At 47.6% G+C, this 71,444-nt stretch overlaps 3 protein-coding genes across 4 annotated transcripts in view; 1 reads left to right on the plus strand and 2 right to left on the minus strand.

Moving 5' to 3' along the window:
- Positions 1-847: 847 nt before the first annotated feature.
- Positions 848-24,000, minus strand: YWHAG (tyrosine 3-monooxygenase/tryptophan 5-monooxygenase activation protein gamma; the record flags this gene model as incomplete). The annotated part of the gene is made up of 2 exons (XM_079718899.1): positions 848-1,504; positions 23,914-24,000. The coding sequence occupies 2 exons, from the start codon at positions 23,998-24,000 to the stop codon at positions 848-850; spliced, it is 744 nt and encodes a 247-aa protein (XP_079575025.1).
- A 21,923-nt stretch (positions 24,001-45,923) lies between these two features.
- SSC4D (scavenger receptor cysteine rich family member with 4 domains) lies at positions 45,924-54,604 on the minus strand (the record flags this gene model as incomplete). 2 transcript variants are annotated; one of them, XM_079719395.1, is made up of 10 exons in its annotated part: positions 45,924-46,240; positions 46,871-46,939; positions 47,812-48,123; positions 48,238-48,312; positions 48,884-48,961; positions 50,033-50,347; positions 51,132-51,209; positions 52,171-52,476; positions 52,748-52,783; positions 54,439-54,604. In XM_079719395.1, the coding sequence occupies 10 exons, from the start codon at positions 54,602-54,604 to the stop codon at positions 45,924-45,926; spliced, it is 1,752 nt and encodes a 583-aa protein (XP_079575521.1). The 2 variants fall into 2 exon arrangements, with proteins under 2 accessions (XP_079575521.1, XP_079575520.1); XM_079719394.1 differs by having other exon boundaries at positions 48,854-48,961.
- Positions 54,605-70,455: 15,851 nt separating this feature from the next.
- The window catches only part of ZP3 (zona pellucida glycoprotein 3), a gene marked incomplete at both ends in the record, with an annotated part of 7,036 nt that continues 6,047 nt past the window's right edge, over positions 70,456-71,444 (plus strand). The window contains one exon of the mRNA XM_079719542.1: positions 70,456-70,764. Within this exon, the coding sequence (XP_079575668.1) occupies positions 70,456-70,764 (309 nt within the window). The remainder of the gene's footprint in view (positions 70,765-71,444) is intronic.

Genomic DNA, 71,444 nt, shown 5'->3' on the forward strand with positions numbered 1-71,444 from the left:
TGGTGTTTAACGTTTCTATTAGAGTGATTAATCATTTTTGTGGTGGATTTAAGTTAAGAAGAAAGAAGGACAAAAATCCCACAGCCATCTGCCAAGCACCTATTAAACAAAACCTAAAGTAGCTTTGATTCTCCTCAGGCAAGCCTTTTGGCCTAGGAGATAGATAACAGCAAAATCAACCTGGATGAGGCTGAATAAGAATGTAAAAGCCAAAATAAGAAAAACACACAATCAGTGGCTTGATGTCACATATGGCTGTAATGTAGAAATACTGTAAACTGCAATTTAGTGTTAATACTGTCAACTAATCAGAAACTTCGGAAAACTGGCAAGGCCTAAACCACAAGGATAAATATACCTTATGTTCTAAGTTAACTATTCCATGTCTGGTAGAGTACACCCTGAAAAACAAAATGCACAGCTAAAACAGATGAGCTAGCAAGTACCCAGAACTTAAAAGACAAGAGCATATGTACATAAAAATCCTTACTGGAACCACAGAACTTATTGAATGAGGGCTATTCCGTTTAAGTTTTCTTTTCATCTTAAAACCCTATTTTCTAGCAATAAGTTAAATTAAGGACAGCTCCACTTGCATTAATCTACAGAACAGTCCATATGCCAGTGTGAGGCTGCTATTCCAATACCAGCACAGCTAGCCTGACTTTCCACTAGTGGTATTTTGGCAAAAATGTCAAAGAGGCGATCAAAGACAGGACAGGTCGTGGGTTTCTCCCTAGGAAGGTCATCGCTCCCTTTCCCTCCCCCACCCGACCCCCAACTCATGGGAAAAAAATAAAGACTGCAGTAGTAGCATCAGCGTGTGCTGCCAGTCCACCTGGGGGCCTTAATTGTTGCCTTCTCCACCGTCGTCGTCTTGCTGATCGCTTGTCCAGAGTGTGAGGTTGTCACGGAGGAGCTGCATGATGAGCGTGGAGTCCTTGTAGGAGTCCTCGTTGAGAGTGTCGAGCTCGGCAATGGCGTCATCAAAAGCGGTCTTGGCCAAGTGGCAGGCTTGCTCTGGGGCGTTCTGGATCTCATAGTAGAAAACGGAATAGTTAAGGGCCAGGCCTAATCTAATGGGGTGAGTGGGCTGCATGTGCTCCTTGCTGATCTCATGGGCTTCGCTGTAGGCCTTCTCAGATGACTCCACGACGGTCGCCCTCTTCTCTCCAGTGGCGACTTCGGCCAGGTAGCGGTAATAGTCCCCTTTCATCTTCAGGTAAAACACTTTGCTCTCATACTGGGTCTCACTGCAATTCTTGATCAGGTAGTTATCCAGCAGGCTCAGCACATCCTGACATACGGCCTCCAACTCCTTCTCTATTTTTTCACGGTAAGCACGGACCATCTCTATCTTCTTCTCATTACCATCTGCAGACGTCTTCTGCTCAATGCTACTAATGACCCTCCAGGAAGAACGGCGTGCCCCAACTACATTCTTGTAGGCCACAGAGAGAAGGTTTCTTTCTTCATTGGACAGTGGCTCATTCAGCTCTGTCACCTATTAAGGAGGAAAGAATAAAGAGCTGTTATGGTACAGACCTATTAAGGAGGAAAGAATAAAGAGCTGTTATGGTACAGATGATGTCAGTTGGGTTAATTATATCTTTATGCCACTAAAACACAAAGAGATCTACCAGCTGATTAAAGTAATCAACAAACAGAAGTTAGGCTGTGTGGGTATATGGAAGAGGGATGGAACGGGAAGGAGCAACAAAGAAGGGAAAAAACTGCAACTGGCTCAATGGTGCCTGAACCCCTGCTTTCTCCCTAGAGAAGGACACATAGGCTTATTATCACACAGCTGTTCCAGGAAAGAACTATCAAGTCTAACTCTTAGATGTAAAGTTGAAATTTGATCTAAATTACAAAAGGTCAACAAGTCTCTCATGCAACATTACGTACATACTGATCCTAAGGATGTTAAGTGTAGATGGCTTATATATCTCATCAGTTTTTTTAAGAAAAAAGAATGACAGCTTCTTCCTAACCTTGCCCTGTCTACCAAACGTCGGTCCCATCCATTTTGGGTGAGAGTATCTTGCCTACCGGGTGAGAACATAGTCAGTTAACTTCAAGTTGACTTTTGAGAAACAAAGAAGCTTTTCTTATGTTAAAATAATAAAAATTACAAACGCCAGAAAGGAAGTCAAAATTGGGGGCACGGGATTGACTCTGATCACTGACATATTAGCAACTTGGGGAACATGTGTTTGTAGTGTCTGAATACAACAGCAATAAAATGGAGAAGTGAGCAAAGCACTTCTGAGCTGAGGTGGCCAACAGGAATTAATGCTTCTTTCACTTGTGCTAGAAGGTCTTCATCGTCCCAAACACTAAGAGCCTTGAGGACACTAAAGCAACGGCACACCAATGTTGTGTATTTTTATGACTACCAAACAACTGCATTTAATAAATTTAAATCAAGTGACTAAAACTAATTTATATTACCTGATTTCTGTGATGTCAGAGCCATACACCTCTAAGTGTCTGACAACCATATGAAACAGAAAATTTTACAAGAAGGAGTGATTGAGCTCTTACTTTTTTTTCCTATTCTGAGGTCACATTTTTATTTGTCTGGTTAACTATCATATCTAAACTGGTACATACTAAGTCAACAGCATTATCAGAAACCCCAGATCATGAGCTCTTTCCTATGACTTACAACAGATTAGAGGCTTTCCTCGCCTCATTCTCTCATGTACCTGCGCTCCAGTGGTAACATGTTAATTGCAAAAACCTTCATACTTCTGCCCTTTGTTCTTCTGCCTCTGCCTAGAACAACTACCAGTGCTCCTGCCTGGAAAATACTTAGACAACTGTCAAGAACCAAGTTATACTCATGGCTTCTATGCAATCTTGCCCAGCTCTACTCCTCCCACCCCCAGTTAAACTGGCTACTCTCTGTTCCCTGTGTAGATCAACCACAGCCTCCATGTAACATTATATTACTCAGAGATGTGAAAGGTACTGGGATATAATCCAAAAAGATAAGCTAAAGTACCTGGGGGAGGAAAGGCTGGGATTCCAAGAGACTTACCTGTGTATGGATCATTTATATTTGGTATGTATTCCTCTTTTATCAAGGAAGAGGTCGGGGTGGGAGAGGATTATACTTAAGGAAACTGGTTGTGTAATTAAAATAGTTCCTCTCAGATACAATCAAATCAGAATGTAAACCATACTTATTAGTTCATATGCTTTACTTACTAATTCTCACAACATCCAGCAAATAACACACTCTCAAATTCCTAAGTTTTTGAGTGGTTTTTCTTATGCTAACCTTTTACTATGCATTACTGATTCTCCACTCTAACACGAGACAGCAACAGTAGCTCTGCCAGAGGTGGCCTAGGGGAAACAGATGCAGAGTCGGGGAACAGGGCTTTGGTTCTACTGGACTTCAGAGCAGAAGGAAACCAGCACAGAGGTGCTTTTTACTCTCTGAGCGCCCCCCCCACCCCACCGTGGAAACACTGCTTCCCCCGAATAGGAGGCTTATCATCTCACATCCAATTTTCCATATATTCTGGGCTTTGGAGAAACTATTCCCAGCCCTCAGCCACTGTCACTCCTGTCCATTTCTGACGTATATGCAAATAACCCAGAAGACTGGGGCTTTCCAGTCCCACCATTTACTAAGTGACCTTGGGGACAAGCCATTTCATCTATCTGGGCCTCAGTTTGCATACAGATTTCTACCTCTTTCATAAGATTATATGGGTGTATCAGATGAATAATAAAGTGCTCCCAACACAGTAAAGTGCTATAGAGATGTGAGCATTTACTTTTTTTATTTGGCCAAGTCATGTGCCTGCGGGATCTTAGTTCCCTGACCAGGGGCTGAGCCCACACCCTCGGCAGTGAAAGCCCGGAGTCCTAACCACTGGACCGCCAGGAAATTCCCTTGAGCAATTACTTTTGAGAACACCTTGAATAATGTCCCTTCACTTTAAGTCTAGCCATAGGAGGCCTCTGTATTTCTCACATCATCTCGTTTATCTTCTGCTCAATGCTACTAATGTATAACAGATACTGTATCAAGTATCTCTTCTCCATTTCATGCTCTTCTCTAGTCCTTAGCTCCCTTACATCACTTCCTTTCCACAAACTTTAATATCATATAGCCTGGAATAACTCCCCAGACTGGCTTTCAAACAGGCTGAGAGCCCTCTGTAGGCCTGAGGCCTGCATACCATAGGACACCAGCCCATGTTCACTGAATGTGCAGATACTGAAGACTAGCCGCCTCTAGAGTAACCTGATAACTGTCTCCAATGCAAGAAGCTGCGGTGCCTACGGCCACTGAGATCGGGTTCTGGCCTTTCCCCTAAATCATCCTATCCTTATTTCAAGAGCCAGCAACTATTTAAAGCTCAAATTACCTCACCAGTACTCTATACCGTTAGGTCTCCTCCTGCTGCAAAAGTTGGGCTAAAGAGCCCAAAGGTAGCCATTTGCGCTTACGTAAAATTTGTCCAGTTGCCTCAGACAAACTGGAACATGGAGATTACGAAATGCCAACATCACCTTTAGATACAGTAACTCAACCACATTTGGGACGTACCCAGATGTTCTCTGCCACTGAAAAACTATGTTAGAGGGGAAAATCTTTAACTCTAGAAAAAAAAAAAAGTCTGCTCAAAGCAACTACGATTTCTCTAAAAACCTTAAATCAGAATATTTTTTAAAATCCTTAATATCAAAATGACTTGTATGAGAGATAATCTGTGATTTTTACATTAAAATAGAGAACCCAACCATACTAGTTTCAAAAGTCAAGATAATTTTTTTAAAAGGTCAAAAAAAGTATCCACATAGTGTTCAAAAAAGGTTTAACCAAGATAGAATGCCTATTCAGTGTAGGAAGATGTGAGATATGTATCATTTGGGAAGCAAGGTAATGTCTTTCAAAACAGTCACTGAACTGTTTCTAAGAATGCAATACTTGTATATATGGTCCCCAAAATTTACTGTCATGGCTACTGGAAAATGTGGACAGTTTGCACATTCTCCAGTTTTATGTTCTGGTTAAAAATAAAATTAAGATTTCTCTTCTCAACTCCTATGATACTAGCTCAAGTTCAAATTTCTTTCAGTGAGTTAGAGAGAGCTGTTAGCAAAAAGGTTAGAAAAATCTGTTATTCTCACCAACAGTTTAAGAAATAAAACTCCCCAAATCCCAGCTGCTAAGGCATCAGATATTAATTAGTTATCAACTGTCGTCCCCTAAGAGCTGATGAGGACAGAAATCTTCTCTACCTAAGAGGAGCAACCCTTGAGATTCCTGGAAAGCTATTTAGATGACTTTCTGACCCTGTGGTCTTGGAGCACCAAGTCACTCATAAGTCTTCAACTTACCTATGGAGAACCTTAAATTGTAATGAGTGCAACTTCAAATGTTTAAACTCCTTAAATTAAACTTGAATTAAGCTTACTTTACTCAAAATGTATTTCTATCAAGCAGAATCTTGTACAATAACTTATGATGGTGAGTAAGACGCCTTGACTTAAGGAAAGCTGAAAATCTCCACAAAGAACAAACTCACATTCTGTTCACATCCAAAAAATAAGATAGGAGGGATGAACGGGCAGAAAAAAGGATCCTTAGGGCAGTGAAACTATTCTGTACAATACTCTAAGGGTGGATACATGTCATTACACACTTGTAAAAATGCACAGAATGTACAATACCAAGACTAAACCCCAATGTAAACTATGGACTTGAATACTAATGGTGAGTCAGTGTAGGTCCATTGATGGTAACAAGCGTACTACGCTGGGATGCTGACAGTGGGGAGGGGCAGGGGGCACACGGGACCTCTGTGCTTTCCTCCGTGAACCTAAAATTGCTCTAAAAAATAGTCTATTAAAAAAATGAGTTAGCAGACACCAGGTGTAACATTTGGCCCCATGAAGCATTTTTGGTCCTAGGAGTGCTATCACCTGAAAGGGCCAAGAGGCCATAGAACGGGTAAATGCAATGACTGCTATATATGAACACCCTACACCAAAAAGAAAAACATGACAAGGTGCAAAATGAGTATCAGTGTCCATGTAATGGACAGTTATCTATATACTGTGCAGGCAGCAGAATAACCCACTGCAAGTAAATGTGACACTGTTCTGCTTGCATAAAATTAGTCATGTATTCTAGAGATGACCTGCTAAATCTCAAATTAAAATTTTTGAAAATAATCTGAAGTCATGTCTTGCACATGTGGGCAAAATGCCTTAAACTTGAAGTACAGTCTGTGCAAAAAAGAGTTAACACAACAGCCTTGAGACTGCTATCTTTAGAAAGGTCTGCTCGCAAAGTTGACCCTCAGCTAGCATCTGAGAACTAAGATTTTGGAAGGGTTCCCACCATCCCCGATTAAGAATGGCTCACTGTCCCTAAAATGTTTGTCCAAACAGTGTGGTTTATGCTAAACACCTGTTTTCCTTCTAGAAGTCTTGAATTTAGTATGTGCTAGGCAGAAAGTGCCTTTGTGAGTATCCCTCAGTGGATGGGGGTGAGATGGGGGGGTGGGATAGGGAGGGTGGGAGGGAGGCTCAAGAGGGAAGGGGTATGGGGATACATGTATGCATATGGCTGACTCACTTTGTTATACAACAGAAACTAACATAGTAGTATGAAGCAATTATACTCCAATAAAGATCTATTAAAAAATACCAATAAACATTTTAAACATCAAAAAAACAAAACAGAACAAAAAAACCCTTGGGTACTGAGTCTCTAATGAGATTCCCAGCAGACATTTCACACACGCAATCTGTGTGAGTTCCCTGAGAGAAGACTCTGGAAAACTTGCACCTGGTTACTCTGATCTTCGCCCCAAGCACCTTTTCCCTCTGCTGATTTAGCTTTGCATCCTTTCACTGTAATAAATCACAGCCAAGAGCACAGCTATACGCTGAGTCCTGGCAGGTCACTGAACATGGGGGTAAGTCTTGGGGACCTTCAACACATATTCAAACTCTGCCTGGAAAGCTCATCACCTGGGCTTTTAGAAGCCGGCAAAGGGGCTTCCCTGGTGGCGCAGTGGTTAAGAATCCGCCTGCCAATGCAGGGGACATGGGTTCGAGCCCTGGTCCGGGAAGATCCCACATGCCACAGAGCAATTAAGCCCGTGTGCCACAACTACTGAGCCTGTGCGCCTAGAGCCCGTGCTCTGCAACAAGAGAAGCCACGGCAATGAGAAGCCCGCGCATTGCAACAAAGGATAGCCCCCGCTCGCCACAACTAGAGAAAGCCCGCGTGCAGCAACGAAGACCCAATGCAGCCAAAAATAAATAAATAAATTTAAAAAAAAGAAGAAAAAAAGGCTACACAAAAATTTACCAATTTAAAATAAATAAATAAAAGCCAGCAGCAATGACCCTGGATAAAAACTGTGCTGAAGGGAAACATTCCAGGAAGAGGAACATCCTAGAGTGGCTGGGAGGCAGTCAAGGTTGAGGAGGTTGAATTTTGACCTGTTACCAGTAGTACCTATTCAAACCCTCTCCATAATATACCCAGTTAATCACATCCACGATTAAAGTTTAAAGTCAATTTTGAAAACCAAGTTTTCAAAAAAAAAGCTCAAAGCCAGCAGTTTTATGTAAACAAGTTTACTGATGTAAATAACTCAAACCCACATCTGCTGCTTTGTGCTCACCACCTCACTTCTACCAAGAATACCTTAAAAAAAAAAAAAAAAAAACTTAGTTGCATAAAAATCTTTCATTATATCTTTACACAGATTAGGGCTGATATATGAAATACATACTATAGATTTCAGCTCTGTTTCATTGAACTAATTCTAACATTTTTCCAATTTACTCCCTACCTAATTTTATGGTTTCCAAACATCACTTGTCCTTTCCCGTGGTTAGATTTCTTATACTGTATCACATCTACTGCAAGGACGAGGACAGTATTAATAATGCTTATAATGTGCATCTTTGTTTCATTTTGAATTTAATGGAATACGTCCAGTGTTTCATTCTTAAATACCAACTCTTTGTTTAAAAGATACTTCTATCACGTTAAGAAGTATTCATCTATTCCGCATTTTTCTAAATAACTTTTGTAGTATCAAAAATGAGTTCTTGGGCTTCCCTGGTGGCGCAGTGGTTGAGAGTCCGCCTGCCGATGCAGGGGACACGGGTTCGTGCCCCGGTCCGGGAAGATCCCACATGCCGCGGAGCAGCTGGGCCTGTGAGCCATGGCCGCTGAGCCTGCGCGTCCGGAGCCTGTGCTCCGCAACGGGAGAGGCCACAACAGTGAGAGGCCCGTGTACCACAAAAAAAAAAAAAAAAAAAAAAAAGAGTTCTTCACTAAAATTATAATTCCTCCTTGACCCTCTAGATAACCCTTTATGATTCAGTATTGTTGTTTCCATTTTAGAATTTAGAAAATTAAAGCTCAGAGCCAAAGAATGGAATGCAAATCTCATGGCTCAAAATCCCATATGTTTTCCACTATATGACTGGTTCTTAACCAAGGAGGAGCTTTTTGTAAAACACTCTCCCTAGCAGCCCTAACCCTCAAAGATTCAGTATTGCATGGGATCCACACAGGTCTATTTCTCCAGGTTAAGAACTGCAGGACAATGTTCCTCAAAATGTTGAGTTACCACGTGACTCAGCAATTCCACTCCTAGGTATATACAAAAGTAATGAAAACATGAGATCCACACAAAAACTTGCATACAAATGTTCCCAGCAGCATTAGTTAAAACAGCCAAAAAGTGGAAACAATCCAAATGTCAACAGATGAAAAGATAAATGTAGCATTATCCATACAATGGAGTATTATTCAGGCATAAAAAGGAATGAAGTTCTGATACATGGTACCACATAAATGACAATGAAAATATTAGGCTAGTGAAAGAAGCCTATCACCAATGACCACATATTATGATTCCAGTTACATGAAATGTCCCAAGCAGGCAAATCTATAAAAACAGAAAATAGATTAGTGGTTGCTCAGAGCTCTTTTTGTGTGTGGGGGTGGGGGGAGGCAGGGCAGAGGGCAGTGACTGCTTGCTAATGGGTACAGGGTTTCTTCTGGGGAGGTGACAATGTTCTCTATTTAGATACTAGTGATGGTTACAAAACTCTGAACACACTAAAAACCAGTGAACTGTACACTTCAAATGAGTGAATTGTATGGTATGTGAACTATATCTCAAAAAAGCTATAAAAATAAAACTGCTGCACTATGCCATAGTCTCTACAGCACTTTCACACATGTCAATAGTTAATTAGCTTATTTGTTTGACAAGTTCAGAATTCCAAATACTTCATGCTTCATAACATGTGGGCTCTTACATAGAAAACCCACTATAATAGAGCATGAACCTCTACCTCTTATTTAATCCTCCTCTTGTGCTTTCAAATGAACTATGTAGTTTGACATAGGTTAATATTTCTCAATAGCCTCGCCAAAAATGAGAACGAGAGCGTTATCTCTATTGCTCAGATATAGTTAAGCAAACTTGAAAAGGGAGAATTTTACATTCCCTACCATGGGTATTCTTCATTATGAAGCAATTCAATTCTGCCACTATGGGGAAAAAAGGCAGGAGAGAAATATACTAAAACAACAACTTCTCAAATTACAGACAATCCACACACAAACACGAACCAAAGCAGTGCTCCCCTCCCTCTTACAGACCCTGCTGGGTGGTCTTCCAACCCTCTACTTGGACACCTGTGAGAATTCTGCCTAAATCCACCTTTAGAGAGTAACATCAGAAGTACTTGACTTCAAGGTAAAGCTAAGTTTATCTCCCCTAAAACTGCCAGTCGCTAGCCTTAAGAAATTTATTTCTTGGGGCCGGAATCACTTCTTCAGATAGTCCTCATACCCCTAGGTCTTCTCTACTTAACTGTTTCTATGATCTAGATACAACTCCCCTCATCATCCTGACTCTTTCCCCCCAAATTTGCCAGCACTCTTTTATCAGTACTCTTCAGTCTGCTATTTAGAATACAACACTTCACACTTTAGCCGGGCTATTTTCTGAATTCAGCACAAATGAACTAACATTTATAACTGCGAGTTTTACCATAGATCTGCTTTTTTTTTGGGGGGGGGCAGGGGGAAGAAGGTAAATAAGCTGGTGTATTTGAAAACGCTGTATAACCTATGGTACAGTGCATTTTAAAAGCAGCTCTATTTAGATATTATCTACCGGGCAGAGGCCAGGCATGCTGGTGAACATCCTACAACGCACAGGTCAGCCACATACAAGAGCAAAGAATAATCTGGTCCAAATGTCAATAGAGCCAAGGTAGAAAAACTCTGCTGCAAGTCATCAACACCCAGACCCAGGTCTCGCACTCTTCCTCATATTACACAATCCTCTGCTATCATGCTTTTCCAACCACCTAAAACGCACTTCCAGAACTATGAAGAAAAATTCTCTATATGTCATCTTTTAAGCCCTAATTCAAATACTACACTTACTTCCTGAAGCCTGAAAATTCCTCAGGCAGAACTAACTACTGCTTACTCTGTGTGTAACTTTCACCTTGCAGTTATTTTACTGCTTATATCTAATGCCTTGTAGTTTAACTGTATACCTTTTTTTTCCCTAAAAGGACTAAAGTCCTTAAGGGCAGGTAGCACACTTCACTCATCAGTGAATCAACCACAGTACCTCAACTGTCACTTCCGAATGTTTAAGTGACATGAATCTACATAGGCTGTATCCAGCCCAAACTGTTTGCATAAATGGCCCTAATAACTCCCTCCAACCCTATGTATATCTCCTTCCTTTTAAATGATTTTGCAGCTCCTTCCATCAAGAACTATATTTCTCCAACTCTATAATCTGAACTTGATCACGAGACTTGCTTTGGCTAGTAGAACATTAGCAAGTATGAGGTAAGCAAAGGCCTGAAAAGTGTTTGTGAATCAGGGCTCGCTGCTGGGAACCTTCCCCAGGCAAAGAAGCCTGGGTTAACCTGCAGATGAGAGGGCTTGGCCTCTTCGTAGTTCTTCTGGCCCCACAGGAGCAAGTCTAGACCCAAACTACCTGGCCAGTATAAAGAACTGTGATAAACAAGAAATATTTGCTTTAGGTAGTTTGATACAAACAAAAACTTAACAAATATTAAGATGGCTATTGTTAAGTGCCACCTGCACCAAATGTAACGAACAGTTGAATTTTAGGGTCAAGGTACAGGACCTGAAGCAAAAACAAGGCCACTTCATTAGCCGAGATTCCACCCATTGCTCCAGTCTGATCTCACTTTTCAACAACCGGGACAAATGCCAAAGCTCTGCAGCTCACCATTTAACCTCACAAATCAGGAAATAGATATACTCTGCTCTAGCACTCCCTTGGCTAGCAGTCAAATAACCCTATTCTAAAAATTAGTTAACTGGAGCCTCAACTAAGGAGCCCGCCTGCCGCAACTAAGACCCGGTGCAACCAAATAAATAAATATCTTTTAAAAATAGAATAAAAATAAAAATTAGTTAAATCAAAATTAGTTATGCAGGTTCTTATACAAGCCCATACTGATTCCCTCACAATCATCTTCTCTTTCATGCCTTTTCTCTGCTTCTAAAATTTCTCCTGGAATCAATGTCATGTTCACTTTCTTTCTTCTTCTTCTTTTTTTTTTTTTTTCGTACGCGGGCCTCTCACTGCTGTGGCCTCTCCCGCTGTGGAGCACAGGCTCCGGACGCACAGGCCCAGCGGCCATGGCTCACGGGCCCAGCCGCTCCGCGGCACGTGGGATCCTCCCGGACCGGGGCACAAACCCGTGTCCCCTGCATCGGCAGGCGGACTCTCAACCACTGCGCCACCAGGGAAGCCCCATGTCCACTTTCTTTGGGATTGTTTACCTGTATCCAGACCTCTGGCCCTACCTCCTTATCCAAGGCTACTCCCTCAAATTAATTCTAAACAACAGTTCAGTTATCTCATTGATTCTGACAACTTATCCCCAAACCACACCTTTAACCTCACTCACAACCATTCATTTTTTTAATTTTTATTTTATATTGGAGTATAGTTGATTTACAATGCTGTGTTAGTTCCAGGCGTACAGCAAAGTGACTCAGACATACACATGTATCCATTCTCTGCAGTCTCTTCCCATACAGGTTATTACAGGGTATTGAGTAGGTCCTTGTTGATTATTTTATGTAGTGTGCATACGTTAATCCCAAACTCCTAATTTATCCCCCCCGCCCCACCCCCAACCATTCACTTTTAAAATCAAACTCCTGTGAGTCCCTGGGCAGTCCACTGGTTAGGACTCGGCGATTTCACTGGTCAGGGAACTAAGAGGTGCGGCCAAGATAAATAAATAAATTTTAAAAATAAATAAAGCAAAAAGAAACAAGCAAAACAAAAAATTTTTTAAGAAGGGAAGAGTTCCCTGGTGGTCTAGTGGTGAGGACTTGGAGCTTTCACTGCCGTGGCCTGGGTTCAATCCCTGGTTGGGGAACTGAGATCCTGCAAGCTGTGCAGCACAGACAAAACAAGTAAAAAATAATAAAACCAAACTCCTACCTATCCTTCAATGTTACCAGTCCTCACTTCCACCTACTAGACTTGCTCTTGAGCCCTCTCCATTTTTCTCAGCCCCTTTCCATTAGGTTTTATTTTCTCCTTGTAAGGTTCATCAAGATCCATCAAATTCAATTATTTTTGCATTAATATCAACATTCCTGTGCCTTGTCCTTATGCTATACCATCTCTAAAACACACAAATGCTCAATCAATAGAACCACCCAGCCTGCTTTCTACTCTTATACCCAAAATATGGGGCGGGGTAGGGGAGAGGGAGAGACCAAAAAAAAAACTAGATTGTAGTCACCACAAATTAAGGCTTTTTTAACCTCAGCCGGGCCCTTAGCACTCACTGCCTGGCAACCCTTGCTCACTACTGCCTCTTCAAAGGAAAGTGGCCAAAGGCCTTTACTTGACAAACAACTGCCCCTACCACTGCCACTGCCGCCTCCTCCCTGTATGCAAACAAGATGCTTCTTCCCTCTCAAGATATTCCCATCAGTCACTCTCTTTCCTGTACTTTCCCATTAACATGTAGTCCAAGCTGAGGTTTAAAATAAACGATGCCTTTTAATCACGTTTCCTTCAAAATCAAGTTTCTGAAAATTAGCCTATACTTGTTACCATTTCTTCACCTTTCATTCACTCCTCACCCCATTACCACTGTCATCAACTGCCTTCCTACCTTACATATCCCATGTTCTCTTATGTCTTAATCTTAATTCGTAAGGGATCTAACACTGCGGACTAATCCCCCTTTCTTGACACTCTTGTCCACTTTGTTAGCTTTCTTTCTTGGTTTTCTATCACCATCTACTTAGTCTTTTCTTCCTCATTCCAGTTACTACTGAAGTGGGATTCCCCAGGGTTCATTTTGACTTCAACTCTCAATTTTGCCTAGGTGACCTTATTACGCCTGGTAGGAGACTCCCACTAGAATGTTAGTTCTGTGAGGGCAGGGGATATTATATCCTCCAGGTCTGAGACTAGAACCTGGCCATTAGTGGCTCCTAAATAAGTATTTATTTACTTAATGAATAATAAGTAACACTGAGTGCTTAACCTGTGCCAGGCCGTTTTAGGAGCTTTTCATGAATTAACTTGTAGCCATGATGCTTCCATTTACCGCCACTTAAATGTTTCCTCAAACACAGCATGACGGCAACTGACTTGATCTTCTCCATCATTTCTCCTTCCTCCTCCTATCTCCAGCCATCAAATTCTCTCTCTCAAATCTGCCGTCACTGTCCATGTCCTGCTCCTCATACCTTCAGAGCAGACCCTGCAATACTAGTCAGGTCTTGTCCCTCTGCCACACTGTCCTCCTCTTCGACTTCCACATGCGGCCAAGGTTCACTCCAAACCAAAAATCGGATAATGATCCTCTTCTGCCTGAAATCCCTCAATGACTCTCCAAAGCCTAAGAAAAAACCCAAACTCCACAAGGCCCTTCATGAACTGGCCCTGCCCCTACTGACCTCTCTGGACTCATTTCCTAACATTCTCTCAGTGCAACCAATAGTGACTGGATCAATCATGCAACAGATTCTGCTCCCTGTACATTCTGCAACTAAACAATGCTATTCCCTCTGCCTGGACACTCCTTCCTCCAGCCTTTCCCCTCCCCTCAACATCCACTCCTCACTGCTCTGCTATCATTTCTCTAGGAAATCTCCCCTGATGCTCAGGGTGACTTCAGTGTCCTGATACCACAGCACTGGGCTGACCTTCACTTTCTGTGTGTGGAATGTTCCCACAGACGTTCAATAATCCCTTCACAACTCTACCTTCCCTGTGTGAACTCTGGATCAGTACCATTCACTTCTTCCACTGCCTAGAACATCTACAAAATATTCAAGTTAACATTCTTTTCTTCCTTTGATCTTCACTTAAATCCCCTCAAAACATGTTTCCACATTCTAGTTTGTGAATTCCACACAAGACCATATTATCTTTGATGTACAAAAAAGTTGCAGCTTCCTCCCATTTCTTTCAAGTGAGGTATACTCTTCCATTCAGTTTGAGTGGCATCCTTTCACTTCTTGGCAATCCCTGTAAGACTCCAATGGCAAAACATGGTACTTACCTCTTTATGCTAAAAACTGCAAGTTCTCCTCTGTTAAATCGTATTTAAAACACACCACAATCATGGGACCAAATATTTTCTAAAAGAAAGATGACACTCATATTGAGTATTTCATCTTAGGGCTGTCCTAAAGAAGTCTGTTCTGTATTAAAAACCTGGATTACATAACAACCCTCTCAAGGACAACCAAATGGAAAAATATTAAATATACAGCAGTTTGAAGAAATTTCAAAGCTTCTACAAACAATGGAACATTGACTAAAATTAATGAAAACAGATCATTGAGACAATAGCTAAAAGATTACCAGTATCCATGTATACACTTCACCTATGACTCCTTTTTGAAAACTAAAAAACTTTTTAAAAGAGGCCGAAAGGGCTTCCCTGGTGGCGCAGTGGTTGAGAGTCCGCCTGCCGATGCAGGGGACACGGGTTCGTGCCCCGGTCTGGGAAGATCCCACGTGCCCTGAAGCGTCTGGGCCCGTGAGCCATGGCCGCTGAGCCTGCGCGTCCGGAGCCTGTGCTCCGCAACGGGAGAGGCCACAACAGTGAGAGGCCCGCGTACCGCAAAAAAAAAAAAAAAGAGGCCGAAAAAAAAATAATAAATAAAATAAAATGAAAAATAAAAGAGGCCGAGATTTAGGAAAAAAAAATACTTTTAACTCAAGCCTTAATAAGCAAATTACTTAAACATTTCCACCTGTAAAATGGGACCATCACTTTATAAAACTGTTATGAAATTAAATGGGAAAAGTATAGAAAGATGCTTCCCAAGTGACAGTAAATGTCCAACTATATTGCAATATTTTAATCTGAGAGTGTGTAACTTAAAATCTTATCTTCCCAAAAATATTATAGTCAGTGCAGAAGTCTATAGAACAGATGTGAAAAACGTCATACCCAAAAGTACACTAGGTTTTCCACTGTGGTCCAGATGTGTGGTTTAACTCATCAACATTTCAGGGTAATGCTATGCCATAACAGCTTAGTAAATTATAGTACTGACGTGATTTTCACAACAGATGTAAACACTTGCTAAAAAGCTAGCCTTAATCATCCTTCATTAAAAAATATATATGTATTTATACAGCCAGCCAGATTATGAAGAGAAAAACATGATCAAAATGCAAGAGTACCATAAATCCAAAATAAGAACTAGCTATAATTCACTCAATGTTTTTGAGAATCTATATGCTAGACAGAGTTCTAAATAAGTAATGTTAATAGAAATATATTTTATGCAATTTTAAAGTTCAATTCATTACTATAGCTGTTTGAAGTTTACCATGTTGTTTTCTCTTCCTCAATAAACGGTTCCAAAAATCTAGCCTTTTTCTGCAGGACCTTCGAATGGTAAAAAAATAAAACGGAAGTATACTCACCTAAATTACTGATATCATTAAACTAGTCAACTCCATACTTCTGAGCATGGAATTCAAATCCAAGGCGTCTGGTCCCAGACAGCTAGTGTATGTACATATCTACCTACCTACCTACCTACCTACTCATACCTACAACCAGTACCATGATGACTTTAAGGCAAAAATGATTTTTTTTAAATGCCTGGCAAGCAACAAAACCGAACAAAAGCGAAACTTGTTTATCCACATCGCCCTCAACAAATCAACTGGGTTTTAGCACTTCTATCGGATTGGTGATAAAAGCCAGAACTGACAAAAGATATCAGCCTTTGTTGTCCCTTTCCCAAAAAAGGCAGTAAAAACGAACAGTCCAGTAACGATAAAACCCTTCTCTAAACCTACCTAACACAGCACCATCTTTCCTCTCCCAACTCGTGACACATCCAGCCTTTCCTCCTCCTCATGAGCAAAGGCTGATGGGAAGCAGCACTTGGATGTCAACTGAAGAGAAACACTCCTCTTAAAATCAAGGAAAAAATTATCTGCCACCTGGATTAAATGCTTTAAGCAAGAGGTTGCTTTGAGGTTGCCAAATCTGAATATAAAGAGATCTTGCTGGTAACTGGAACATTTGTGAGAAATAAGGCGTAATTTTAGGTCAATAAAAAACCATCTTGGGCTTCCCTGGTGGCGCAGTGGTTGAGAATCTGCCTGCTGGTGCAGGGGACACGGGTTCGAGCCCTGGTCTGGGAGGATCCCACATGCCGCGGAGCAGCTGGGCCCGTAAGCCACGGCTACTGAGCCTGCGCGTCTGGAGCCTGTGCTCCGCAACGGGAGAGGCCGCGACGGTGAGAGGCCCGCGCACCGCGATGAGGAGTGGCCCCTGCTTGCCACAACTGGAGAAGGCCCTCGCACAGAAACGAAGACCCGGCACAGCCAAAAATAAATTAAAAAAAAAAAACCATCTTGCAAGATGGTAAATACCAAGGGGACCAGAACAGTAGTAAAGTATATAGATAGAAGATTGGCCAACATGCTGAAAAATGGTGAAACTGGTTATATGGGGTTATATCATGCTATTATCTTTATTTTGCATATACTTGAAAGTTACCACATTAGTTTTTTTGGTTTTGTTTTTTTAAATTTTTTTAAAAAGGTACTCATTCCAACCACAAGAAAGCAGAAGAGAGGCTTGCCACAAATAAGCTTGCAGTTAAACTTTCCCCTGTTTAACCTCATTTTCTCTTTCTGGAGCAGAAAGGGCAGTAGGGTATCCTTGAACTTTGAACCATGTGTATGTACTATCTATCCAAACAATTACATCTTCCAAAACTTTTGAGATACATACCAGTACTAGTGATGGTTTCAAGTTCCTTAAAAATTCTTAGCAATTCTTTCAAAAATTCCACTTTTGGGTCTCTGTCCTAATATACAATCTGTGTTGAAAGCTTTAGCCACAAAGATATTCATGACAATATTATTTATAAATTTGGAAATGGCCTAAATGCTAAATAAAAATTAAATTATGACACACCCACAGGATTGTTCAGCCACTGAAAATACTGATAACAGAAGAAAATATCCTTGAAATATCAAGGGGAAAAAGCAAGGTACAAAACCGTGTAGAAAGACATGATGGAAATATCCCTGCATAGGGAACTATTATGGTGATACTTGTCATTTTTCTAGTGTCCTAAAGGCCAGACATTTTTGTCATCAGTGGTCTGTCCCACTGATGACAGTCTTCCAAAAACCAGAGTCCCTTAGATCAGAGCATCTCAAAATCAAGATATTCTAAAATTTTTTTTCCCTACTCACTTGTCCCCACCAGCTTTCCTTGTCTGCAGAATGCTGTTCTTACCCTATCTTGTTATTTCTCCTTATCCTCACGCATTGGGTCATTTTCAAACTACTAGAAAAAAAATCTAGTGTCTAAACTTTAAGTCTCTATTTTTACTACACAGATGTAGTTAGAAAGACCAGAGGTGAGTCATATGTGAAGAGTGGAGTATGATTTGAAAATAACATCTATCCACCGGGTCTAGCCACGCCAGGCAGGCCCTCATGTAAGAATGTCCTGGCGGGAGTATGGGACTGTTTGCATGGCGACTATCCATGCTGGGCTTCTGCTGCAAAGACATACTCATTCACTATTTCATGTTAGACCCATACAAAAGGAGCACTGTGTTGAACTGAATAGTACTGAATTGAAACAATTCAGTCAAAAATATTTTAAGCTTATTTCTACAACCTTAAAGTACTGGCACCACAGGCAACTTTGTTTCCTACATCTTGGTTATTTGAATATGGTAGCTTAAGTGCCATATTAATAACTCCTTTCAGAAAGCTAAAGAAGTTTTAAATGATCTCTCTCTTCAAAACAAACCTTCATTTTTCAAAGCCTTCCTCTTGTTACCTCTTTGCCTTCTCTCACTTCTCACACCACCACAGCTGCTCTTCATACTCGGCGGTGGGGGAGGGTGGATGAGGGATTCCTCTCGCACTACTGCCATCACATGTTCAGCTGCCCACCGTTGTCACTGTCATATCCCCAGCTCTGGCACCGCTGTTCTAGCAACAGAATTATTAAGAGGGAAAAGCTGACACTACACCTGGGTCCTACTCACCAAGTTTGGCTTTACACCTCTCCAAAAATAAGGTATCGCTTCAAAGATTAAAAGGATAAGACCAATGAGTTTATTTGGAATTTTTAAAAAATGTCATATTAGGGCTTCCCTGGTGGCGCAGTGGTTGAGTCCGCCTGCCGATGCAGGGGACACGGGTTTGTGCCCCGGTCCGGGAAGATCCCACATGCCGCGGAGCTGCTGGGCCCGTGAGCCATGGCCGCTGAGCCTGCGCGTCCGGAGCCTGTGCTCGGCAGCGGGAGAGACCACAGCAGTGAGAGGCCCGCGTATTGCAAAAAAAAAAAAAAGTCATATTAAAAATCTATATATGTAAGAACACTCTCATTTCTATCTACTTATTCACAATGCAACTAATGCTATGCACCACATTAACAGTATTCAACTTAGATAAAGAAAAATCTACCTCTGTGGGACACTCTTACAAGTGATATGCTGATGAAAATTTGGTTTGGACTTCACGAGTTCTTTTTTTTTTTTTTTTATTTTTGCGTTATGTGGGCCTCTCACTGTTGTGGCCTCTCCCGTTGCGGAGCACAGGCTCCGGACGCACAGGCCCAGCGGCCATGGCTCACGGGCCCAGCCACCCCGCGGCATGTGGGATCCTCCCAGACCGGGGCACGAACCCGTGTCCCCTGCATCGGCAGGCGGACTCTCAACCACTGCGCCACCAGGGAAGCCCACGAGTTCTTTTAAAAGGAAGAAAAAAGACTCATGCAAAGTCTTACAAGATTTACAATTTTTTATTGTTTCTGCAAAATCATGGAACCAAATAAATTTAACCATTTACCTTAAAATTAAAGCTTTCTTTTGGGAATTTTTGTTGATCACTTTTCATGTAACTTTTTTTTATGACTCAAATTCATCAATTAGTAAAATCTAAATTTCAAGTGCCAGTCTAAAGCAAGATAATATGGTCTGGTACTAAACCAAATGATAGGTAATACCTAAAATGGAATTTGGGGAAGACAGCAGAAAAATGATTATGAGAGGAAAGGCCATAAGGCAGCTCATGTTGATAGCCTTTATAGCCTAGAAAGACAACAAATATACGTTCCCTATAATTATAGTCTCGAATATCTGGTCAAGCTCTAACAAACAGAGCTTAGAAGACAGACAAAAGACAATGGTTTATATGTGGTTTTTCCCCCTTTGACTATTAAACATATAAAGTGGTCTTTGCTTCTTTTTTTCCACATCTCATGGAATCTGGTAGGAATACAGAAAGAATTAGATGCCCTGCCAGATAAAACTGTTAGGGCTGGTGATACTGGAGACAAGAAGTTGTTCCTGGCAGCCTCAGAAACACCAAAACAATGTATTTAACATCTTATTTACAAGAAGCCCATGCTTGAATAGCTCACCACTCTCAGCACTGCAGGAACCGGTGCCACACAGCAGGGCAAGTGTGTCTAACAAAGTCAGTCTTGGGGTGGAAAATGAGTGATAATAAGAACACCAGCAAAATTCCTATAATCTCCAAATAGTTAACAGTTTGCTCCGATTTCAGGTAAATTGTTCTTATTAATTTGTGTGAGCAACGTACAGTTTTTAAGCTCTGTAACTTTTTAAGTGGAAATACAAATCTAGCCAAAATAAGTCCCCTTTTCAATTTATGCTGAAAGGTTCAGATGTTAGAAAACAAAGAGAAAGGGATACTGATTACCACTGGCTGTGAGCCCTGCATTATTGACACATTCCTGAATCAGTAATGTGCTGAAATCCAGCCAGCTATAGCCAGACCATCATCACTTTTTAAAAATATCATTTTCCTATTTTTTCTAGAGGTGATGGCTGCACATCATTGTGAATGTACTCAATTGTACACATGAAAATGGTTAGTTTATGTTGTGACTTTTACCTCAATAAAAACAAAATCATTTCCTCCACTTTTTAGTAATTTTGAGCTTGGTTTAATAAATAAATAAGGCTTCCTCCAAGTACTAGGGGATGAAATCCTCCCCAAGGTCTGCAGTTAATCCAAAGAACTGTAATGAGGATGCACATTCAGCAACATCTTTTATCTTAATATAATCCAAAAGATACATATGAAATTGTTTAAATAATTAGAAAAGGCACTTAAGAGTCATTTCAGTTACTGTGAAGGTTAACATAAAAAGCAAACTGTCATCTGTATTCTTTCCACCCCAAAGAGAACAACTGAAACCACATGACTTTGATTATAATAATGGCTGGCAGAACTCCACCTCTGAAGAGTCTACAGAGGTGTCATTACTCCATTAGTGATAATGGCTATTGATCTAGCCTCCTGGAAGAGCTAGTAGGAAAAACAGAATATTTAACATTGTAAAAACTTTTTAAGTATATCGATTCCACTACGAAGACTTTTTTATATAATTAAGATAGCCTTTTGCCACTAATGCCCCCCAACACACCCAAGTTAAATTGCTTAACCCAGTAACTTCAACAAAGTTAGTAGCCCAGAACATTTTCTGCCCCCCGCCCCAGGAAAGTACCAGTAGCCTACTTAGAATATTAACTTCTCAAGAGGCTATTAAAATCCAAAGAACAAGTCAGTATTGTCTAACAAGTAGGAAACATCTAGGTGTTTGCTCTTTTTAGATACAAGCCTACACATGTGTCTTAAAAGACTAAACTTCCTTCTTTCCTCCTTCCCAGAATACACCATTTTATCTCTATCCTGGTCACCCACCTACAACTATGACAGGTCCTAACTCTTTACTACTAGGGTAACTTCATCCAATGCAAATAACTTTAATCACGCTAGCATCTGGATGACTTCAGCCTTAGAAGAGAACTCAAGTGGTAGGACTGAGTGTTTTCTTTGTATCTTCCTGTATTTTCCAAATTCTCTGATGAGATGATTTTTATAAACAAAGGAAGAAACAAAGTTTTATAAATAGTTACCTTTTCTTAAGCACCTACTATATTTTTTATTTAATCCTCACAACTTTTTCAAGCAGGTGTTGACCCATTTTACAGATGAGGAAAATGCAGATCAGAGGTAAGCCTAATTCCTCAAAATCATGGTAAACAGATTTGGAAAAGGTCTGCTGTATTTTATAAACTGTTTTTTCCTCCACACTCAGTTAAGGAGCAGAAACATAAACAAAGCAAAAGACAACTTTTCCAAATCCCAAGCTAAACTGTTCTGTAATGGATTCTCATTCCCTAACATTTACTGAAAATGCCCCAGTAGGAAGTCATAATTTTTTAAGGTTTTTATTAAAACCTGCCGAGTTAATAATTTGCAATAAACCCATGTATACAGCTCATCCCTGCACTATGAGCATAAAACATATTCTTGTTTAAAACTTCTATCTTTATTCCTTCATTGCCCAATTTTAATAGTGAGACAAATGTTTAAAAACACGACTGTATCTTATAAACTTTTGAGAAAACTACAAATAGGAAGGTGAACAGGCATAGCTAGACGTCCCTGATTTGCACGTCTAAGGATAATGAAATTCTTATTTGGGGAACCAATTCTCATCCGGTGGAAGATAAAATGCTCAATTCCACCTGGCTTATCTGCTAATTTCTGCATTACCTTGGACAAATGCCATCTGCATACTCCCTACCAACCCATTAGGTGCATTGCAGCCTCTGTGTCATTGTGCGTGACATCACTGGGTTGCTATGGATATAGGAGCGAGGTCACTCGCTTTCCTGTGAAACTAGAAATATGGAAAAATTAGAAGAGTCTAAGTAATGTGAACTAAAGATATTGATATCTGCTAAAGTGCAACTTACATCATTTGAGCTTTAAAGACAGCAACTGTGGCAATAATATTAATACAGCAGTACTCCAAATTTCAGAATCAATTCTCTTCCTTAATGAGATAAAAATCTTCTTTGTTAATGTAGCTGGCTTAAATACACAGGCATCAGCATTGTCATCTTCTGTGAACCAGTAAAGTTATTCAAGAATTAATCTGTAATACCTATACTGCTTCATTAAAAAGGTTTAACAGGCAAGGTACACTCCTCCATCCGCTGCACACTGGAGATGCGTTTTAAAACCTTTGTTACATAAGGCAGGAAGTTAGATATGAAAATAGTGGGAGACCGAAATCATTAGATAATTTTACGTTTCATTTAATAATGCTCAATACTTCCCCCATCCTCTAATATCAAACTGGTTGACCACCCATTAGATGAATATAGTGTTACTGACAAAATGGTGCAATACAAGCAGGAATCTGCAAAATGCGACAACTGGAGATCAGTATTCTCTTTTCATCAGCATTGAGGATGCGCTAGTTTTTTTTTTAAAGCTTCAGATGCATCTAACAAAACAAATTAAAAAAAAAAAAGAAGACTTTTTCCCCTTTAAAATAACTCCTCCCAGCCTCCACCCAGTCTAGGCTCTCTGCAATACGACAAATGCAGAATCTTCTGGAATGACTTGATACTGCCTCCCACCACCGCTTTGTTTGCAATATCAGATCAGAGAATATTTTTTCAACTTATAGGAATTTCGACAGATGTGTGCCTATATTTAAAAAAGAAAGCATATGTCACAAACTGAACCAGTCAGCTAAATTCACCTTTGTTTTAAAGACAATACCAACACTTTTCAATACGAAAGCCGTAGGAAAACATGGAGATGACATATTGAGAACAATCAATGAAAACCCTAGCGAGACAAACGTTCCCCCTTCCTAAAAGCAAGAGGACTTGCTTTGGGGCATGCAGAAAGAGGAGCCTTTTGTTAAGAAAAACGTGAGCAAGGAGGTTTCGATTTTGCACCATGCAGCCCAGGTTTTCAGGACAGCCTACATTTTTCCCGGGGAGGTCCTAAAGGATCTGTCTGGAGAGGCAGTGGGAAGATTTGGGGAGGGGGGGAGTATTAGAAAACCGGGAGACCTGCTGAGTGAATGGCAAAGGCGCCGCCCAGACATCAGGGAGAAAAGAGGAACCGCATCCATGCGGTCCCCCGCCCCCACACGGCCAGGCTGGGAGGAGGGGAAGTGGGGCACAAAGGATGCGCACGGCCCCTGCTCAGGTCCCCAGCAGACCCGGAGGCGCAGCGGCCAGAGACCCCGCTCCCGAGACCAGCCCTGCCAAGACCCCGCCCCAGCGCGGGCGCGTGGGGAGCGCCGAAGCAGCAGCGCCGCCGGCCCTGGGGAACGCTCGGGGAGAGGCCGCGTCACACCCGGTCCTCAGCGCTCTCAGGACCCTCCCCAGCCCCCTCTGGGGCGGCCAACCTGCAGGAGCGATGGGCGACTAGTCCTCAAGTCGACCCCGCGAAAGCCCGCGTCTGCAAAGGGGCTGGGGCGAGGCGGCGGAGGGGGGGAGGAGAAACTCACGTTCTTCATGGCCGCGGCCATGTCGTCGTAGCGCTCCGCCTGCTCCGCCAGCCGGGCTTTCTGCACCAGTTGCTCGCGGTCCACCATCTTCACGGGCTGGGTCGGGCCGGGCGAGGAGACCGGGGTGGCCTGAAGGGCTCGGAGGGCGGCTGCGGGCGCGGCTGGAGCCCGTGTGCCGGAAGGACCGACCCACGAAGCGAGCGGCTAAGGAGACGGCGCGAATGCTGCGGCTCGAGCTGCAACCGCGGGACCGGGCGCGAGGTGGCTGCGGCTGCTGTGCGTGCCGCGGGCGGACAACCCCCTGCGGCCCCGCCCACGCCGCGTGACGCAGACGGCCCCGCCCACCACCCCGCGCACCCCGCCCCGGCCCCGCCCCAGCCCCTCCGCTTCTCGGGTTGCCCTCCCCAACTCAGCTCGCCGCCGCCTTCTGGGTGTCCTCTTCTTCCCCGCTGCCCCTCAACAAGCCCCGTTTTTCCCTTCACCCCGGTTGCTGCGCCCTAGCTTTTCCAGACGACCCCCACTCCTCGCCATGCAGACTCCCACCCTGCCAGGCCCCCGGCGCTTGGGTCCCTGGGAATTGTAGTTCATCCTCTGTTGGGGTGCTACGTTGGGGAGATCAAGGACAAAGAAGCGGTCAAGACTACATCTCCCAGTGGTCATAGCGCGCAGATGGAGGAGGATTCGGGGTGGGGGGGTCTAATTCCGCGGCCGCTGGGGACCCCTGGCGGGGACGAAGGCTGCCTGTGTCCGAGCGAGTGCTGATTCACGGCCCCGCCCCATATTCTTCGGGAAATTACTGGGGGAGGGGGCCAGGGCTTCAACCCTGGACCGTATTTCCGAGATAAAATAGCACGCCATGGGGGGATTGGGGAGATGGGGCGCGTCCACTATTGATCCAAATTGTCAGGGTGGTACCCACCTCAGGGATGGCTGAATTAAAGAGCCAAACCTTGGGGGACTGTCAACCTCCCCCACCCCCCACAAGGTTCCAGCTCCCCATCCCCACCTTGAGGTTCTTGGACCTGACAGGTGGAAATATGGAAAGACAAATACCAGCCGGGCATTCTGGTTAATATACAGAAAGGATGCAGCTGTTTGCAGGCTGATCCCTGGGGAGCCCCTTCTTCCTCTCCGGGGTGGAGCGTTAAAGATTCAATTCAGTTACCAGAGCCAATGGATGCTTACCACTGGGTTGTGTCTCAGGGTTGACCAAACCTTCTCTCCCCGCCTAGGATATACATGCTGAGGTCAGGCTGACTAATTCTTGCTCATATGCTTCCCTTTTTGACATTCCATGTAGCTCACACACCCCATGGTTTTGACTGCACATTTTATTTATTTCATTTATTCAGCCCTTATCTACTCAGCACCTACTATGTTCTAAGCACTGTTCTAAGTATTGGGGTGCAGCAGTGAACAAAACAAAAAACAAAACAAAACCCCTGCCCAAGAAAATAGGCAAAATAAAGATAACGTGTAGAGTACGTTAGAAAATTATAACTAGTAAAAAAAAAAAAGATAGTGGACATGAAGCACTGTTTATGAGAATAGAGAATGAGGGAGTTTCTGTGAAGGAATATTCCAGGCTCTATGCGAGGCACTGGAGGAAGAGGGCATGGAACCCTGCCCTCAAGGAATTCAGGCTAGATAGGAAGAGTTTCTTTTTTTGGGGGGGGGGGTGTCGGCAACTTCCCAACCAGGAATTGAACCTGGGCCCTCCGCAGTGAGAAGGCGGGAGTCCTAACCACTGAACCACCAGGGAATTCCCCAGGAAGAGTTTCGGAAAAGCTGGTAATATTCCATCCCAGCCCTTAAAGATGTGTAGGATTTGATTAAAAACTAATAATAATAATAAATAAAATAAAATGAAAAACAAAAAAATTTTAAGAGGAAAAAAAAAGATGTGTAGGATTTGAGAGCAGAAGAGGGCACAGGCAGGGGTCTCAGAAGCAGGTTCCTCCCTGACATATTTATTGATAGGCAAAGAATTCAGTATGTTTGTTGCCTGAAGTGACAGGTAGTGAGGCTGGGAATGGAGTCAGGAGCCAGAACATGAGGAGCCCTGAATGGCAGGCAAGGGAGTGAAGTCTTTCTTCCAAAATAAATAGAAAGCCTGTGAGAGATTTTAACCAGGGCAGAAAAGGATGAGATTTGCATTTGATCTTCATCATCGTTGCTTCCTCAGTGCTGAGCACAGTGCCTGGCACACCATACGTATGCAGAACATGTGAAATGAAGAAATGAATGAACACATGCATGTGCTTAGGGAGAGTGCTGTGGCAGGAGTGAAGGAGATGGCCTGAGTGAGGAGAGGACTCTAGAAATAGCTCTGTTCTCCCCTCCTCCAACATGGGATCTGGTCCCTCTTCTCTTACTACACCACCCAGCAAAATGCAATCCGGCTGGTGAATAAACCCTCCCACTTCCTTCTGTCTCTTACATGAGAGTTCGCCAAGTCCTTCCTCTTCCTTTCTCTTCCTCCCTGCAGGCCAGGCCTCAACCATTCTGGCCTGGGCATCCCAGGTGCATGGGAAGGAACCCTTACAGCCAACCCTGGCTGTCCACATGTGGATTAAATGTGTCAATGATTCAGGCCCCAGAAGCTAAATCCCAGGAACTTCCTGGCACATTTCAGGCTGCCTCTCTGACCTCTCCTTCCCCCACCAGTCCAATGTGAATTAAAGAATAAAATAAAGTAAAAAAAATTCCAGGCCAAATCTGTTTGGGGAAAAAGCAAAGCAGATGCAAAGAAAAGGATGTTCTAAAATCAAACAGGAATAACATCTGTAGTCTCCACATCCAGGCCTCTCTCCAGTGGTGCAGGGGAGAGCTGGCCCTGCCCTCCTTTCCCTTTTGATTCTTTTTAAGACTCTAGGCTTAAAGCTGCAGCTGCCCAGCGGCCCCTGGCTGTTTAGAGGGCTGCTTCAGAGGCATGGCAACATGACATAGAGCAAATGGCTTAATATTCTGGCTACCTCCTCCACGCCGTGGTACTGCTAAGAGAAACCTGGAGCAGGGAGGTGGAGAACTAGCATTCTGGCTTCTGCCTGGCCCCCAGGTCTATATGCAAGGCCTGTGTCCTCTCTGGGTCTTAATTTCCCCACCTTTGAAGTAAGAAATTAAATTCAATGAGTGCTAAGTGCTCCGCCCAGGTGTGACGAGTCATAGTTTAGATTCAGCCTGTTCCTCTTCTGAAATGGAAGGCTATTGACATTCTTTAGCTGTGGAAACAGGGAATCTGTACCTGCAGACCTGGGAGATGGTTCAGTCCCAGAGTTGAGAGGCTCAGTCATCTCTGTTTTTTAGACTTGGAGGCTGAGACACAGAGATCTCGGCTGTGTAACCAGTCAAAGCTCAAACAGCAAGAACCAACAGAACCTGAATTCAAACCCAGGCAGATCTTCTGGACTCCCAGTAACAGGGGCACCCTTTCCTGCCCAGGCTATGAGAATCTACCCCTTGGTATCTGTTCAGGGAAGGAGGGGCCTTGCCCTTTGGTGACTGGCCTGACACACGGGCACTGGGCAGGCACCCTGTATGGCTAACCCTTTGTCCCATCTCCAGTGCTGGAGGACATGACCTTTAGATGCATCCTCTCTGGGCTGAGTTGGCGGACACACAGGCCAGCCAGAGACATTACTGTCCTGCTGTTTCTGTGCAGTCATAAATCACTGCAGCCCCATCCCCTGGCTGCTGGCTTCCTCCTGCAGCTAGAAAGCTCCCTGATTGGTGTGGAGGCGGCAGCAGCAGCAGCATCTTCTGAAACAGACTGGCAATGCTCCCCACCCTGTCCTCTAGGAACACTTCCCAGTCACTGCCCTAACAGGCTGGTCTGCAGTAGGGGCAGAGCACACGACAGATTCAGAGGCAAAGGACAACATCGAGATCTCAGTGGGTTGCCTCTCCTCCTGAGGATACTGGAGCAGTGGAGGAAGGCTGTGCTGGGAGGCAGAACCCACAGGTCGAAGCTTTGACTTTGCTATTGATCTTGCTGGGTGACCTTGAACAAGTCGCTGTACCTCTCTGGGCCTCAGACTGTACATCTGTAATATAACAGAATTGCACGGATGCTTCTTAAGGTCTTTCAGCCTGTAGCAATAGCCTGCCAACTGCCTTACCATAGTGTCTTCCTAGCCTCTATAGTACAAGGTCTGAAAGATCTTTCTATATGTGCATCCCATCTTCTCCTTCCCTCACCTTGGCTCTGCCATACATGCCACTCCCATTGCATATGGGCCAAAGTCCCTGCTTCTTAGCCTGGAAATCAAGGGCTTTTCCCGAGGCTCCGGCCTACCTCTCTACCTGCATCTCACATAGGACACTTGACTGGCATTTCCTGACCATGCAGTGCCCTCTTCCCACTCTGGGCCTTTTCAAAAGCTGCTCCTTTTGCTGGGAACTCCTTCTACTCCTACCCCCCATTCAATCCTACCTCTTTGTCTTTTAGACTCAGACACAGCATGTTGAACAAACCACTCCCCCTCGGTGCTCCTACCAGCTCCCAGCACAGGTTCTAGACCTCATCACTGCACTTGTATGTGTGTGACTTTGTCTTCCCCTGTGGTCTTACAGATGAATTTCTCAAAGACAGAGGTCCATTGGAGTCACCTGTGAGCTCCGAGCCCGGCATGGAGCAGGTGCTCAGGGAAGTTTTGTTCAATGAAAAAGACTGCTTCAAGAATGAATCGCCTGGTGATGGTCTTACCTCTTGAGGAGGACTTGAAAGATTTTGCCCCAAAACAAATGGCCATGGTCAAATTGCAGCCAAAACTTGGGAAGGCAGAACTGTAGACAATCCCAGGAGCAAATAGGGCCACAGCCAGAAAGAATGGTCTTGAAGAAGAGCCAGACAGAAGATTTCAAAGAAAGCCTGTTGACCTGGGTCTGACAACCTGCAGAAATTTTCTGTTCTGAGTGACCGCTCCTCACCAAGCCAGCTTCCCTAAATCTAGGGCCTCTCAGATCCCCTAAAACTGACTGGCCTGGAAGGAGGGAGAGATTTAAAAGTCTAAAACTTCTTTATATTTTAAGTTTTGCATTCCCCTAAAAAGAGCCCACTTCAAACTTTACCACACCAAGGGAAAGTCCATCACCATAAAAAAATAGGCCATTGTCCCAAACAAAGAGGTAAACTGTTCCCATTCTCAAGAGTTGGACATTCCAGGGCAGAGGAGCCCAGGAGAGAATCTTCTCCTGAAACTCAGCTGTGTGAACTTGGGCCAAGTGCTTCACCAATCTGGACCTCAGGTTCCCCACTGAATCTTAAAGAGAACTCTCCACCATGCCCTCTGAACTGGACTATGTATGAATGCGTTCTTGACTTGGTAGAAGGGTCTGAGTGAGAATTTTGATGCTTGACTCCAACAAAGGGCAAATGACTCATGGGAGAGCCACAGTGATGGGGATGGTGGCAGCCTGCCTACCACAGGGAATGAGGCAGGTGCTTTTTGTTTTTAGAAGACTCTAAGCTGCAGAGAGCCCATCAGTTTCAGTTCATTTCTAGGAGGCAATTTCTCCATCAGCTAGAGCTGTCCAGTGATGGCATGGGCTGAGTCTGGATAGGGTGGGACAGGAATCAGAGGTGAGGGACCAGCAGATAAGCAGGGCCAGAAGACCGGCCACTCAGAGGTGACGCTGACCAGTGGTTCTCAACCTGGCTGTGCACTGCAGTCCCCCAAATACCTGAGGGGAACTTGTCTAGAATCCAGAGTCCTAGGTCCAACAGACCGGATCAGAATCTCCAACAGTAGGTTCTGGGAACCTGTACGTTTTTAAAGCTCTCTGGGGGATGCTTCCACCATTAGTGGTCTGCCAGAGTGACCTCAAAAGACCCTGGAGACCCTGAAGGAGGCCAGGCTGTGTTGCTCAAAGAGGAAGTAGAGTGGCCATGAGGCCTTCTGAGAGCTGGCTGGAAGAGGTAGGGAACTGGCATTTTCTTGTGTTGGCCATTCTGCCAAGTCAGCCCAGCACTAATGCTTCCAGAGTGCAAACCCCACTTGATCATGTAATAGGAATGCTGGTGTTGACACAGCAGGCAGACAGGAGCCCAGGCTGCACCAGGGGACAGGAGGTAGGCACAGACAGCACCAACTCCTTGCTCTGAGCCTGGGGACAGACAGGGGCAAAAAGCATTCCCTCCATAACAACCCTTGAGCGAATTGAGATGACTCAGGAGCATGGGGCCTGCACTGTCTTCTAGGCTTCATAGCCAGCCAGATTTCCTCCCTGTCTTCCTGGAGTTGGAGATGGTAAACCAGAAGGGACAGCAGAAGGACCCTTGTTCATCCAATAGAGAAATCCCACATATAGCACCCCATCTCCTGAGTGTCAGCCCTTGCGAGCACACCTCTGGCCACAGGCAGTTTACTATTTCCTGAAGTCCCCCTTCCTTTGTGGGACAGCACTTAGGTTCCCAGATCTTTTTCCCATTGTTCCTCATTCTACTTTATGGTGTTACAAGAAAAAGGAGAACCCTCCTCCCCAAAGGCCTTTTATGTTTGAGGCCAGGACATGTGAAGCCCTTCTGTCTCCATATTGTACAAGCTTCCCCAGGAACAAAGAGTACATTTTAGCACGTTCTTTTTTCTTCTCCATCTATAATGCGTGGTGCATGATGGGAATGGAGAGATGGCCAAAGAGATGGATGACCAGGACATGTGGTACTGAGTTCCTGACCCCCCAACTTGAGAGATATGTGCCCAGAGGTTATACAAGGCCTAAGAGCACTTCATGACAAGTGGACGTTGGCCTTCCAACCCCAGGGCAGCCACCCCAACCTAGGCTGAGCCAGGTGCCTCCATCAGAGGCTGCCTCGAGGTCTATAATCAGTGCTCTGTGATCCTCCCCCTAAGTCCTCACCTTGTTTCTTTAATAATACTCGGGGTGGGGGGCTTCCCTGGTGGCGCAGTGGTTGGAAGTCCGCCTGCCGATGCAGGAGATGCGGGTTCGTGCCCCGGTCCATGAGGATCCCACATGCCACGGAGCGGCTGGGCCTGTGAGCCATGGCCGCTGAGCCTGCGCGTCTGGAGGCTGTGCTCCGCAAAGGTAAAGGCCGCGACAGTGAGAGGCCCACGCGCTGCAAAAACAAAACAAAAAAACAAAACAAAACAAAAAAGACTCAGGGGGCAAGGAAAGGCCAATAAATGAGAAAAAACAGGAGAGCATATGCGTTTGTCCCCATTACCCCACGGACAGGAGAGAAGGCACACTATAGATGAGGAGTCCAAGGCACAGAGGGGTTAAGTAACCTGTCTAGGTCACATAGGTAGTAAATGGAGGGGCTGGGTCATGAAGGAGGTTCATGTGTCTCCTCTTCCTCACTGTAGGGAATTCTTCTTTCTTGGCCTCTTTTCAGAGCCAATGAAGGCAGGCCTGACTCCCTACACTCAGCTGGATTTACTTCTTTTACTCATTTATTTATTTTTGGCTGCATTGGGTCTTCATTGCTGCGTGCGGGCTTTCTCTAGTTGTGGCGAGCAGGGGCTACTCTTCGTTGCGGTGGCTTCTCTTGTTGCGGAGCACGGGCTCTAGGCGCGCGGGCTTCAGTAGTTGTGGCTCATGGGCTCTAGAGTGCAGGCTTGGTAGTTGCGGCGCACAGGCTTAGTTGCTCCACGGCATGTGGGATGTTCCAGGACCAGGGCTCGAACCCGTGTCCCCTGTGTTGGCAGGCAGATTCTTTTTTTTTTTTTTTAGTGAATGGTGGGGTTTTTTTTCATTAATTTATTTTATTTTTGTCTGCATTGGGTCTTTGTTGCTGCATGCAGGCTTTCCTCTAGTTGCAGCGGGCGGGGGCTACTCTTTGTTGGGTGCGCGGGCTTCTCATTGTGGTGGCTTCTCCTGTTGCAGAGCACGGGCTCCAGGCATGCGGGCTTCAGTAGTTGTGGCACACGGGCTCAGTAGTTGTGGCTCGCGGGCTGTAGAGCACAGGCTCAGTAGTTGTGGCGCACGAGCTTAGTTGCTCCGTGGCATGTGGGATCTTCCCGGACCAGGGCTCGAACCCATGTCTCCCGCATTGGCAGGCGGCTTCTTAACCACTGTGCCACCAGGGAATCCCTGGGTTTACTTCTCACCTCTCCCGTGGGAGGATGCAGACAAAGCTGGGTAGTAGGAGGGGCCTGAGAGCAGAAGTGAATGACCTGCTCATTCATGGGAGTGTGAAGGAGTGTGTCCTCCAGGAGGATGAGTCAAAGTCAAGGCCCTCCTGGAGAAGTTGGAGGGACAGCCGTTTCCAGGCGTACTCCCCAAGGCTGGGGCTGCCCTCGCTGGATTCAGGGGGCTGGGGCAGCAAACAGAACACTGGAGACCTGGCTGCACCAATGATGTGCTGAATAACCTTAAACAAATCACTTCTCTTTTCTGGATCTCTGACTCTCCTTTGCTCAGAATAAGCCACTTAGGTTAATACTAAAATTTTCACATTTTCCGGCCTTTGCTGAAAGGATCTGAACTCCAGTTATCCTGTACAAATCAGAAGCGCTCAATGAAACCTTGGGGATTTCCTGGGTACTGGGAGTGGGGGATGGGAAGATAAATAAAACCAGTCCTGAGAAGCCCTAAGGCTGGGAATCTCAGAATGGACCAGATTCTGCCCTTTGGATTCTTCAGCCAGGGAAGATATCAAGCAAGGAAGAAATGGAGTCAGATTTGCATTTATTAAGGCCTTTTTGTTTTTGTTTTTGTTTGGCCCACCCACAAGGCTTGTGGGATTTTGGTTTCCCAACCAGGGATGGAACCTGGACCCTCGGCAGTGAGAGCATGGAGTCCTAACCACTGGACTGCCAGGGAATTCCCAGATTTGCATATTAGAATGGTCATTCTGACAGCTAGAGTAGGGAGTGGATTGGATGGGGAGACCAGAGGTGGAGAGACCCTTTGGGGGGGTGGTTCCTATAAGAGCCCCTGTGAGAGGTTGGGGGGAGGGGTTAGGGAGCAGTGATGGCTGTGGGAGGAGGGAGATGCCCCGCAGGACTCCTAGAAAAGTGGGTGGATGGGGACAGTCCCATCCTCCTAGAGAGAGCAGGGTTAAGGGAAAGATGGTGGGTTCAAACTACTGAAGTTTGCCCAGGTTGGGTCTGGACACAGAAATTTGAGTTTGTAGTGGGAGGTGGACCCGTGGGTCTTTAAGGAGTATAAATGAGCAGGGGGTGAGGTATGGGCTGGACCAGAAAAGATGGGCTCAGAAGGAGACCTGGAAGGATCAACAGGAAGCACAGGATGTGACCATCCATTCCTCATGGTGTTCCAAGGTGCCAGGTGCCTGCAGAAAACTGTAAGGACAGAAAAGCAGGCCTTTCCATGAGTTAGGGAATCTCTGTCAACCTCAGCAAGTGCAATTTTAGTGGAGCCGAACTACAGTGGTTCAGGATGGCAGGGGGTAGAGAAGTTGTGAATTAGGATTTGGAAATGAGTATTTTCTTTTTTTTAATTTATTTTTTATTTTATATTAGAGTATAGTTGATTTACAATGTTGTGTTAGGCAAATGACTATTTTCATCCGTAATTTAATGGTCAGATGAAGGAGAGAGACACTGATATTACTGGTGGCTCATGGCAGAGGGAGGGTTTCCTTTGTCTGCAAGATGGTGGGATTGTTTAAATGCTCAGGGGAAAGAGTCCAGAGAGAGGCTGGAAGGATGGGGGTGGTGTGGAAGGAACAGGTGGATATGTTGACATGGGTGGGGTGTCAGGAGCCCTGGAAGCGGGGTCAGCAGGGATGGAAGGCAGGTGGGCTGTACTTCTGAGTGGAGGGCAGGGAGATTCCCGGGAACCTTCTTCTCCGAGAAGGAAAAGCTGAAGTCATCTGCTGAGTCATGGGAGGAGGAGGGGAGGAAGCTGGTGAACAGGCTGAAGGTTTGAGGGAGCCTCTGGGGAGGGTGGGGGAGTGAGCTGAGAAAAGGATCAGCTGGGCCTGGAGGCCTCGTGCACAGGGCCCCCATCTGCGGGCCCTGTGGTTTTCTCCAGCAGCTCTCAGCAGTGTGGGCCAGGAGCTGAGAAGGTCGAGGTCAGACCACCCAGGGCAGGCAGTGGTCAGCTGTGGCCAAGGGCCCGGGGGCCAGGGGGCTCAATATATCAAAGGAGTGAATGCCAGGACTGGCCGAGGACCGGGCAAGGTGGGGAAAATAAAGGTGGGAGGGGGTCAGAAGCCGGAGGGCTCAGGGACTTGGAAGAACAAGTAGAGGGGAGTGGTGAAGTGGGGTGCCAAAGCATCAGGAGAGTGGGAAGCCCAAGAGCAGCAGAAAATTCTGGGGAGTGGACAGGGGCTAGGGCTGAGGCTCAGGTTTGAGTTGGTTCCCTTGAGAGGCTCTGGTGGCAGACGCTGTGTCTGTGGATGCTAGAAGTCCCCAGGATGAGGCAGGGCCTGGGGAAGGAGGAAAACAACAACCAGGGGCCAAAGGCCTCAGGAAGGCCACCCAGGACCAGGCTGTGAGGGCACAGGGATGGTTCACAGAGCTGCGAGCTCTGAGCCCCAAGGAAGGGGGTCTGCTCAAAGGGTTTAGAAGCAGCAGCGCAGCAGGCAGGGCAGCTGGCGGCTTGAACCTCCACACCTTTCCATTCTGCCTGGCACAAGGCCCTGCCACCCTCGCATCTTGCTCCCATAACTCTGATCTCCGGGCCAGCAGTTCTACCTCGGAAAGATGGGGCCAATTCGGGCCTCCTGAGCTTCACAACCAGGGAAGAGGAAGCCAAGGGCTTGAACAAAGGGGAGCGTGACTACCGTATTCCCTTGTTTTGTACTTTTTTTTTTTTTTTTTTTTGGTGGTACGTGGGCCTCTCACTGTTGTGGCCTCTCCCGTTGCGGAGCACAGGCTCTGGACGCGCAGGCTCAGCGGCCATGGCTCACGGGCCCAGCCGCTCCACGGCAGGTGGGATCTTCCCGGACCGGGGCACGAACTCATGTCCCCTGCATCGGCAGGCGGACTGTCAACCACTGCGCCACCAGGGAAGCCCTGTTTTGTACTTTTTTATCCACTGGGTCATGCAGGTGGCTGAGGAGAGGCACAGGCAGAGTAGGGGCAGCCGTGATTTCTGAGGCACTGGATGTCCTGGGGTTACCCCTGGGGCAGGGAAAGGCCAGGGAGGAGGCCCTGAGGCTGGCAATAAATAAATAAATAAAATAAAAGCAGAGAAGAGAAATAAACAGAGACAGAAAGACAGAAAGGATCTGACAGAGGGAAGGTGCTGAGCTCGCTGGCCAGGTGCCCACAGCTCATCCCGGAAGCTGCTGGGCTGGACCCAGTCAGTGCAAGATGGATGGCTGCTCTGGGAAGGCAGAGGCCACCGGGCCAGGCCGCTGGATCATCCCTTCCATCTGCACCACCCGCTGCAGAAAGCCCAGCCAGGTGACCCTGTGTGGCAGACTGAGGAGTGCCCCTGCTGAGGGCTTCCTCAGGGGCAGCAGGAGGTCGGAGAAGGGGGCTGTTTTGGAGGCAGGGACCCCATTCTGCCTCTCACTAGCTGTGAGGTCTGGCAGCCACTGAGCTCTCTGCAGCCTTCATTCCCAACTGTAAAATGGAAACAACCACCCAATCCTCAGTGATTGTGACATATCTTCTACATATCACCTACCCCACAGAGGACCTGAGTAACCTGGGGTGTCAAGGGTGTCCTTCAGGTCCAACAAGAACTTGGAGGCAACAGATATCTTCTGTTCCTGGCACCCTTTGGGGAGAGTTCCAAAAATCTGGCCAAGCAGTTTGGGCCAAAGGTGGGGAGTCAGGAGAGTAGGTTGTGACCCCAGTTCCCAGGGCTGCACCATTGATAAAGATTCCACCAATTAAAGGCTCCTACCCACCTCCCCTCACCCCCAAACCCCAGCACTTACGCTGGGTGCCAAGTCCCACCAAAAACAGGGAAGAAAGGACATGTTTCATCGCTCTATCCCACCCGCCCAAGAGCTCTGCCCCAGATGGCAGCCCTCTACGACTGGAAGACCCTGCTGATCATCAAGGTCACCTGCAAACTGGCCTCATTCTGCCTCTCCACCGTTTACTTGCTCCTCCATTGATTCAAATGTTGAGTACTTATTAGGTGCATAGTATCTGGCAGGGGAGACAAGTAATGACGTGTGATGAGAGGGTGAGCCCAGGATGCTGGGATAGGACGTAGAGGAGACCCTAGGACCACCTATCCAAACTCATGGCCTCCAACTCCAGCTTAAATGCTTCCTCTTCCAGGGCTTCCCTGGTGGCACAGTGGTTGAGAGTCCGCCTGCCGATGCAGGGGACACGGGTTCGTGCCCCGGTCCGGGAAGATCCCACATGCCACGGAGCGGCTGGGCCCGTGAGCCATGGCCGCTGAGCCTGCGCATCCGGAGCCTGTGCTCCGCAACGGGAGAGGCCACAACAGTGAGAGGCCTGTGTACCGCAAAAAAAGAAAAAGAAAAAAAAAAGCTTCCTCTTCCAGAGGCTTCCCAGAACTTCTGCTAGGAGTGACTTCTGCTTCTGAGCCCGCACCATTTCTCCAAAGCCCCACACACCAGGGTCTTACACAAAGGCCAGGAATGTATATGCACTATATCCCTATAGGTTATCTCCTCTTTGGGGGCAGAGCCCAGATCCTGTTCATCTTTGCATTCTATGGAACCCAGCACAGTTGCAGGGGATCAGAGTTCAATGGATACATATTAGTTGCATGTTATTGAAACTCAATGGAGTTCATCAGATGCACTAATAGTTGGTGTCTTTAAGACTTAGTCTCTTCACTTGTTAAGTGGGGATAATAATTTTCACTTCCTGGCGAGGCCAGATGGATCAAATGAGATATTGCATGTAAGTCCCTTGGCAAGCAGGAGGCTGTACAGCTCTGCGCAGCCGTGGGTTGTTGCTAATAATATAGCAATCTCAGGGCTGGAGCTGGACGCAGACAGACAAGGAGCAGGCGCCCCTCTGTCTGCAGCTTCTCCTGCCTGACAGTGGCGGAGAGGCGCTCTGAGCCTGAAACAAGCCAAATGTGGGCAGCCAGACTGCAGTGGGAAGAGAAGCCAGTGGGAGCCCGCATACCCAGGTTTCAAGTCTGCCTTTAGCTCAGGGTGGTAACCTTGGGCAGGTCAGTCCCTTCTCTGAGCATCAGTGTCTCCATATGCCAAGTAGGAACTGAAATCTCTGGCTGGCTGTCAGCAGAGGGAGGTTCTGGTGGGAGCTGAAATGCATAGGAACCCCACAGCAGTGTCCAAATACTGTACAGTTGTGGGGTCTCAGTGAGGTCTGCACCAACCCCTCTGCAGACATCACCCCTTCCCTTCCACCCCGACAGGGTCAGACAGCAGCCTCGCTCCCTGGGAAACTGGGCATAATTTCTGGCCAGAGTGGCACGCAAATATTTGTTGAATAAGAGAATAAATGAATGAATAAATAAAGGGGGCCCCACAGAGGGAGTGCCACTCTAAGTCTTCCGAAGCATTACAGCCCCCCTCACAGGTCAACAGTTCATCCTCTGCTCATGGTCTGTACCACTTCCACCAGAGTCTGAACCACCATCATCATCATGTCTCCCCTGCATTAATGCAGCTGGTTTCCCTGCTTCCATCTTATTCCCCTACTGTCTACCCCTCCTCCACAAGATGCCCAGAATGATCTTTTTAAAATTCAAATCTTATCATGTCTCTCCTCTGCTTAAAACCCTCTAGTTAGTTTCCTAGTACCCTCAGGATAATCTCCCTAATCTTTAATGAGCCCACAAGGCTCTCCTCCCATCTCAATCCACCTTCTCCCTTGAACCTCTGTTCCAGCCATCTGCTTCTCCTTCCATTCCTCCAAGAGGACCAGGCTCCCTTTCCTCTGGTTAAAAGCTATTTTCGGGCTTCCCTGGTGGCGCAGTGGTTAAGAATCCTCCTGCTGGACTTCCCTGGTGGCACAGTGGTTAAGAATCCGCCTGCCAATGCAGGGGACACGGGTTCAAGCCCTGGTCCGGGAGCAACTAGGCCTGTGCGCCACAACTACTGAGCCTGCGCTCTAGAGCCCGCGCACCACAACTACTGAGCCTGCGCTCTAGAGCCCGCGCACCGCAACTACTGAAGCCTGCGTGCCTAGAGCCCGTGCTCTGCAACAAGAGAAGCCACCGCAATGAGAAGCCCGCGCACCGCAACGAAGAGTAGCCGCCACTAGCCACAACTAGAGAAAGCCCGTGCACAGCAACGAGGACCTAAAACAACCCAAATGTGGGCAGTGGGAAGTGAAGCCAGTGGGAACCCGCATATCCAGATTCCAAGTCTGCCTCTAGCTCAGGGTGGTGACCTTGGGCAGAGCAGTCTCTTCTCTGAGCATCTGTGTCTCCATCTGCCAAGCAGGAGCCAAAATAAATAAAATAAATTTTTTTAAAAAAAGCTATTTTCTTCCTAAAGCTTTCCCTGCTCCATCCCCCTAGACTAAGTTAGGGACCCCTGCAAACTGCTCCTAACTTGGCACTCTGTTCTTCCCGCATCCAACTCTCACCAGGCTTTGATGTAACCATTGGTCTATCTCCTGCCTAGACTGTAAACTCTACAGGAGCAGAGACCTGGTTGGCTCTGTGATGCGCTGTTTACCTTAGCCTGACACAAGGAAGGGCTCAAATATTTGCTGAGTAGCTGAGTGAGGGGGAGAGGAAGAAAGACTGCTAGCAGTCTGAGAGTAAGATAAACTCAAGCCCACCAAGACACCTCAAGGGCAGAGGCCAGGGAGGTGGGTGGAGGGGTGCACGGTCGGCAGGGGAGACAGGGAGTTAGGCCTAGACTACGAGTTTGAACAGCAAACTGCTGAGCTCCAGAGACCACCCTCCCTGCCTTGGCTACATCTCAAAGGGCCTCAGGGCCAACTCTGGAGACCACGCGGGCCACATCCTCAGGGTGACCCTGCACACACAGGCCTTTGCTGGGGCGCCTCTAAGCTGCCGGTAAACTCCCAGCCTAGTGCGCACGTCTGCAAGTGCCCGGGCCCGCCCCTTTCCAATGCCAGTTTTAACGAAAACTGGCCTTATAATTTTAACAGGCCTCTGTAGGTTAATCTTCCCCCACAAACACGAATAAAGATCCCAGCCCGGCCCGACTGGCGGCGGGTGGGGTGTCAAATTCTCTTTGTAAACTGAGAATGGCCGCACAGACTAGAAAAGGTCGCCTTCACCCCAGGTTCTTGGGGACTATTCCGGACCCTTTCTTCCCGACCCCGCGTAGGTAGCACCCGGCATCCTCACAAGGTCCTGCTACCGCCGTCCCGCCAGCGGCCGAGCCCAGGACGCTCCCCAAAGCCCAGAGGGGTGCGCCCGGAAGGGGCGGATTCTAGGAGACAGGGGGGAGGTGTCTCCCTTGTCTTCGGCTCCGCCCACCCGCACGCCGCAGCTTGCTGTGATTGGCTGTATCAGTTCAATGCTCTCCAATCAGGAGGCTACCGCGGACTCAGAGGTGGGGCTTCGGGTCCCACGCGGGGCGGGCTCCTACTCGCTCTCGTCGCGCGTGCTCGCTGCGCCCGCCCTGCCCTTCCCCTCGGCAGTGACTCAGCAGGAAAGCGCGACTGGACTGGGCCGAAAGGGCCGAGACGAGGCACCCTTTACAGGTCCACGCCACTGAGCTGGTGGGGCTGGGAGGAGGATTTTGGGGCGGAGGTGGGCGTCCCTAGACCTGGTTTCTGATCTTTTTTCGTGACCCAGGAAAACTCCTGATCCTTCTCCGGCCCTGAGTTTCCCTTCTGTACAGTAGAGATAAACATGTCCAGGGGTAGTCCTGAGACAAGATAGTACTAGTTAGTAGGAAGAGCATGGGGCTTTTTGGAGTTTGACAGCTCAGGGTGCGAATCCGACTCCCTAATAAGCTAGCTGTAAGATCCTGGCCAATCCCTAAATCCTCAAATGTCAAATCAGAGAAGAATTTTACCTCCATCTCTCAGGTTGCGACTGTGAAATGAGACAACGTATACAAATGCGGGGACGGGGGGGAGGGAACAAAACCACTTAATAGGTGGCTGCAGAATTCCAATTAGGAGAACCAGCTTTGATTAGCAAAACAAAAAGGGCAATTTCGGAAAGCTAGTCCTGGAGGCTAGGCAGTAGACAAGATAATTCTGCATAAGAAATGAGCAAGAACACATGTGAAAAATAGGCAAAGGACTTGATAGACATTTCTCCAAAGAAGATATACATATAGCCAATAAGAACAACAAAAAAAGAAACTTGACATAATTAGTCATTAAGTAGATGAAAACCAAAACCAGGAGATAACACTTAACAGCCAGTAGGATGGCTAGAATTTTTTTTAAGGGGGTAACAAGAGTTAGCAAAGATGTGGAGAAGTGGAACCCCTGTGCAGTGCAAGTGGGAATGTAAAATGGCCCAACCACTGTGGAAAACCGTTTTGTGGTCCCTCAAAATGTTAAACATAGAATTACCATATGGCCTAGCAATTCCACTCCTGTGTATATACCCAAGAGAACTGGAAACAGGTTCCCAAACAGATACTTGTACAGGACTGTTCATCGCAGCATTATTCACAATAGCCAAAAGGTAAAAATAGCCTGTGTCTATCAACAGATGAATGGATAAACACAATCTGATAAGTCCATTCAAAGGGATATTATTTCACCTTAAAAAAGGATGAGTGCTTCCCTGGTGGTGCAACGGTTGAGAAGCCACCTGCCAGTGCAGGGGACACGGGTTCGATCCCTGGTCCGGGAAGATCCCGCATGCCGCGGAGCAACTGGGCGTGTGTGCCACAACTACTGAGCCTGCACTCTAGAGCCACGAGCCACTACTACTGAGCCCACGTGCCACAACTACTGAAGCCTGCGCGCCTAGAGCCTGTGCTCCGCAACAAGAGAAGCCACCACGCACGAGAAGCCCGCGCACCGCAACAAAGAGCAGCCCCCGCTCACCGCAACCAGAGAAAAGACCGGGCGCAGCAACGAAGACCCAATGCATCCAGAAACAGTAAATAAATAAAATAAATAAATTTTTTAAAAAAAGGATGAGGTACTGATACATGCTACAGTGCAAATGAACCTTGAAAACACTATGCCAAGTGAGAGAAGCCAGTCACAAATGGCTACATGTTGCCTGATTCTTTGTCTAGGAAATGTCTAGAACCCATACAGACAGAAAGTAAATTAGCGGTTGCCAGGGGCCCCGGGGTGGGGAAAATGGAGAGTAACTGCTAATGGGTATGAGGTTTTTTTGGTGGGGTGATGAAATGTTCTGGAATGTTCTGGAATTAGTGGTGATGGTTGCACAACCCTGCAAATAGCTAACAACCACTGAATTGTACACTTGAGTGTACAGGGAGAATTTGATGGTATGTGAATTATATCGCAATAAAGCTGTTATTTAAGAAAAAGCAATGAGCAAAAATGTGGGAGTCAAGAGGGCTTGCAAATGCAGAAGGAGGTGGTAGGAGACGGAGGGTCTCAGCATTTGGGGTAGGCCATTAGGGCTAGAGTAGAGAATATCAGTAACAACTATGTGGGAATGTGCATGTGTGTGCAGTGGTGGTAATGGTGGCACTATGTGTGTATGTGAATATACAAGGGATTTTTAAAAACAGGGTATCTAATTTCCGGCTGTTTGCTCCAAACATCAGCCAAGTGTGCACCATGCACAGCCTGGAATTGGTGGAACTTTGGGAGTGAAGGGCTTGGTCAGTGAACAGGTAAAAGGAGAGTCACAAAGGAGGCAAAAGCAGATGGAAGATTTAGAAATCAGCAAAAGTCAGGGGTACTTAGCAGAATCTAAGCTCCCTAAGAATTCCTGAGGCTTTTGGTAGGGATCCTGGTATCCTACTTTAATGGGTCCTTTTGATTAGATCTTAAGACGCAAGGTGCACTCAGCAAGTTAAAAGAGGTGGGAAATGCTCAAGAGGCTGACATCTGGGCCACCTGCATTCTTCATTTTCCAATGGATTCTCATTGCCCTTCGAATAAAACTCCTCCCGGTGGCCTAGAAAATCCTGAGTGGTCAGGCGCTTACCAGCTTTCCTGACTCATCTCTTAGCATGTTTCTCTTTGCTCCAATCACAATGCCCTTCTTGCTGGTCCTTCTGCAGGCCAGGCTAAATCCCCAGTGAAGGACCTGGAATGGTCCACCCCAAACATTTTCATGATCAACAAAAGGCTCATGGCTGGTTCCCCCTCACTCCTCAGGCCCAGCTCAAGGCTCACCACCTCAGTGGCCTTCCCTGACCACCTGACCCTCCCATAACACCCTGCTTCATGTTCTTTGTAGCACTAATCCCTGGCTCAAACCCTCTTGGCTATTGATTTGTTCAATGGCTTATCATGGGTCTTCTTTTGAAGGTAATCTCTGGGCCATGCAAACAGTAACTGGTCTAGATCTCTTCCTGTTCTGCAGCCCCAGAGTCCAGCACGGTTCTCAGACTAGCACACAGGTGCTCCAGAAATACTCGTTCATGTCCTCCGTTCACTGGACAAATATTATTTGAGCACCTGCCATGTATAAGGTCCTACGTGCAAAGTCAAGCACAACAGACCCAGCCCCAGCCCTCCCAGCTCCCCTGGGCTGGTGGAAGACACAGCTAAGTCAGCAGTCTGCTGTGATGTAGGGGTGAGTGCTGTCACTGGGGAGGTACAGGGTGTGATGGGGGCTCCTAGTCCAGACTGTGGGTGGGGGAGGGGGTATCCGTGAAGGCCTCTGGAGAAAATGAAAGCTGAGACATGAGGCTAAATAAGAGTTGACCAAGGGGAAGGAAGGGAGAGGGTGACGTGTATTCCAGGCAGAGAGAACAGCATGTGCAGAGGCCCGGTGGGAAGAAAGCCCAGACATTAGAGGAATTGAAAGTAGTTCAGCCTGGCAAGAGCCTGGCAGCAAGTGGTAAGGGATGATGTCGAACACAAGTAGAACCAGGCTGTTGCAGGACCTTGTAGACTGAGCTAGGTTGCTGAGGAAAACACTGGGGAGCCATGGAAGGGGTTTAAGCAGCGGAGTGGTACAATCAGATTTGTCAGCATTAGACAGTTCACTGCTCTTGTGGTATGGGGAATGGATTGGAGACAGTGAGACAGTGAAGAGGCCATGAAAGAAATGTAAGAGAAGAAACAGTAAGAGAAACAAACATTCCAGCAGTGTTTGGGAGGTAGAATCAGCAGACTTTAATGACTAATTAGTTTTTCAAGGGTGGGGACTGTTGGGGATAACACCCAGATTTCCAGCTTATGCTAGTGCTTGGTAGTGTTACTTCCTAAACAGGGAAACCCAGGTTTAGGTGTAGGTGATGAAGTTCTAAGTGTCACAGGTTGAGTTTCAGGAGAGCACAGGGCGCTCAAATCAGCATTTGGATTATTCTATGAGTTTCTCAAGGGCAAAAGCCCTTATTTATCTGCGTGTTCCCAAACCCAGTAGGCTCTGGCCCACAGAACACCAAAGTGTACACAGAACCACAGAAAACAGACAGCAGACAGCTTTGATAACTGTCTGGAAAACAGGTTTCAGGCAGACCCCACAGGACAGAGAAAAATTTAGGAGCCTCAGTGTCTCACTCAGGATGGGGCTAGGTTACGCTGCTATGATAAACCACCCCCAAACTCAGATTTCTCACTCACTCTACCTGCCCATCTTGAGTCAATGGAAGCTTTTCTCCAGGTGGGGATCCAGACTGTTGGAGCCTCCACCACCTGGAATGTCACTGGTCACCTTGAAGGAAAGGAACTTGGCAGATAGTGCTTGCGTCCTTGAAGGCTTCTGCCTGAGGGGGCTACTTCCACTCACATTTCATCAGCCAAAGCGTGTCAACATGCCATGTCCTCAAGAGGACAGGGAAGTACAAATCTACCACATGCCAGGAAGGGGAAGAACTGGACATGTTGGTGCCCAGTAATGGGCATCAAGAATCTTAACTTCTAGTCCTGGGTCTCCTCTGCAAACTTGTACAAGTCATTTCCCCGCTCTGAGCCTCAATTGTCCCTGTCTGTAAAAAGGGATGCTAATACTTCCCTTTAGTTGAGCATTGATGAAAGCACTCTGTTTAGATGGGGAAGGGGAGTCCAGGGGTGGGAAGCCGTGACACATCTCAAGACAATGGAGAGGCACACTTGAGTGTGGGTGTGGCTGGAGTGGCAATGACCACAGGCTAAGCAGAATCTGAGTGCGCTGCACTGAGGTCTAGGGGCTGAGGGCAGCTACAGCATCCCTGTCCCTCTGCCCCCACTCCCTGAATTCTTAAGCATTTTCATTCCTTTCACTCCTCCAGCCCTCATCCCTCTGATGACACAGTGGGTCACAGAGAGCTCCCTGACAAATGGAGACAAAACCAATACTGCCAAGAGCTGATGGAGTTTGGAGCTTAAGTGTCTGCCTCACTCTTTGGCTGGCAGCCAGGACTTGGGTTTGGAGCCTGTGGGAGGCAGAATAATTCCCGCTCCCCCCCCCAAGAGGTCCAAGTCCTAATCCCTGAAGCTGGTGAAAATGCTCTTTTACGTAGCTAAAAAGATTTTGCAGACACGGTTAAACTAAGGACCTTGAGACGGGGAGATTATCCTGGATTATCCAGGTGGGCCTAATATAATAACAAAGGGCCTTCGAGGATGGAAGAGGGAGGCAGAAGAATCAGAAAAAGAGATGAGATGATGGACACTGGGGTCAGAGTGATGCAATGCTGGCTGGAAGGAGGTTGTGAGCAGGCATGGAATGCAGGCAGCCTCTAGAAGCTGGAAAAGGTAAGGAAAAGGATTCCCCACTGGGGAAAGAATATTGCCCTGCCAACACCTTGAATTGAGCCCAGGGAAACCCATTTCAGAGTCGTGACCTCGTGAGCTGTAAGATAATAAATTTGTTGTTTTAAGCCACTAAATTTATCATAATTTGTTGTTACGGCAGGGATAGGAAACTCATACAGAGCCTGCAGGCTGACGTAGAGGGCGGGGGTTTGACGTCAGACAGTTGCTACTGGCAAGTCAGCCACCGGGGGGCTGAGAGAGGCTCTGGCAGGATCCCTCACTTGCCCCTGGCCTGGGGCGCCAGGTGAGGTACGTCAAGAGCAGCCCCTGGGGAAGCCCCAATGCTGCTTTACTCTCCTCCCTCATCCTTTCTGCCTCCTCTTAATTTTTTCTCTTCTAGTGACTCTTGCTATGTGCATTTGAGCAGACCCCTTCCTTTAGGATGCTGTGTATGTAAAAGGAAAATGGGGATGGGCTAGGGGACCCTTCAGGGGCCTTCCTGGCCTGACACCGTGAGTCAGCATTTCCAGGATGTGATGGGCCTGCTGAAAGCTCTCTGATGATGCTCTTGAACTGCCCTCCACCCCCAGGCAGGTTTCCTCCAGAGAGTCCTAACCAGAGTCTTCCCTGCTGCCACAAACAACGCACTTATGCCCAAACATTGACCTCGGTTAAAAGACGGGGGACAATGCTTTATTGACTTGGCACCTATGAACGGGTGGCTACAGGCCCCCAGGGTTCTTTGCTTCTGCAAAGTGGAGGCTCTGTGGTGGGAGCAGCATAAGTCGAGTTGCTGGTTCCAGCTGCAGGGAGGGGCCACTGTCCCCGCTTTGGCCCCTCCAGTCCCCTTGTCCAGCCAAGCACCATCTGAGTCCAGGCCCTCACAGAGCAGGCCAGGGCAACGACCCAGGTTCTTCTGCAGCCCCAGGCCAGTCTAAGGTAAGAGATGTAGGCCTCTCCTGCCTTCCCCTCTTCTTGAGGATCCCAAGATGGGTGGGGGGAAAGGAGATACCCCATTTACAGAGAGCACCTGAACCTCCTGGACCAGGGTTAAGGAAGGCTGGGTTAAGGGTATTGTAACAGGAGTCCCATCAAAGAGGAAAGTTAGGAGTTCTTCCCTTCCCACCATTTTCTGTTTTAGCTGAGCAGAAAGTAGGAGTTTTCATTGAACTGGGCCCACAGTAGGTGATGACAGGTGGGGTCACACACTAAGTTGATGGGATAGAGCCAGGCTCCCTCAGGCAGGACTACACCACCTGAGCAGGCTCTCTCCCAGGCAAGGGGAGGGAAGGGCAGAGTGAACTGCAGTTGTCACAGGAGGAGGACTTCCTGAAGGAAGAGGCCACAGTAGGCTCCCAGAAGAGGTGGTCTGCAGAGTGGGCTGGGTCACGATGGCTGGCACAGGACACTGGCATCCTCACTGTGGTCACAGTTGTGGGCATCCCAGCGGATGTGAGAGCAGAGCAGCAGGGCACTCTCGTCCCCACGGCACTTGACATTGTCCAGGAGGATAGGGCCTCGGCCTGGGCCAAAGTGGGCCTCACCAGGGGCTGCCAGGGCCTGGCCACAGCCCAGCTGGTGACACAGGACGCCGGCTGCCCGCATGTCCCAAGCATCATCGCAAACGGTGCCCCACTGCTGCCCTAGGAAGAGCTCTACACGGCCCTCGCATCGGTGGGCTCCGTTGGCCAGACGTAAGTGCCCTGTGGGGAGACAAGGTCTGGGGCTGGAAGGGGCTGGCCCAGGCCAGGCCACTCCCAAGCTAGGCCAGGTAAGGGGTAGTTAGAGGAGGCAAAGGGTGGTGGTTTGGGACACAGCACTGCCCTGGGAACCACTGGACGAAGGCAGACAAATAAGATTAAAATAAGATGGGCATCCGTCCAGACTGCAACTCAAGATCCGAAGAACGTGTACAAGCCTTTGTGGGGCGCTCTTTGCATGCTGGGAGCTTCATGTCTGCTCTCTCCTTAGTTCTCTGTTCACAATCCCAATACCTCAGACCCAGGGCTGCTCTCTATCATCATCATCTCCCCTCCTCCCTGGACTCCCCAGACTAAAGCCTGAATTCTTTCATTGCTCTCCTGAGGACAGGAGCCCATCCCTTTATTTTGGTCCCAACTCTAGAAATCTCTAGATGACTCTAGCTTAAAACCCACCTCCCTCTTTCTGGACATCATGCCTCTATTAATGATGCCTGAGACTCTCGCAGAAGGACAAAGGCTCCAGGACCTGGTGCAAATCTGCTGTGTAACCCCGGGCTGTGACCTCCTTCCAAATCTGGTCCTTCGTATCCTGATGCCTCCACTTCACTCTTAGGGATGGTGGACACCTACCGTCCCTGGGCCGAGGAGTGGGCACCTGGGTGGTCTCAGCACCATCCTGCTGGACTAGCTCTTCTGGGCCTGGCTCAGCAAGGACAAAGAAACAGGCTGCTGTCACATTGGGGAATAAGTCCCTTGAGGCCAGGTCACCTCTTACCCTCCAAGGGAGGACTGATTTAGGGTCAGAAAGGACTTCATAGGTCCCCGCTCCTTGGTACAGAAACGTGGGTTGTGCTTCTTTCACCCTGGGGCCCAAAGCAGAACTCTTTGTGGCCAAGGCTACCAGGACACCAAACAAGGGCGAAAATACCAATTCCCAAAGCAATCAATAAAGAGACGCATTTTTAAATGTGTCAGACTCTGCAAACATCCCTTTTCCATTGACTCCCACCAAGGGTCAAACGCTTGCTCCCCGAAAGCTGATCAACTCTCCCTGCTAACTAGAGTTTTTCGGGTCCTTGATGCAGCAGAACAAAACCTCCCCAGCCACGTCTCTCCACACTTTACCACTGGACTTCGGCCTCTCAGCTCGGGCCCCGCCCCTCACTGCCGCAGAGGGCGCTCCCTTCCCGGCCCCGCTCATGCCGCGCAGCCGCAGAGCGCGCCGATGGTGGGCTCCGCCTCTGTCTGCGGAGCGTGAGTCCTCTCCCGGGGCGCTCAAGCCGCAGTGCCTCGGCGAGCTCTGATGCTCGGCCCCGCCCATTTCCCAACAGCCCCCGCCCCTCCCGCGCCGCAGAGCGTGCCTGCGCGAGGCCCCACCCACTCCCCAGAGCCTGCCTCATCCCGCCCGCGCCGCAGTACGCGCCTGCGCCGGCCCCGCCCATCTCACAGCAGGCCCCGCCCGTGTCGCAATAAGCGCCTGCGCGCGGCACCGCCCGCCCCGCCACAATTCCTCAGACGGCGCTCTTCCCCGCCCGTGCCGCCGTGCATACGTGGTCCTGCAGCGGCCTCACCTGAGCAGAGAGCGCCCGCATCCTCGTGGTGGCCGCAGTTGTGCTGGCCCCAGCCCAGGTGGAAGCAGTCGCTCAGGCGGGCCTCCGTGCCGGCGCAACCCACGTTGTCCAGCAGCACGGGGCCGCGGCCGTAGCCGAAGTGGCCGAGGCCCGTGGCACCCAGCGCCGGCCCGCAACCCGCCTCGCGGCAGGCCACGCGCGCGTCCGCGAAGTCCCAGTCATCGTCGCACACGGTGCCCCAGCCCCCGGCGTATAGCACCTCCACGCGGCCGCGGCACGGGCTCGGGCCGCCCACCAGCCGCAGCCGCCCGCCTGCGGGGCGCACAGGCCCGCGGCCAGAGGGACTGGGCTGGGGCCACCGGCTCCCGGGCAGAGCCCCGGCCCCACCCTCTTCCACCCACAACGGAACCCCGGCCTGCCACTTACTTTTCTTCCCCGCCGCCCAGGCCGCTGTGGTGAACAGTGCCGGCTCCCTGGAAGGCAGGGCACCAACTCCTGTAGCTGCAGAGACAGGGTATCTAGAGCATTTGAAGGGGACAAAGAGGGCTTCTGGCCTGCAGCAGGGCACAGGGCGCGTCTACTGAGATGCCCCAGCTCTTACCACACCTGCACCCCACTCAGCCTCAATCCTAGAGTCACCATGTTGTATGCTGTGGTGGGGTCCTCAGGAAGCTTGAAGGGAATAAACCAAATCCTACTTCCAGGCATTATCTTAATTTCAACCCAATGATAGGTCCAGCCCTAATTGCAAATGTACTTCTACCATTCATTCAAGTTATATCTCACTTCTCACAAGGCCTCTCAATTTCCAACCTCAGCCCCAACCCAAGTTTTATTTCAAGAGCTTTGAAGAAGTGCCTCCTCCCACCCTGCTGAACTTTTCAGAGCTCTGGATTTCACCCTTGCTCCATCTCCTCATCTGTTCTCTCACCCACCTCTTCATCGTCTGGCCAAAAGCCCTGGCCTGCTAGCCCGGGCCCCGCCCCCTGGGTCCAGAACAGTATTCCAATTCCCAGCCCTGCCCACCTACCATTGCCCCTACCATTCCAGCCTGGTGGGCTGGGCTCCTTACCCTCTGGCTCTGTGTGCCAGGCCCAGTCCGCTCTTGTGCCCAACTGTGGCAGTGCTGTGAGAGTCAGGTGCCCCAGGACTAGAGTAGGAGTCAGAGAAGGGAGTAGGGTCAGAGGCCAAGGTTCTGGTTCCTGGTCAGCCTTGGGCTCTCGGAGAGGATGGCAGGGTCTCCCTGGAGAAAACAACAGATTTTACTTTCAGAGCTGGGGGCTCAGTCCCAACTGGGGTCCAAGGAAGTCTGCCCCACTTTGCCAGTTCTTGTAATTTATTTGTGCTGCCTAGGTGTACACTTCATGGTTTATACAGGCTTTCACAGATGTGCTTTCATTTCTCTCCAGTGTTCCCAGAAGCCCAATGTGTGTCCAAGATGGGGAGATAAAGAAGGCCTTGCCCAACAGGGAGGGCCATGCACAGTCCTGAGGGGCTTGCAGAACAAAACTCACTATCCCCACTTACAGATAAAATAATAAGACTAGAAAGGGCAAGGGGCATACCCAAGATCATGCAGCAAGGTTAGCTGAGGCTTTGCCAGGGCTCACTCTGACTCATTGGGCCTCAGCTTTCCCATCTGTAAATTGGGGATTATGCCTCCTGGTTTGCTGTAAGGCATGGGCAAGCACTTTATATCTGGTAGAATGGAGTCCATTTGTGAAATGCCATTAACAGCCCTATTATTCCTAGTTCAGAAAACCTCTCAGTATGGGAGAGGGACCAGGTGAGAAGAACTACTATTATAAGAGAATCAGGATTACAGATGGCTAGGGAATTCTGGGGACATACCTGGGTTTCAATGAGAGAATTCTGGAGTATCTCTGGAGTGATCCTAGAGGACTATTACTTTACCCTGAAGTATTCCATAAAGAGTACTTAAAAAGTGGTGGAGTACATTTTTGGAGTACTGTTAGACAATTCTGGAGTATTGGTGAGGTAATACTGCAGTATTACATACCTGTGGAGTCTACTAGGATTTTCGGAGGCACTTCTAGAGTAGTACTGAGAAATTAAAACTAATTCGGGGGCCTTCTTGAAAGAGCTCAGGTTAACACCAAGACAGTCAACATCCCGCTCCCCTCCCAGGCCCCACTCCACCTCCTCCTGCTTCAGGACTCGGCCCCGCCCCGCCCACCGGCCCCGCCCCCGAAGTCCGTACCTGCGCAGAGCGCGCCGGCGTCCTCGTGGTGGCCGCAGTTGTGCACCCCCCAGCCTAGGCTCAGGCAGGCTGCCAGACGGGGCTCGCCTCCTTCACAGTGCACGTTGTCCAGCAGGATGTGCCCCGTGCCGTAGCCGAAGAAGGCGTTGGTGGTGGCTGCCAGGGCAGCCCCGCAGCCTAGCTGGCGGCAGACCACGGTGGCGTCCGGCAGCCCCCACTCATCGTCACACACGGTGCCCCACAGGCCACCGTGCAGGATCTCCACTCGGCCCTGACACGGGCCCGCGCCCCCCACCAGGCGCACGCTGCCCTCACCTGGTAATGGGGGTGGGGGGACAAGGAGCATCTCCCACATGGCTTTGCTGCCCATCCCAACCCAAAGTTCTTCCTTATTGCCCCAGGCCCTCCGCATACCCACAGTGCATGGTGTCCCAGGACCTAAAACCTAGGAGGAGCTGCTCACCCACTTACCCCCAAGGCACTGCTTCCTCAGAGTCTAGATTGGGGGTGCTTTGTGGGATCTGAGGACAGAACCCTATGACTGTGTCATTTCCTGCCTAAAAGCAACCCTCCCTGCCCTTGTCCATCCATGCTCTGCTAACCATGTAGGATGTGCTGATTCCTCATTTATAACACTACTGCAATGAAAGCCTTCTCATCTTTCCAGGTATAGCATCAACAACTCTTCCTCCAGGAAACCCTCCCTGATTTCTGATGAATGGGATCCTCTTTCTCCTACAGATTTTCTTGCCTTTTTATCTGTCTTTCTTTAAGGGAACTTTTCATTTTGTTGTTCTACATCATTATCAGCATTTCTGTGATTATCAGACTCTCCCATTAGATTAAGCTTCAGCCCCCACCTCCCTTATTTTCTCCAACCTTGTGCTGACTATTTTTATCATCCCACTAGAATGAATCTTCTTTCCCTGTCCAGATGGTGAGTGGCCTGAGGGGGTGCAGGGGCAGGGCGGGATGAAGGAATGACCAAACTCACCCATCAGTAATCCCTCACTTCCCACTGCCTAGGTAGGGTTTGGGATATTCCTCCCTGGATCCCTCTCCTAAGACCCAGGTCGTCCCCCACATTGCCTTTACTTACCTTTTCCATTCTGGGGAGTTGTAGGGGGTGCCCTACTGGTTAACACTTTCCTTGTTGGGGTCTGCGTGGGCAAGAATTCTAGGAAAGAAGCAGGGTGGAAGGGAGGAGAATATGGAGTTTTCTGTTCTCCATCCTCACAAACTCAGGTATGTGAGGGGCAGGGCATGGACCCCTAAGCTACCTGCCCTCAGGGCCTCTGGCCACACAAAGGGTCAAAACTAGGAAATCTGGGGTATGAGAGGAGAAAGGGCCACCTAAGTCCTGAAAGCAGTAGCTTTAGAGGATTTCGTTTAGTTCTCAGTTCTTTTAGTTCTTAAAGCAGTATCACATCACTTGAGAACTTGTTAGAAATGCAAATTCTCAGGCTCCACCCCAGAACTGCAGGATCAGAAACTCTGGCATGGGGCCACTATCTGTGTGTTTTTTTGTTTTTGTTTTTGTTTTTTTGCGGTAAGCGGGCCTCTCACTGTTGTGGCCTCTCCCGTTGCGGAGCACAGGCTCCGGATGCACAGGCTCAGCGGCCAAGGCTCATGGGCCTAGCCGCTCCGCAGCATGTGGGATCTTCCCGAACCGGGGCACGATCCCGTGTCCCCTGCATCGGCAGGCAGACTCTCAACCACTGCGCCACCAGGGAAGCCCCACCATCTGTGTTTTAATGAGCCCTCCAGCTGATTTTCTTGAAAACCAGAACTACTGCTCTCAAGGTCAAAGCCTCTCAGAGATTTGTTGCAGCTCTACACCAAGCGGGCCTTACAGCCAGTGTTGACCCCAATTGTCTGGTTTTAAAAATGGGAAGGGGGCTCTGCTGGGATAATCAAGGCCCTCCATGGAAGCAGTAATGCTGGTTTTCAGCAGAGGTCACACAATGAGCCAGAGCACTGCTGGGGCCCAGGCTCTGACAGCCAGGCTGGGGCGCTTCCCCAGCACCATGCACTGCAGCTGCTGGCTTGGTCTCCTTCTTTGGAACATTCTTACTACTGGGAAGCCCTGCTGCCTGCCAGCCTGTCTGCCCTTCAGGATCACAGACTGTCCTGCTCACCGTCACACAGGACAGCCACGTCCTCGTAGTGAAAGCAGTTGTGGACGCCCCAGCCTCGGCTGCCACACTCGCTCAGCGCAGCTTCCTGCCCAAGGCACTCCACGTTGTCCAGCAGGATGGGGCCGCGGCCCTGGCCGAAGGTGAGGGGTCGCGGCACGGGCAGAGCCAGGCCGCAGCCCAGCTGACGACACACCACATTGGCGTCCACCACGTCCCAGTCGTCGTCGCAGACGCTGCCCCAGGAGCCGCCATGCAGGACCTCCAGGCGTCCCCGGCAGCGGCTTGGGCCCCCCACCAGCCTCAGCTCTGTGGAGAGGGTTAAGCTGGCACGGGGAGATCAGTGGGCCCAACCTCGAGGGTGCCTCCGCCTTGCCCTGAAGCTGTGGGGGCCTTGGGATCAGGCCCTCCTGGGACTTATTTCTCCCTTTCTGTAAAATGGGGAGACTAGAGCAATCCCTTTGGGGGCCTCTAGTATAATGGAGGGCTGGTTAGTCATTATCCCCTGGGTCTTCTGTCTGAGCATCTGAGTACCTCGGGAGCAGGGGGGAGGGCAGGGGGGAGGGGCAGGGGCACCTACCTGGAAAGGGCAGTGAGGTGGGCTGTAGGGCGCTGGCTGGAACAGAGTGAGGAAGAGCATTGGCCCCCTCAGCCCCCTCCCTTGGCTGCTTGGCCCTGGGAACACAGCCTCCCCTCCTCTCCCCATGGTCCTCACCATCATCCCCCTCCTCTTCACTACCCCTGCTTTTCCAAAGCCCCTGACTGCCCCAGTTGGTTTCCTTGCTTCATCATCCCTCGCCCATTGGTCCATGGGCCGCCCCAGAGAGATCCGCCTGAGACACAGATCAGCTCAGCTTATCCCACTCCACTGCTGAATTCCTCAAAGACACCCCTTTTCCTGCAGGAGTCCCAGAACCTAAGCTTTCTCTACAAAGTCTTCTAGGATCTTCTGATCAGCTTCTCCTTACTTCTTTTTTTTTTTTTTTTTTTTGCGGTACGCGGGCCTCTCACTGTTGTGGTCTCTCCCGTTGCGGAGCACAGGCTCTGGATGCGCAGGCTCAGCGGCCATGGCTCACGGGCTCAGCCGCTCCGTGGCATATGGGATCCTCCCAGACCGGGGCACGAACCCGTATCCCCTGCATCGGCAGGCGGACTCTCAACCACTGCGCCACCAGGGAGGCCCTCCTTACTTCTTAATCTCCCATCAGTCTTGTCTCCAGGTCTTTAACCCTGTAGACTCCTCTGCTAGCCCTGCTCATTACAGCCCTGCAGATCGAGTCCCCTCCTACGGGAAGCCTTCCTGGAGCTCTCAGCTAGAAGCGCTCTCCTTTTCCTCTCAATACCTGGGCACCGTATACATACCCTTTTCCAGGCCTTCTGCCCAGTGATGTAGCCATGTCTGTCTCATCTTGGTCTCCCCCAGAGCCCCCTGCCCAGAGCCTGTTACTCCCCAGGTGCTCAGTAGCTCTGCCTTAAGTGTGTAAATTACCTTTGGGATTCATTCTGATTTCCCCCAAAGATTTACCTGTATAAGTCCTTCTGCTTCGGCTCTCACATATGTATATGTCAGGCACTGTGCTCATTGCTTTATGTGGCCTGACTCACTTACTCATTAGGACAACTTATGAGGCAGCTTGGATTTTGCAGAAGGGGAAACTTCAGGTTTAGTGAAGTTAGGTAACTTGCTCAAGGCCATTCCGCAAATAAAAGGTAGAGCTGGAATTCTAACCCGGACAGCCACACTCTTCTTTATCATACAATCTGAGCATGTGGACTGAGAGGGAAACTGGCCTAGCATGGGAAATTGAACACCCATAACAGCCCCTCATTTGTGCACAGAGTTCTCAGACACATCCACATACCTTAGTTCAGAGAAAGAATCCTGAGGCATGTACTAGTGTACCCATTTTACAGATGAAGCAACTAAGAGTCAGTTTTTTCTTTCCTAAGTTAGGATAGTCCCTGGGCTGTTTGATTGCATCTGTTCCACCAGTTGGCTTTCCAACAGCCATTGGTGAGCCCATGCCCTTTCCCTCCTTGCCTGCTTCCAATATCCTAACTGCCCACACTCTGTGTACATTGAGCCCTCACCTTTAGCACTGAGCCTTCCACTCCCTCAACTCAGACCTTAGCTTTCATCAAACTTGGGCAAATGTCAGAGCTGGAGGGAATGTTGGAAACCACCTCCTTTGCAGGCCACCTCCCACCGTAATTTTACAACTGGGAAAACTCAGAGCCAGAAAGGGGAAATGGGGGAAGGGGAGCACTCACCCAGTGGCAAGAGGAGGAGGAAGGACAGGACAGGGTTGAGGGGGGAAGGGGCAACGTTCCTGTCTCCGGGCCTCCATCCCCTGCTCTTCTCATCAGGCTGGGGACCAACTTGCATCTCCGTGTCCTTATGCACCCAGCCAGTGGATGGCCTTTCCAAGGGTCCCATTAAGGGGTGGTGGAGAATTCACAGCTTGAACTTCTGGAATTAAAGGTTCCCCTTCACTTCTTCCAGCTGGAAGGGCCCAGGTAGAGCTTCGGTGAGGGGTGGGGGCGTGGCATTTCCACTTGGGTTTCGTATTCTGAGTGGAGGCAGCAGCTGGAGGATGAGGACAGAAACACAGATGGAAACTCCTCATGAGGAGTTAGGTCTGGCTGGAGCAGAGGGTGTATGAAAGCAAGGGGTGGGAGGGTTGTCTGATCCCAAACTGAGACAGGTCTGCCTGGCTGTGCCAAAGGCTCAGAGCTTTTCCTCCAGGGCAGCACATCCCAAAGCAGGGTGTTTGTGCCACTGGGGGCAACCCACATCATTTTGGGGGGAGATAGATGACATTTACTGTTTCATTTTCATTTATTTTTTCTTTTACACTGCCTTCTATTTATGGCAAAGGATTCTGGCTTTTCATTTATCTGGAACAACATAAAGTTTCCCTTTAAAGTTAATTTAATTTTATTTTTTTGGCTGCACCGTAGCTTGCGGGATCTTAGTTCCCCGACCACGGATTGAACCCAGGCCCGTGGCAGTGAAAGCGCTGAGTCCTAACCACTGGACCGCGAGGGAATTCCCTAAAGTTAATTGAAATCAGAAAAAAAAAAAAGTTAATTTAAAGAAAAAACATCAGGGACTTTCCTGGTGGTCCGTTGGGTAAGACCCTGCGCTCCCAATGCAGGGGACCCGGGTTCGATCCCTGGTCAAGGAACTAGATCCCGCATGCATGCCACAACGAAGATCCCGCGTGCCGCAACTAAGACACCACACAGCTAAAATAAATAAAAATTTTTTAAAAATCAAGGAAATATGGTTCCCACGAGTCACAAATATGCAAAAATGGTATAGGGCTGGGAGAGTAAATGCCATTTGGGATTTTTTTTTAAAATTTTGGATTGAGGTTTACAAACCAAAAAGTGCATAAATCATAAGTGCAGAGCTCAGTAAACATTCACACCATGTAACCAGCATCCCAGTGTGTGGACTATGATTGGATGGTTGGCGGCTGGTTTAGAAGATGGTTCTGTTTGGGATATACTGAGACCCAGGTTCCCGGGGGGACATGGGTACCCCTCTCAGTCGGAACACCCCCCCCCCCCCATCTTTCCCTGGCTTTGCTTCCATCCTGGCATACAAACAGTCTGCTTGGGAAGAGGATGAAAACCTATCTGGATGTGGACACAGGGTTTTCAATACTCCATTCATGGGGCCCAGTACAGCCCCCAGTGGAATAATCAGCTTTTGTCCTCTTGGGGACAGCTGGGAGATGGGAGTCGAGAGCTGTGAGGAGGGGGGAAGCATGGTCCAATCTTTGCTGAGGGGAATCCACTGTGACCTGAGCCTTCCCCTGCCTCCCAGGCCTTGGGGCCAGCCACCTCTCAGGCTGTTGGAACACTGGCCCCCCAGGTCAGGGAAGCCCCTGCTCTGTGAGTATGGGGACACACAGCTCCCAGGGAACCTGGCTGGGAATCCTGAAGTCCCCCCGCTCTATCCCCTGCAACCCTGGCCCAGGAGTGAGGGAGGAGGACCCCCGATCCTGACCGCCACTGATCTCAAGTCCTGGCTGACCCTAGAGCTCTCAGTGGGCCTTGTGGAGCCTGCCTTATCTCTAGCTCCTAGCTTGGTCCCCAAAACTGTTCCTGCCTTACACCCTGGGAACCTTGGTCAAAATGAGGCTTAACCGTTCCCTGCCCTCGTGGATTGTGGCTCCCTCCCTACCCTGTAGCAGTGCACCTGTTGCCCTGAACTGTTTCTTCACTGTTCAGGGCAGGCAGCATACACAGTGGTTACAAGCATCCACTCCACCATCTACTTACTAGCTGTGTGAGCTCATCTTGCCACGCCTCGCTGTCCTCATCTTTAAAATGGGGCTAGTAATACACTTACCTCTTACAGTTCTTGCTAGGATACATGAGCTAAAGTTTGTAAAAAGTTTAGCCCAAATCCTGGCCCACCGTAAGTGTGGTGGCTGTTATTATGATTACTGTCTCCCCGTTTAGACTGGGGACCCTCGAGAGCAGGGACCAGGGCTTACCCAACGGTAGCACCTGGCACAGGGTGGGTACTAAGGAGACTGGATGAAGGTTAGGGCTGCAGAATCACAGCACTGAAGCAGTCAGAAGGGGCCCCGGAGATCATTAAGGACAACTCCACATCTGTCCAGTGGAAAACTAGTCACACACACTCACACTCACACACACCAGCAAAAGGGAAGAATTCATACCTGGGGGAAGGTTCTAGCCTCTTTCTGTCCCTTCTTCTATAGTCAGTCCGAGGTCAAATCACTTTTTCTGCCTCCAGAAGTTTAGGACTGGGAAGGATCCCCCAGATGCAAATCAACACAGACCTTTCTTCTTTTCTTTCCAAAGCTGTGAGGTGAGCAGAGGCAAAGTCCCTTGTCCATGGAGCTGGCTGGTGGTCCCAGCCTGTCCCCACCCGACCTTAGGGTCAGAGGGAGGCAAAGGGAGAGTGAAGGTGGCCTGCAGTGTCTGGAGCAGCCCCCAGAAGGGGCACCGGGCAGAGGAGGAGCTCTGGGGTTGGGGGGCAGGCGTGGACTCTCAGGGCCAGGCAGCCCCTCCTCCCCCTTCCCCCACCCAGGGTTCAGGTTTCAGAAAGGCCTGGATAGGCCTCCACCCCTTGGCACACTTAAAAATATAAACAGATTCCTGCCCCTACCACTTTTGCCCCAGAGATTCCAATCCAGCAGTTGAGGGATGGGATTCCCCCCAAAAGTGTGTTTTTGAAAATCTACTGAGGCTCAAACAAGTTTGGGGATCAGGGGTCTAACCCAAGCTGCTTATCGTGCAGATGGGAAAACTGAGGCCAAGAGAGGAAAATGGAGACACAGCCTGTAAAACCTCGAAGGACTTAGTTCCCTGACTCTGGAGCCTGATTTTGCTTCCTACTTCTCAGAAAAAGAAAATTCTCTGATGGGAGGTCTACCATCACCTCGCTCCCAAACCTACACCCCCCCACTGAGGGCTGTCCGCACTCAGCCCTCCTCTCCTCCCCAGGCCTGAGGAACTGCTCCCCTGCAGTCCAGACCCCATCTCCTTCTGCCTTCTCGGGGACCTCCCTCTCTCCACGTGTGGGTCTTCTCTCTCCCGTGTTCAGCTGCTCTTTCCCAACTGGATTCTTCCCATGGGGCTTCTAAGCAAACTGGTTTCTGTCATTTAAAGCAAACAACAGAAAACCCTTTCAACCTATGTCGGTTGGGTCTTCAGGGTAGAAATGGCCCAGCCCTAGTATCCCCACCATGCTTTTTTTTTTTTTTTTTTTGGCCGCGCTGCACGGCATGTGGGATCTTAGTTTCCTAACCAGGGATCGAACCCACACCCGCTGCAGTGGAAGTGGGGAGTCTTTACTGCTGGGCCATCAGGGAAGTCCCTCCCTACCATGCTTTGTCACTGGCTGGGGATGCCCTGGAATAGTGTGCCCTTGGCTCGAAGGCTGCAGTAGATCCCGAAGCTGCTACAAATGGAGGCTGTCAGCTGACTACATTCCTCACAACTCATCAGCTCCTTTCTCGAAGGGAGATCTGAGCAGACCATCTGCATGGCTGCCACTGGCCTCCACGCCCCACTCCGGCTGCTGCCCTACCCCTCTCCTCCCTATCACAGCCAAACTTCCCCAAAGAGCTGTCTGCTCACCCACTTTTATTTCCTTTCCTCTCACTCACTACTCAAATGGATCCAATCTGCTTTTGGTCCTTAGCATGTCACTGAGACAACCCTTCCTCAGGTCAATGGTGACCTGCACATCATGAGATTCAAGGGACAATTTTTTCATTCCTTGTTTTAGTTATAATATGAGCTCTGAAACTGTATTCATCAGTTTTTGCTGGGATAGAGTGCATAACAAACAACCCCCCCAATTGCAATGGCTTACAACAAGCATTTACTTTTCTCCCATGGTTCTGCATGTTGGCTCTGAAGGCTCTATTTCAGGCTGTGGGTTGGGTTCAGGTCGGCACTGTGTGTGCCTCATTCCAGGACCCAAGCTAAAGGAGCAGTGGTTACCTGGGGCATGCTCCTCCTGGAGATGACAGCAGAAACCCCAAAGACCAAGCAAGCACATTTAAAGCTTGTGCTGGGTCATGACACACATCCCATCTGCTCATGCATGTTCCATTGTCTACAGCAAGTCATATGGCCAAGCCTGTTATCTATCAATGAGGCAGGGGAAGTATGCCTCTCCCAAAAATAGCGAGGAGGAGAGAGTGAACATATGCTGAACAGTAGTATAACCTACCAGAAAATAACAGAGGCTTAAACAATATCCAAATTTATTTTTATCTCTCACCTATAAGTGCTGGCAGGAGATCTAGAGCTCACGATTGTGAAGGATCCAGATTCCTTCTTTCTTCTTCCTCTGCCACCCTCAACAGGGCTTCCTTCTCATGGTCCAAGATGGCTTCTCCATCCTCTGCCATCATGATTTTATTTCAGCCAATGTATCAGTCAGCTTGGCTGCTGTAACAAAATACCACAGACTGTGTGGCTCAAGCAATAGAAATTTATTTTCTCACAGTTCTGGAGGCTGGAAAGTCCAAGATCAAGATTCTGGCAAGGTTTGGTTCCTAGTGAGAGCCCTCTTTCTGGCTTGCAGACAGCTGCCTTCTCACTGTGCCCTCACATGGATCTCAGAGAGCTCTCTGGTATCTCTTCTTATAAGGACACTAATCCTATCAGATCAGGGCCCCACTCTTATGACCTCATTTAATCTTAACTCCTAAAGGCGCTATTTTCATATATTCTCACATTGGGGGTTAGGGCTCTAACATGAATTTTGGAGGGACACATTCAGTCCATAACAGCCAATGAAAAGAGAAAGAAAAGACACATGGAAGGCATGTTCCTTCCCTTAAGGGGCACAACCACATCCCTTCTGCTCTGTTATGGCTGGAACATCTTCTCATGGCCATAGCCCAGCTAAGAATTCTATTACTATGTAAGAAGGGACAGAAAGTACCAGGGAACAATTACAGTTTCTGCCATAGGCCTTGTGTTACTTGATATCTCAGAAATGTTGGGTTGGACTTCCCTGGTGGCACAGTGGTTAAGAATCCGCCTGCCAATGCAGGGGACATGGGTTCGAGCCCTGGTCTGGGAAGATCCCACATGCCGTGGAGCAACTAAGCCCGTGCACCACAACTGCTGAGCCTGTGCTCTAGAGCCCACGAGCCACAACTCCTGAGCCCACATGCCACAGTTACTGGGTGCACACATCACAACTACTGAAGCCCGCGTGCCTAGAGCCTGTGCTCTGCAGCAAGAGAAGCCACCGCAATGAGAAGCCCGCGCACCACAACAAAGAGTAGCCCCCGCTCACTGCAACTAGAGAAAACCCACGCGCAGCACTGAAGACCCAATGCAGCCAAAAATAATAAATAAATAATTTTTTTTTAAAAAAAGAAGGAAATGTTGGGGTTTTTAAAAATTGAAGTATAGTTGATTTACAATGTTGTGTTAGTTTCAGGTGTACAGAAAAGTGATTCAGATATATATATGAATATATATATATATATTTTTTTCAGATTCTTTTCCCATATAGGTTATTACAAAACATTGAGTAGAGTTCCCTCAAAAGTGTTTGATACTCTATCAGTTACAGTGTTTTTGGCTGCAAGTAATGGAAAACGCAAATCAAAATCACTCATAAAGAGGAGTTTTTAATCTCACTTAATAAGAAGTCCAGGGACTTCCCTCGTGGTCCAGTGGCTAGGACTCCACTTTCCCAATGCAGCGGGCCCGGGTTCGATCCCTGGTCAGGGAACTATATCCCACATGTGGCAACTAAGAGTTCGCATGCCACAACTGAAATATCCTGCACACTGCAGTGAAGATCCTGCGTGCCACAACTGAGACCCAGTGCAGCCAAATAAATAAATATTAAAAAAAAAAAAGTCCAGAGGTAAGGCCATTTCAGGATTGGTTAATTCAGTGGAGTGACATCATCAGGGACCCAGGTCTACTCTGCTATCTTCAGCAAGTTGGCTCCTTCTTTTGGCTGGTTTCCCTCATGACTCAACATGGTGGCCTCAATTCTGAGTAGCTCATGCATATGACAATGTACAGAGCCAGAAAATAGGAAACACCCCCACCTTGTGTCCTATTTTAAAGGCTAAGAAGACTTTCCCAGAAAACCCAGAAGAGAAATCCCCTCAAGTCTCAGTGGCCAGATCCAGTGACTTGCCCATTGCAAAGCATGACTGGCAAGTGGACCGGAGCCCTAGGCTCAGTCCTAGTCTTTTTCTCCATCCATTCTACCTCTCTAGGAGACTTTGAACAAGCTCTGGGTATACAATTTGTTGGTTTTGAGTATATTCACAGAGTTATACATCCATCATCATTACCTAATTCCAGAACATATTCACCATCCCCAACAAAACCTGTACCCATTAGCAGTCAATTCCTTTTCCCCCTCCCTCCAGCCCTTGGCAACCACTAATCTACTTTCTGTCCCTATGGATTTGCCCATTCTGGACATTTCCTATAAGTGGAATCCTACAATATGTGGCCTTTTGTGTCCTGCTCCTTCCACTTAGAATAGTTTTCAGAGTTCATCCATATTGTAGCATGTATCTGTACTTTATTCCTTTTTAAAGCTCAGTAATATTCCACTGTATGGATATACCACCTATATGAATAGATATTGATATATTCCTATCTAGAATATATAAAGAACTCTCAAAACTCAACATTAAAAAAACCAAACACTCCAACTGGACAATGGGCAAGCCACGAAGAGACATTTCACCAGAGAGGATATACGGATGGCAATGAGCCAGTGAAAAAATGTTCAACATCACTAGCCATTAGGGAGATGAAAATTAAGCCCAGGATAAGCTATTGCCACACAACTATCAGAATGGCTAAAATAAAAATAGTGACAGCGCCAAATGCTAACAAGGATGTGGAGAAACTGGATCCCTCATACATTTCTGGTGGGAATATAAAATGATCCAGCCACTCTGGAAAATAGTTTAACAGTTTCTTTAAAAACTAAACAGGTGGACTTCCCTGGTGGCACCATGGTTTAGAATCCGCCTGCCAAGGCAGGGGACACGGGTTTGAGCCCTGGTCCAGGAAGATCCCACGTGCCATGGAACCACTAAGCCCGTGCGCCACGACTACTGAGCCCTTGCGTCCCAACTACTGAAGCCCGCACGCCTAGAGCCCGCAGACCACAACGAAGAGTAGCCCCCACTGGCCACAACTAGAGAAAGCCCACGTGGAGCAATGAAGACCCAATGCAGCCAAAACAAACAAACAGACAAACAAACAAAACTAAACAGGGAATTCCCTGGAGGTTCAGGGGTTAGGACTCCACACTTTCACTGCTGAGGGCGTGAGTTCAATCCCTGTTCTGGGAACTAAGATCCTGCAAGCCGTGTGGTGCGGCAAAAAAGCAAAAAAAAGACAACAAACAAACACACAAAAAAACCCTAAACATACACTTACCATACAACCCAGCAATTATATTCCTGGGCATTTATTCCAGAGAAATGAAAATCTGTGTCTGCACAAAAACCTACACAAGAATGTTCACAGCAGCTTTATTTGTAATAGCCTGAAATTGGAGACAATCAGAACGTCCTACATTAGGTAAAGAGTTAAACAAACCATAGTACAGTCACTCCATGGAAACTTCTCAGCAATAGAAAGGAACAAACTACTGATATATGCAAGAACTTCAGTGAATTTCAAGGGCATTATGCTGTGTGAAAAAAAAAGCTGATCTCAAAAGGTCACACACGCTATGATTCCATTTATATAATATCCTTGAAATGACAAAATTATAGAGGTGGAAAACAGATTAGTGATGCCTAGAGTTTAGGGACTGTGTAGGGGAGAGGAGTGGGTGTGAAGGAATAGCTCGAGAGAGATCTTTGTGATGACAGAATAGTTCTGTATCTTGATGGCCATGATGGTAACAGACATCTACACATATGATAAAATGACAGAACTATACACACACATCATATAAATGTCACATTCATGGCTTTGATATTGTACTACAGTTATGTTAGATGTAATCATCAGGGGAAACTGAGCTAAGGGTACACGGGACCTCCTTATACATTTCTTTGCAACTTCCTGTGAATCTATAATTAGTATTTCAAAATAAAACATTTTTTAAAAAGTCTTAGCTGACTTACAAAAGCAAAACAGACTAACATTGCAAAATAAAAGCAAAAAAATTTTAGTATTTCTTGAAATCATCAGCTTGGGTTATGAAAATGGATTCTGACAAGTGGTTTTCCCTGGTGTGAGAAACTGCAGGTGCCCAGGGGTTGATTCACTGTTTTATCTTCTCAAAGATCCTTTGGAAGCAGCCGGGCTTGGCTGGATAGTAGGAAAATCTGGTGTGCAGTGTGTGAGTGTAATCCCACTGGGTCCCCACATTCTGGAATGTCTTTCCCGAGTGGAGTACCTTTTCTGCTCTTCAGCCCACTAGGAGGATGGTGACACCCAAAAGTTTTGAGGACTCCATTTAGGTTAGTTATGAAAAGATATCCTAATGCACTTTTTTTTTTTTTTGGTTGTGCTGTGCAGCTTGTGGGATCTTAGTTTCTTGACCAGAGATTGAACCCAGGCCCTCTGCAGTGAAAGCAGAGTCTTAACCACTGGACTGTCAGGGAATTCCCCTAATGCATTTCTAACAGTCCCCCCTATTCGCAGGAAATCTGTTACACTAAATCTGACCAGTGCCCACATCACTATTCTTTCTTGGTGTGTGTGTTTTGTTTTGGGTTTTTTTTTCTTTCTTCTTTCTTTTCTTTTTTAAAAGTTTTTTTTTTGGAGTATAGTTGATTTACAATGTTGTATTCGTTTCAGGTGTACAGAAAAGTGAATCAGTTATACATATACATGTATCCACTCTTTTTTTAGATTCTTTTCCCATTTAGGCCATTACACAGTATTGAGTAGAGTTCCCTGTGCTATACAGTAGGCCTTTATTAGTTATCTATATATTAGTTTATATATGGTAATGTATACATCCCACTCTCCCAATCCCAATCTCCCAGTTTATCCCTTCCCCCTCTTACCCCCTGGTAACCATAAATTTGTTTTCTACATCTGTGACTCTACTTCTGTTTTGTAAATAGGTTCATTTATACCCTTTTTTTAGATTCCACATATAAAAGTAGTATCATATGATATTTGTCTCTCTCAGTCTGATTTACTTCACTCAGTATGTCAATCTCTAGGTCCATCCATGTTGCTGCAAATGGCATTATTTCGTTCTTTTTATGGCTGAGTAATATTCCATTATATATGTACCACATCTTCTTTATCCATTCCTCTGCTGATGGACATTTAGGTTGCTTTTGGTGTGTTTATCTAGGCAAGATGGCTGAAGTGGGAATCCATTGCAACCCATTGTTGGGAAAAGAAAGTCTCATTGTGAGATACATTTGCGCCATGACAAAATGCAATTCCCACAGAACATGCAAAAGTGAAATTAGAGCATAGAAGAGAAGTGCCCAATATTTCCCCCTGGAGTCACTGAAACTTCATTCTTTGACCTTCCTGTAGACAATGGCAGGGAGCATGTTTGGGGAAGCACAGGTGTTGAGGGAGAGTTTGGTATGACCAGAACTGGGGACCATTATGTTTGTCCAGCACTTTCTTTCAGAAGCAGCCTAAGGCCTAAGGGCTGCCAAGGCAGAAGCCTCCCAAGGGATGTGCCTTGTATTGGGAAACCAATGGCCCAGAGGAAACTTCTGGCAGAAGCTGCCACATTCTGAGAATCACGCAGACCCTCTTGGACAAAAACTGCATTCTTTTTTTAATGAAATATTTAAAATTATTTTATTTTGACTTCCCTGGTGGTCCAGTAGCGTGTTCCCAATGCAGGGGGCCCGGTTTCGATCCCTGGTCAGGGAGCTAGATCCCACATGACGCAACTAGAGATCCCACATGCTGCAACTAAGACCTGGCACAGCCAAATACATAAATAAATATTTTAGGGCTTCCCTGGTGGCGCAGTGCTTGAGAGTCCGCCTGCCGATGCAGGGGACATGGGTTCGTGCCCTGGTCCTGGAAGATCCCACATGCCGTGGAGCGGCTGGGCCCGTGAGCCATGGCCGCTGAGCCTGCGTGTCCAGAGCCTGTGCTCCACAACGGGAGAGGCCACAAAAGTGAGAGGCCTGCGTACCGCAAAGATGTCCTCTGCTTCTTATGAGAAAAAGCAGGCTGCAGAACAGTGTAGAATATGACCCCCATTTTAAGCACATTTTTAAAATAACCGTTTTCTTTTGGAATAACTTTAGTTTACAGAAAAATTGCCCAAATAGTACACAGAGTTCCTATAAATTCTTCACCTAGTTTTCCCCTAACATTAACAAGAATCTTATACAACCACAATACATTTGTCAAAACTGAGAAATTAACATTGATACCTTAATATTAACCAGACTCCAGACTTTATTTGGATACTACCAGTTTTCCCACTAATGTCTTTTTTTCTGTTCCAGAATCCAATCCAGGATACCACGTTGCATTTAGTAAGTGTATTTTTAAGTGATTTTATATGCAAATAAAAATTGTCTGGAAGGATTCACCACAAACTGTTAACAATAGAGGGAGTGGATTCCATTTTCCCTTTAGACACCTTTTTTTTTTTTTTGGCTGTGCCACGCAGCTTGTGGGGCCTTAGTTCCCCGACCAGGGATTGAGCCTGGGCCCTGGCAGTGAGAGCGCGGAGTCCTAACCACTGGACTGCCAGGGAATTCCCGACAATTTATTTTTTAATTATTTTTATTTATTTTTTAAGGTAATTTTTAACACTCTGTAAGTAAAAGCCAGAAACATTGTACAAAATATTCGTTTTCCTTAGTTGTAATCAAAGTCATGGACTAAGTCAAGAGGTCTGTAAATTTTGTATACCAATTTGACATTTAATAATGAAATAGTGAAAAGTTTCCCAGAACTGCTTTCCTTTTATACCCCTAAATCTCTTTTCATCTCTTTCACTGCACAAAAAACGTGCCAAATCTCACCCCATCGTGGTCCCTCCAGCTAAAGTCTGGCTACAGAATTAATGCCATAGCTGTAGTGTCAGTGGCTTGTTTGTGGGTGCGTCTGGCAAATTCCATCTGTCCCACAATTTTGGTTTCTTATTCTTAATCATACACCTATTTTGTCTTCCCAGGGTGATAAGAAGAAAGTCCTATTTTTAAAGCACCTATTGAATATCTGATATGAATAGCTGGGGGAGAGGCATGTAAATCCTAACACTTGTTTGTATTAGAGTTATTTGGATGGGTATATCTCGCTGCCAACACACCCAACTGGTATTATTAACTTTTCTATAAAGCATCAGAGAGGCAGTAAGGGTTAGAGACAAAAGACCAGGAGCTAGAGTCTGATAGATCTGGGATTGAACTTTGTTTGGGTGTTCACTGGTACATCGTGACCTTGGGTACAACTTCTCTGAGTCCTAGTTTGCACATCTGTAAAATGCGGTCAATGACACTTCCCTAGGTGGGTATAAGGATTAGGGTACTCAACCTAGTCCCTGTGTATTGTGAGTAAATGATGAATGGTAATTATTATTATTATAGCTATTTTATCATTATTTATGAAAGTGCCCTAAAAAGTCACCTTTCTTTTACGATTTGTGCTTTTTTGTTGGGGGAGGGCATGGGGGTCATATTTAGCAAATACCCTTCACCTCACTCTGCCCTGGGAGGTTGTATTTCCTTCTAAAAGTTTTAAAGTTTTGTTCTTTCACATTCAGCTCTTTAATCTCTCTAGAATTCATTTTTATGTATGAAGTAGAAATCCAGGTTTTTTTCCCATATGGATAATACTTGTCACAGCTTCTCTTACTGAGTTGTCCATCTGTTCCTTCTGTCATGTATCATATTTCCACTTATGCAAGTGGCTGTTTTGGGGCTCTCTCGTCTATTCCACTGTATTTTTTTCTTGTCCTACCAGCACCCTGCTTTCACTACCATGGCTCTATAATATGTCTTAGTATCTGTTAGGGTGTGTCTCTCACATTGTTCTTTTTCTTCAAAAGTCTTGGTTTCCTTGGCCCTTAGCCCTTCCACATAAATTTTAGAATCATCTTGTCAAGTTCCACACACACACACACACACACACACACACACACACACACACACTCACACACACACACACAACCTGTTGAGATTTTGATAGAACTTATAAATTAATTTTGGGAGAATTGATATCTTTGAGGTTGCATTTCCCATCCATGAATATGGAATCTGTCTCTGTTTAGGTATTCTCTGATGACTTTCAGTAAAGTTTCATAAATTATTTCTCAAAGATCTTACACATCTTTTTGTTTTCTACCTAGTAACCTCAAACTTTGTTTCAGCCATTGCTTTTGGAAACTGGTTAACAGCCTTCTTCTGAAAACGAATCCCTTTGTCCTCTCTTTCACTTGAATCTGACCTAGAAAGGGTTTATTTTTAACCTTTTATTTTGAAATCCTCTTTATCCTTTACCCAGATATAGCAAATATGAACATTTTGCTACATATGATTTTTCTATCTCTGTATGTATGTAATATGTATATACAAGTAATTTTGTGTATATGTACATATATACCCATACACATATACACACATATGTATACACATACATGTGTGTTACACACACACACATATTTACACATACATAACTTTTTTCTAAACCCTGGGTATCATATCCTCACATCAGGAGGCACGTGATGTCCTTTTATCCCACCAAAAAAATAATAATGTTTATTCAACTAATAGTTAGCTTTGACAATGTGGCTAAAGTGCTATTTGCCAGATTTATCCACTGTAAAGTAGCCACTTATGCCTTTGTAATTTTTTTTTTTGTGGTACGTGGGCCTCTCACTGTTGTGGCCTCTCCCGTTGTGGAGCACAGGCTCCGGACGCACAGGCTCAGCGGCCACGGCTCACGGGTCCAGCCGCTCCGTGGCATGTGGGATCCTCCCAGACCGGGGCATGAACCCCGTGTCCCCTGCATTGGCAGGCAGACTCTCAACCACTGCACCACCAGGGAAGCCCTGTAATTTTTAAAAAAATTTATTTACTTTATTTATTTATTTTTGGCTGCGTTGGGTCTTTGTTGCTGCGTGTGGGCTTTCTCTAGTTGCAGCGAGCAGGGGCTACTCCTTGTTGTGGTGCGCAGGCTTCTTGTTGTGGAGCACGGGCTGCAGGCATGCAGGCTTCAGGAGTTGTGGCATGCGGGTTCAGTAGTTGTGGCACGCGGGCTCTAGAGTGAAGCTCAGTGGTTGTGGCTCATGGGCTTAGTTGCTTCGCGGCATGTGGGATCTTCCCGGACCAGGGCTCGAACCCGTGTCCCCTGCATTGGCAGGCAGATTCCCACACACTGCACCACCAGGGAAGCCTTTATTCCTTTGTAATTAATAAAGAATCCTTAAGGAGAAACTTCGAGATTATGTATTCTAACTTCCCTCAACTACTTTTGTTTTGTTTTTATTGTTTTTATTGTGGTAAAATATCCATAACATAAAATTGACCATTTTAACCATTTTAAGTGTACAGTTCAATAGCATTCAGTATAGTTGTGTAACCATCACCACCATACATCTCCAGAGCTTCACCCCAGCTTTATCAATATATAATTGACATAAATCATTGTGTAAGTTTAAGGTGTACAGCATGTTGATATGACTTTATACTGCAGACTGATTATAGGGTTAGCTAACATCTTCATCACAGCATCAGCTAATTCTTTTGGTTTATCATGGGATATATATATATATATATATTTAAAATTTTAATAGGTGATAGCAAACGTTTTAGAAGAGTTAACTTTGGCTGCGCCGTGTGGCTTGCAGGATTTTAGTTCCCCAACCAGGGATTGAACTCGAGGCCTTCAGCAGTAAAAAGGTGGAGTCCTAACCACTAGGCCACCAGGGAGTTCCCTATCATAGGATATTGAATATAGTTCCCTGTGCTACACAGTAGGCCCTTGTTGTTTACCCTTTTTTTTTTTTTGGTCGCGCTGTGCGCCTTGCGGGATCTTAGTCCTGACGGGTATATAATAGTTTGCATCTGCTAATCCCAAACTCCCAATCCATCCTTCCCCTACCCACCATCAGCTGACCTTTAACAGGCTCTAATGCTTCTTGCCCGAATCTATTAATACTGTGATGATTGCAAATGGTTATTTTCTGAATCTATCTTCCTTCCACGATCATTTGCTGGCATTGTATTGTAAGGAAGTTTCCCTTTTATGGGACAAGTTTTCTCATTCGTGGGTTTTTATGTATGTGTTTAGCATCAGCATGGACACTCACGAATTCTTATTTTATTCAATGTGTAGTCCTTTCTGTCCTCATTCATTCTGATGTACAGTTGTTCCCAATTTGGCCAGTCCCCCCCCACCCCATTAATTTGACTCCTGTGTTCTTTTAACACGTTCTCATCATTTTGAGAGCTTTTTAAAATTTTTATTTATTTATTTATTTATTTTTGGCTGTGTTGGGTCTTCATTGCTGCACACGGGCTTTCTCTAGTTGCGGCAGGCGGGGGCTACCCTTTGCTGTGGTGCGAGGGCTTCTCATTGAGGTGACTTCTCTTGTTGCGGAGCACGGGCTCTAGGCATGCGGGCTTCAGCAGTTGTGGCGCACAGGCTCAGTAGCTGTGGCTCGTTGCGGGGGGCTAGTTGCTCCGCGGCATGTGGGATCTTCCCAGACCAGGAATCGAACCCGTGTCCCCTGCGTTGGCAGGCAGATCCTTAACCACTTTGTGGGCATTTTCTGGCATGACAAGATGTTCCAGATTCACCCTGTCTTTCCTGGCCCTAGCCCTGGAATCAGCCATTTCTCCCAGGAGAGCTGGGTCCTGCTTTTAAAGAGGAATAGTATTTAGAAACCACTATCGGGGCTTTCAAGAATTTTAAGGAAAATGCTCTGAGCTGGTGGCCCTGCTTTGGTGCATTCTGGCCACCAGGGGGAAGCACTTCTCAGAAAAATGTAAAAGACCCAGAATCCGGTCTGGGTTGGGTTCCTGGGGGCTAGACTGGCCATGCTCCCTGATGGAGGTGTCTCTAGTCCTCCTTCTGGACAAGGGGAACACACATGCTCACCACCACCCCGTGTGCGTCCAGACTCTCCCCCATCCTCACCCAGATTCCCACCAGCAGTACATGCCTCACCCCCGCCTCCCCCCACAAATTTCTGTTCTGTTTTTCCTGAAGCCCTCTAAGGGGGGTTAACTCCAAGGCAGAGAGGGAGAGGGGCTGACGGATGTGAGGCTTCAGTAAGGCTCATCCCCAGCCCACCACAACCAACCCACGGCTGTGGGTAACAAGTTCGGAGGGGCCCCTTCCCCTCTCTCCGGCTGGCTGTCCTTCAGGGGCCTCAGGCCACAGCTGGCTCCCTCCCTCTGGACCTGCTGGGCAGGAAACCTAGGTGGGAGGGTTTCTGCTGCGGTAGGCCACCCAGGCGAGCCTGGAGCCTGACCTCTCACCTGCTTCTCTCTGTTGGCTTCCTCCCTCCTCCCCCCTCCCCCCACCCGTGTGGATCAGGTCAGAGGAAGTTGTGCGGGCAGTTTCTCTCCTGCAGTGGAAGCGTGGGGTCCTAACCAGTGGACAGCCAGGGAAGTCCCAGAGTCTGCATTTCTAACAAACTCCCAGGTGATGCCGATGCTGCAGGACCAGGAGCCACTTTGAGCAGCAGAGGCCTAGCCCACTGGATTGGCTGGGGAAGGGAGGTAACTGGGAGCTCAGGTGTGAGTAACCATCATCCGGGCTATAAGATAGCGGGGTGGTGCCTGCCCAGGAGTTACTAGTAGGAGCGACTTCGTAGGCACCATGGGGCTGAGCTATAGGCTGTTTGTCTGCTTTCTGCTCTGGGGGAGTCTGGAGCTGTGCAACCCCCAGCCCATCTGGCATGATGAATCCCAACATCTCATGCCATCGAAGCTACCCGCCGTGATGGTGGAGTGTCAGGAGGACCAGATGGTGGTTACTGTCAGCAAAGACCTCTTTGGCACCGGGAAGCTCATCAGGCCTGCAGACCTTACCCTGGGCCCTGACAGCTGTGAGCCGCTGTTCTCTATGGACACGGATACCGTGGTCAGGTTTGAGGTTGGGCTGCACGCCTGTGGCAACAGTGTGCAGGTGAGGCTTGGGCCCCCTCGGCAGCCCTGGCCTCGGTGGGATGACATGGGAGGGGGCCGGTGATGGGGAGTGTGGATGCAGAGCCGGTGTCAGGCGGGGCTGGGGTGAATTCCTTTCATTTGTGGGGTAGGGTGGGTGGAGCAGTTGAGGCCTGAAGCTGGGCCTCAGTGGTATGGGGATGCGGGGGAGTTCCTGCCTCTAGTTGCCTAAGCTGAGGAGGTGGGGTGCAGTCCAGAGATGGCAGTGCACTTTGGGCCAGACTGGGCACCCCTTCTCCGATTCCTGAGGATTTTTGAACCCCTGGAGGGCATCCAGGAGAGATGCAGCCAATGTAGGGGAGGAGGGTGTGATAGGATCCCCTGTGGGTAGCCCAGCACTTGTGAGGGGCCCTAGAAATTTGTATGGAAGAGATGAACTTTGACACCTCTGAAAGCTCAGAAGTCATCACAGAAAAAAAACACCAGAATTTTGGCATCCCTCATCCATGTTTAATGGCTTTGAAGCCTTGAACTAAAAGTGATGTTGAGGGAGGGGGCAAAGGGCATCGTGTTCATCTGTGTTGAAGAGGCTCAAAGTGGGTCCCATGGGAGCGGTATCAAGTAGGGGGCGTGTACAGGAAGAGAGCTGAGTAATATTCGGGCCAGATGCCTCCCAAGGAGAGGGGGGAGGGGCAGAGCCTC

The sequence above is a fragment of the Hyperoodon ampullatus genome, assembly GCF_949752795.1.
Source record: "Hyperoodon ampullatus genome assembly, chromosome: 14".
NCBI lineage: Eukaryota > Metazoa > Chordata > Mammalia > Artiodactyla > Ziphiidae > Hyperoodon > Hyperoodon ampullatus.